Source organism: Rattus rattus, chromosome 2, assembly GCF_011064425.1.
Source record: "Rattus rattus isolate New Zealand chromosome 2, Rrattus_CSIRO_v1, whole genome shotgun sequence".
NCBI lineage: Eukaryota > Metazoa > Chordata > Mammalia > Rodentia > Muridae > Rattus > Rattus rattus.
The window spans coordinates 202,355,034-202,427,122 of record NC_046155.1 but is presented as its reverse complement, the minus strand read 5'-3'; positions in this window follow the sequence as shown (position 1 = coordinate 202,427,122).

Below are 72,089 nucleotides of genomic sequence, written 5' to 3'. Positions count from 1 at the left end.
AAGGAGAATATGCAGAAGTTATTTAGAATTTTGAATTCCTGTGCACAAAGAATTTATCCCTCTTTTTATTTTCATATTCAATAATCTATAAAATTCTTCACTGTTGATTCATAGATACTCTATCCTTTGGGTTATAACAACTCTCATTCATTCTCTCTCTCTCTCTCTCTCTCTCTCTCTCTCTCTCTCTCTCTCTCTCCCCCTTTCCCTCCCTCCTCTCTCCCATATGGCACAGGAAACACTTGTTTTACTACAACTGTGGTTTGTTTCTTTACATTTTTTTACTTTCTGTCATCGGAAGCCATTCTAGGTTCAACATGTATATATCTTACCCTAGTCTGAAATCAGACACTTTTGCACTGAGACAGGAATCTTATTTTAAAATGACCCTAGAAACGAAGATTTAACTATGTTTATAGCTAATAGACAGTCATAATTTCTAATAGAAATAGACCCCAGTCAACTATATTTGTATATACAAACACTAGTCTATTGACTTATATGCAAATACATTTGTAGATAAGGGTGTTTGTGTAAAATAGGTAAGCACGTTTTGTGTGTGTGTGTGTGTGTGTGTGTGTGTGTGTGTGTGTGTCTATAGGGGAGGGGTGGTGTCAGAGTTTCAAAACCACTGAAACACATTGAAAAGTTAAGATCTTGGTAGCAAGCCAAGATGAATCATAACTGAAAACTAAGACTTTCTCAGCCCAGCATTGAATATCTTCCATGGTGTTTGTCCCAGGCAGGCTTTTCCCAGCTCCCATGTCCTTTCATCAGACCATTGAGTAATTTATGTCACAACACAGACTTTTCAGTTGCTTTTGATGTAACTGTCACTGTGGAATTGTGTGATCTTTGGGTGTAGGCTTCCCAGAAACAAGGCTAAATGATGCTTCCCAGGGGTCTGAAGCAATACCAAGTACAACTCTGGGCCCATGTAGGAGTGATGTGAATACATATTCAGGGAGTAAGAGAATGCTTGATTGAATATGCACATGAATGGCTTATAAGGGGGTTCCAATACAGTTAGCTCCATTCCCTCTCAGGTAAACTGGTTTTTAATTGTTTTCTAAAAAGAAACAGAGTCTTCTTTGATGAGGAACAGTTCCTTAGAAATCTCTTTGAAGTCAAGATTTGAACCTAGGAAGACACTTCAGAAAAGAGGGGTCTGAGTTTCCATAGTTGCTTCTTAGGGGGAAATATCTCAACTACACACCCTGGAACAAGTGTGTCATCTGTGATTAGTCCATGTTCTTTTCAATCTTACAAACTACAAAACAAAATGCATAGCAGCTTTTTCTCTACTGACTTTTAATGATAAGGTCAGTTACATTCTGCAGGAGGCTGGGTGATCTAGCTTACTTCTCTAGTGCTGAGATAAACACGTGACCAAAAGCAATGTATGCAGGGAAGACTTTATTTCAGTTTACAGGCCACTCTGCCATTATGAGAAAGACAGGAGCTCAAACAGAAACTGTGGATAGAGAAGGAAGCTGACTTGCCCACTGACTTGCTTAGCTAGTTTTCTTATGCAGCCTATGGATGGTACCACCCATAGTGGGCTGAATCTTCTTATAGTAATTACCAACCAAGAAAATACCCTACAGGCATTGCCAATCTGATTCAGGCCATCCCCCAACTAAGCTGCCCTCCTATATGTCTCTGGTTTGTGTTGAGTTGACAGCTGAGGCTAATTAACAAGTTCAGGAATGACAAACACAGCCACCCAACTGAAATATGGTCCAGGAAAGCATTAATCTGGTCTTGCTGAGAAAGAATATTATTAGTCATTCTACCAAGCATGCACCATTCAGAGGTAGTGGCCACTCCTCTTTCCCTGGGCTCAGGAAAGTCTAAAGAGCCATCTGCTCTGCTCCAAAAGTGCCATGCTTAAAACACACATGAGCATGATTTTCTGGTATGTCTTTGTTCACATTAATATTCAAAAATGAGGGTGAGGACTCTAATAACATGTAATTTTAGCAGAGATTCAAATGAAAGAATAATTAAAATACAAAAGACAGGAAAGCCAACAGCAAGGCAGGGACATGATTGGCACTTTAAGTTAAAAAGGCCACTGTGCTGGAGCATCAAAGCTGAATATTAACTGACTGAACAGCTTCCTGCTGCTGTGTCTCCTAGCAAAGCCGGGATCAGCATGGAGATCCAGGAGGCAGAAAGAGGTCCTTACAGAGGACTGGTTTTCCACAGAATGCTTGCAGTGGGGTGATGCCTCAGTCTTGTCTTGAAACTTGAAGAAAAAAAAGATGACAGAGACCTAAAATATTGACTGAATGAAAGTGAAGGAACAAAGTTAATGGTGTCCTTAAAACTTGAACACTTAGAAGTTGAAAGATAGAGTCTTGGTGGCCTGTGGAACCAGTGAACTAGTTCAAAGAGCACATTTTGATTTTAGTAGCTGTCTTTTCAGATGTGTAGTTTGCCTATGAAGTTGGGTAGACTCTGAAATCACTGTTTGCATAAGACAGAACGCCATGCAGGTTCCCAGCTCCCTGAGAGGTGGGGGTTTCTAATAACACCAGAAAAGAGTGTTCATAAGGGCACAGCATCCATCATTCTGTCACCAATTTTACTGTTAACACGGGTTGGAAAAGATCTTCAATACAGTTTGAGACCTAAAATGTGGTTGTGAAAACATATTTCAATACATCAACATTCTGCAGGATTTCATCAGAGGTCATTATCATGGCATTGGCCACAGGGGAATCTGCTTGTGAGACAGTATGTCATCAACCCAGATTCCTAGATGTCCCGAAAACCCATCAGCCTAAGCTGAGTGAAGCATTTGAGTGTGTACTTACACCAAGGGAGCTATGTACAGAGTAAGAGAATAATCACACAGATTAATCTCACAATGTGTAATTAGGTCAGACGATGGGAAACAGGTACTTTAAGCAGGGAGTGCTCACAGGGTAAGGTCATGGGTAAGGGAAAAAGAATACCATTTCACTGCAGCAACCCCACACCAGGAGGAAAAAGACACAAATCTTAGCTTAGAAAATACAAAATGTATCACCAATAACAAAACAAAAAAAAAGTTAAGAAAATATAGTTGAGCTGTCCTGAGCTATTAAACTGATTAATTTAATTACGTCTGGGATGTTCATTCAGTATTTGAAGGTTGATTAATGGCCTTTGTATCACCTCCTCACTACAATCTCGACAGATGCCTTCTAGGGGCTGATTGTAGCCACTACCCTATGGACCAAATTCTTATTTTTCTTGAATGATGAAATTTAACCAGAAACCACCAAAGATAAAACTCACAGTCCTCCTGCCTCAGGCTCCTAAGTGGCTAGAATTCTGGTATATGGAATCATACATATTATATCTCCTTATTTTTCCTGAAAAAGAAATTATAAGGGCTAGTATTTCTATACATTTTCTTATATGTATAATCTGAATACTGAAACTAATGAGAACAGAGTGGAGAGAGGGTGCCAGAGGCTGAAGCATGGGAGAAAGTAGCACTTTAGCCAAAGGCTACAAATTTCCAAATTAGGACAAACCAGTTCTGGAGATCATGGTTAGTGATCTGCTGCACTTAATTATAGTCATTATGTAATTACGTTGCATACTTGAAATCTGATATAAGTCCACAGGAAGTGTTTTCATTATCATAAAAATATAACAGTGGTTATATTACCTTCATTGTGGTAATTTTATATTATATGAATATCAAAATATCCACCCAAAAAATTCTACTTTGCCTCACAGTGTCTGCATTATTGTCTTAGAGGCACTGTAAAGAACCACACTCTGCCCAGTGAAGTGGTATTTCACTGAGACTTTAACTCTATTCCCTAATGGCCAGCCTTGTTGATTACTTTTCCTCCTGTTGACTATTCCCATATCTTCTTTTAACTACTATCTACTGATATACTTAACCATTTTGATGAGATTATTTCTGTCATCATTAGGTTGTAAGCAATGTTTATATATCCTTAATGAAAGTGCATTTTCAGGTGTAAAATGTAAGATGCATTTTTCTCCCACAGTGTCAACCATTGTGGTGGTTTGAAAGAGAATGGGCCCCATAGATTCACATATTTCAATGGTTGGTCACTGGGGAGGGGAACTATTTGGAAAGGATTGGGAAGTGTGGCCTTGTTGGAGAAAGTGTGTCATTGGGGGTGGGCTTTGAGGTTTCAAGAGCCCAAGGCAGGCCCAATGTCTCCTTTTCTTTCTCCTGCCTGTGGGTCCAGATGTAGAACTCTCACTTCCTCTTCCAGCACCATGTGTTGTCATGTTTCCCACCATTAGGATAGTTGACTAAAGCTCTGAAACTGTAAGCCAGACCCAATTAAATGCCTTATTTTGTAAGAGTTTCCTTGGTCGTGTCTCTTCACAGTAATAGAGCACTAAGACAGTCATGACCAAGATAATTCAGTTAATCAACAGGGGCTCCAGGGAGGGAGAAAGGATTAAAGAAGAAAAAGACAATTAGACAACACTATAATATGACCTTAGCAAGTGCTGAGGTGGCTTTATAATTTTTTCCAGTCTGCTTTTATATCATTTTAGGCACGTGCAAAGAATAGGGTCAGTTCCAGACCAAGGACAAAGTAGTTAATGAACAAGCAAGTCACAAAGAAAGTAGAAAAGGAACAAACAAGGTATAAACAAAGACCTCATGGTACTCAGTTGAATCTTATCAAGATGATCAAGATCTTGAACCTACTCCTGTCCTAGCCCAATGTCAAATTCTTGCCAATATCCTTGAAGCAGCACCAAGTGCTCTCTACATCTCCCCTCCTCTTTTTATTTCATAAATTAGACTGTGGGTGTCAGGTTGTTCTGACAATACCTTCCTTACCTGTCATTGAACATGGGCTGTCCAAAGCAGTGTATTTCTGTTTTAGGTTTGGAAGCCTATTTGCAGAATCTTACCTGTCATTGACTGCCAGCCAAATTAATGTCTTTGTCTTGGGGGTTGGGGGTGAGTCCATTTTAAATTTTAAGACATGTATTTAGGCTGCCAACATGTTGATGTTGTTAAAGGCAAGTTTTATCAAAATGGGCAGGAATAAAACTATTCCCAGGACACAAAGGGCCAATATGATCCAACTATATGCCATTCTTGAAGCTTGACCAAGATGGAAATACTGACCTTAAGCCATGAATAATTTTATCAGCAATATATGCAGCATCAAAACTCAGCAGAGCAGCATTCTTTAAATTCATAATCTGGCTATGCAAAGTTAAAATATCCAGAGAGGTATTAGAATCATGCCAAATATCTGCAAGTATCTTTGAATTTTCTCTCAATTATAGTGATTGTCATTGTAAATTTTAGAAGTGACACAAATCCTTTGATATTTAGCGTAACACTTAAGATATTTTCTTTTTAAATTAGATGTTTAACTTATTTACATTTCAAATGATATCCCCTTTCCCAGTGTCCCCTCTGCAAACCCCCTATCTTATCCCCTACTATCTGGTTTCTATGAGGGTGCTCCCCCACCCACCCATTCCTGCCTCACTGCCTTAGCACTCCTGTACATGGGGCATCAATCCTCCACAGGACCAAGGGCCTCCCCTCACACTGATGCCAGATAAGGCCACTTCACCTCCTTTAGTCCTTCCCCTAACTCCTCCATTGGAGTCCCAGTCTGATGGTTGGCTTCAAGCATCTGCATCTGTATTGGTCAGGATCTGCCAGAGCCTCTCAGGAGACACTTGTATCAGGCTCCCATCAGCAAGCACTTCTTGGTATCAGCCATAGTGTCTGGGTTTGGTGTCTGCATGTGTGATGGATTCCTAGGTGGGGCAGTCTCTGAATGACCTTTCCTTCAGTTTCTGCTCCACTCTCTGTCCCTGTATTTCCTTTAGAAAAGAGCAATTCTGGGTTAAAATTTTGGTGATGGGTGGGTGGCCCCATCCCTCAACTGGAGGGCCATGCCTAATCTCTGGATATAGTCTCGACAGGTTCCCTCTCTTTTGTGGGGTATTTTAGCTAATGTTCTCCTCTTTTGTGGAGTATTTTAGCTAATGCCATCTCCATGGGATCCTGGGAGGCTCTTGATTTCCTGGCATCTGGAACTTTCTGGTTGCTACCCCAGTTCCCCATCCCCCATTGCTATAAACTTCTGTTCAATTTCCTGACCCTCTGTACGTCTTGTCCATTTCCTCCCATAACTGTTTCTGCCCCTCTTTTTCCTCTTCCCCTCCTCTTTTCCTCCAAAGTCTCTCCTACCCTCTACTTCCCTTGATTATTTTGTTCCCCCTTCTAAGTAAAACTGAAGCATCCACTCTTTGGTCTTCCTTCCTCTTCAGCTTCATATGTTTCATGAGTCGATTCATGGGTATTCCAAGCTCTTTGCCTATTAACCACTTATCAGTGAGTACATACCGTGTGTGTTCTTTTGTGACTGAGTTACCTCACTCAGGATGATAATTTCTAGATCCATCCATTTGCCTATGAATTTCATGAAGTCATTGTTTTAATAGCAATGTACCACATTTTTTTATCCATTGGATACATAGAGGAATGTATTCATTCCTCTATTGAGGGAAATCTGGATATTTCCAGTTTCTGGATATTATAAATATGGCTGCTATGAATATCTGAACCTCCTTTCAAATAATTTGAAAGGTATCATAAAGAGCATCAATTCATTGTTCCAAATACCTATCTAAATTGTTCTTGAAAACTCAAAGCATTAGTAACATTTTTTGCTAAATGATTAACAAAAGTGGTTGTCTTAACTTCTTTTGCAATTGCAGAAACAGTAATGCTAGCTATTAATGTACTCAAAGCTGCTAGACTGGCAATACTCAAGCCCACTACACTCTTGCTTCTATTTAAGTCCTGATTCCATTCTTCTAATATTTTTAAGTCTTTTTCAGAATACCAGGGTTCAGATAAATTTACAGCAATCATAAATAAAAACTGGTTGATGTACTAGAGATTACAGATAGACCATAATCCATCACAGAAACACAATTGAACAGAATAAAATTAAAGCAAGAAACATTAAACTCATCATTAGAGCTGATAACAGAGGTAATATTTCCAATTATTAAAAGATTAGTTAGGTAGCACAGAATGTTACATTTACCTTAAACCCATAACCTGTTCCATTTTTATCCACAGCCAAACTAACATCATACAGCTGTCAATGTTCAAATATGTCTCTGAAAATGTCCAGAACCAGCCCTCCTTAGACCCACTGTCTTTTCCAATTTTCCAATATTAGATTGATTTCCAGACCAGTCTATGATTGAATCAGAATAAGTGGTCACATTAAAGGAAAGAGAAGTGTCATTATAACTTCTCTATTTGATTAATTTTTTGAAGGCATTTGCCATAGTCTCCATATTTTCCACAGTCTCCCTGTTCTCTGTCCCACAAGGTCTAAAACCTTGAGTCAAGGCAGCTTGTCTAGTCTGGGATATAGGAAAGCAAAGGTTGGTCAGGAACCTATGCCCAGTACAGGTTCCCTGTCACCATTGTCAGGGCACTCAGCAAGATCATGGTCAGCATCATTCTTTGTCCCAGCATCAGCATGTCTCACCAATTGCTCTGGCAGCCACCATCCTCCTTCAGCATCCTATAGAAAATTATACAACCATGTGTTCTTCCTCATATTGATACCTGATCAGGACCAGGCCATATGCTAGCAAGTGGATCCTTCCATTCCAACTACTCACAAGAATACCGAGTTGTAGTGTGCCATAGACACTTAGCAGCAGTGAGTTCCTTGGCATCCAGGATGAAATAATTCAAAATTAATTTTGTGGTGATGTGAAGTGTGTGAAATGATGTGGTGATATGGAAAATTTTCAGCTAGACTTTGCTCAATAGCACTGCAAATTTCACTGACAGGAGTCACACATTGTTGTCTATCAATCATGCTCAGTGAAATGTCTAGGAAGCATTCTTGTCCTAAACTCATGAACATTTACCTTGATTTTCTCCCAATAATTCTGTAATTAAACATAACTCTCACCTGCCTATTATTACTTATCACTTTAATTAAAGTATTGGGACATGAGATAAGCCAGGGCTGTTGGGAATGATGGAGCGGAGTTCTTCATTATTTTAACCCCAGCCTTTGGGCTGACTTCCTCACATATGTCCCACACAAAGTTGGTCAACCTGAGGAGAACACTGGTGCTTGCTCTCCTGTAATTGAGAGCCTTCTCTATCCATCTCCACATCACTGCCTTGCTGCTGGACATGAGATGGTGACCTGTTCTTCCTAAAGTTGGTTCCTGCTTCCTTACTTGTGAGTTGTGGGAGAATGATAATCACTAATTTCCTCATTTCTGTCTCCTGGCTTTGAAGCTGAAAGAGGAAAGGACCAAGCACTAACCTTGATGTCCCATGTATAAGGTTAGCATATAAGGAGAGACCATGGTGCTCTTGACCTCCAAATGAAGCCACAGCTCAGGACTGAGCTGTCGGGTAACACAGCCTCATTTCCTGACCCACCACAGGGGTAATGTTTTCTGTGACACCAGATGGGAAAGGAGGAGGAGGGAGAAACATGGCTCAAATGACATCAACTCTCACTATTCTAAAGAATTCTTAGTAAATTTTCCTGAGTTAGATTTCCTTAAATATTCACAATTGCATCTGGGCCAAATGTCTCAGTTTCTTCTTCAGTTTCTGTCAAAATCCTTGACAGAATAACTCAAGCATAAAAGGCTTCTTGGAGTCGATATTCAAGGGTACAGTTAACCATTGAAAAAGACAATGCATAAAGAATTTTGAAGCTACTGAGCACATCTCATCTGCAGTTTGGAAGCATAGAATAATGAATGCAAGCTTCACAATTTTCTATAGCTCAGGATCCTATCCCAGAGAATGGTGTGGTCCACAGTAGATGGATCCTCCCACCTCAGTGAAGAGCAAAATACCTGCACAGGCAGGCCCTGGACTAACCTAAGCTAGACAAGCCCTCCTAGGTGTGTCTGGAGGTCTGTATGACAAGTGATTTGTGATCTTGTCAAGTTCACAATTGATATTAAACTTCACAGGCGATTTCCAGAGAAGTCATTTTGTCCTGTGTCTTCTGAAGGGCCTACCTGCATTCCTTTTGCTTTTTCTGAGACATGCATGGTCTTGCCGTATAGCCCGGGATGGCTTTACCTTGCCATATACTATCACGCCAGGCCGTACAGTCTCATAAAATGCGGGACTGCATTAAAGAGATCCCATTGAGAACAGTTTTCCATAAATTATGAATTGTTCTAGAAAAATATCTATGAAACCCCAGTTTATCACAGAATATTCTCCATGAATTTTCTTCCCATAAAGTAGTTCCAGGTGAAAATAATCCACTATTTACTGTCTTTAAAGACCATTTTGACTAGAGAAATTCAAGCCATGGTATGTTACACATGCACAAATATCATAGTGTGCTTAGGGAATGGCCAACCAATAATCGGCCCAACTTCAGACCCATCCCATGGGCAAGCACCAATCCCTGACATTATTACTGATACTCTGTTATGCTTGCAGAGAGGAGCCTAGCATAACTGTCCTCTGAGAGGGTCCATCCAGCAAGTGATTAAAACAGATGCAGAGACCCATAGCCAAACATTGGATGGAGCTTGGGGACACTTATGGAAGAATGAAGGAAGGATTGAAGGTCACAAAGGGGATAGGATCTCCACAGGAAGAAAAACAGAGTCAACTAACCTGGAAACTTGAAGGCTGTCCGACTGAACAACCAACTAAAGAACATACATAGGCTAGACCTAGCCCCTGCCTCCCCACATATGTGGCAGATGTGCAGCTTGGTCTTTATGTGGGTTTCCCGACAACTGGAGCTGGGTCTATCCCTAAAGCTGCTGCCTGTTTGCAGAATACAGTCCTCTAATTGAGCTACCTTGCCTGACCTCAGTGGGAGGGGATGAACCTAGCCCTGGAGAGATTTGATGTGCCAGGGTAGGAGGATATGGGGTGGGGGTGGAAGACAAGGCACCACCCTCTCAGAGGAGAAGGGAAAGGGAGAAAATGTGTGAGGGGGACTGGGAGCAAAAGCAGCAATCAGAATGTAAAGTGAATAAATTAGATGGGGGATGGATGGATGGATGGATGGATGGATGGATGGATGGATGGACGGATGGATGGATGGATCACAGTGTGTACACATGGAGGATAAAGGAGAGGGCCACCCCTGAACTCAGTATGGCCCATGTCAAGCTCCTGGATCCTCACATTCTAAATTTACTTGTTCTGCAAATTGTGTGCTCTTTAAGAAACATTTATTTTGCTTTTAAGGTAAATTCTCTGTGATTTCCTGCTCCTTTCTCTCTTTATATATCAGTAAACTTTAATGACTACTTAAAACGTTTACCAGATTTAGAACTGGGGTATGATTTAGTGATAGAAATGACTATTCATTTATTCTAGCTTGCTTTTTGTTACTGTGATAACCATGACCAAAGGCAGCTTGAGAATGAAATTGTTTATTCATCCTATACTCCAGGCTACAACTCTACCACCGAGGGAAGTCAGGTCAGGGACTCAGCAGGAACAGGGACAGGCACCATGGAGGAAAGTCACTAACTGACTCATTCCACCGGGGTGTGCACAGGTGGCTTTCTGATGGCACCAAAGACCATTTGCCCAGGAGAGTCACCAACTGATGTATGTTGGGCCCTACTTTGTCTTCCAGCTCAAAAGAAATGCCCACAGACCTACCCACAGCTCAGTGCTGTGGAAACAGTGCCCCAGTTGAGACAGCCCCCAAACAACTGTATCAAGTTGACAGCTAAAGCCAAGTAAGAGAGTGTTTTGACACCTGAGGTCCAGCTCCAATACTGGAAAAAAATACTGGGATAGTTGTATTGTCCATGCACACAACTGCTATCCCAATGCATACCCCACTTACTTAACAGTTTGACTCCTTGTAGTTTTCTGTAAAAATAACTCTTAAATCTGCTTTTATTTCTGGTCCCTTAGTTCCCATCAATAAGGACTCTGAGACTAATTAGTTATTATTAAATGCCTAAGCCATAAGTTTTGGCTCAGTCCCTGCTTCGGTCATAACTTACTTAACCCATTTAAACTTTTCTCTGACTACCATGTGGTTAGTTACCTCTCCCTCAGTTCCCACTTCTTTTTTAGGGTCAAGGATTCCTCAGTGGCTCCCTGCTGGCTTATGTTCCTCTCCTCTGACTGTCTCCTCTGGTCTCTTTTGGCTCCCCCCCCCCCCACCCCCACCCCACCCCACCCCGCCACCTCCACTCCTGTCTCTTTTATATCTTACTAGTTCCCAAATTCTCTCTTCCTAACAGTGTCCCACCTCTTTTTTTCTGGTCTCAGCTCGTTGGCCATTGGCTTTTTTATTGACAGGTGGTACTTATAAGAGATTCTCTCTAGAGTTTTCTTTGCTATCCACAGAATAATAATGTTTTGTCTCCATGTGCATGTTTAAAGTGCTTTTAAAATGTCCTAAATTTGAATGTTCTAAGAACCCGAAGACATACATTATGATCTCACAAAGTTTGATGCTTCTTGGTACAGATCCAGCCTTAACTCCACATTGCTTTTGCCTCACCTCACACCCATCCAAGCAGGAGCTAGTGTTTCTGAACCCATTTGCTTTAACTGTTCCCCTCCTGCAGAGTGCAGCCATCTTTGTGCTGGTGCCAACGTCTAGCACTAGTTTCCTGTTCCTCTTGACCCCAGCACTTCTCCATTCTCTAGGTTTACTCTATCCCGGACAAATGCATGCCCATACTGTTCTAGGAAGAACTTACCTGCTTGTGCCATGTCCTCCTTGGATCATAATTCATTGACCAGTATCTGCATGGTCTAATGTCCCTAGTCCATCCAGCTCTTTTCTGGCTCACAGCTATATTGATGAGACTTGTCCCTTGTTCTCCATGTGTGGTCAACAGTCTTCGGCCTTGAAGGTCTGGTGTTCATCCATGAGCACCCATCATAATTCAATACATTTCCTTGAATCCAGCCACCAAAAATGATTAAATAAAGTGCCAACATAATCAATGGTCCTTATTCTAATAGATACTCAAGCATTTATTCGATAAAAATGTGGGACTGGAAGGATGGCTTAATTGTTAGGAGCACTTGCTGCTCTTCCAGAGGACCAAAGTTTAGTTCCCAGGAACCAATGTGAGGTCACTTACAACCATCTGTAACTTCAACTCTAGGAGAATCTGATGGCCTCCTCTGGTTTCCATAGACACCTGAGATCACATGCACATACATATATAGACACAGATACATACATGAAATTAAAAATAGAATAAATCATTAAAGGAAGTATTGTAAAGTATTAGAATGTTTATCTTCATTTCAATAGGGGCATATATATGTATGTGCATATGTGTGTATATATATAGAGATAGATAGATAGATAGATAGATAGATAGATAGATAGATAGATAGGTGTGTATGTATATATGTATATGGAATATATGGTGTATATGGCGTATATGATATATACATGTACATGATGTATATGATTTATATGTGCACATGTATATATGTACATGTAAGTGATAAAATACTGTAGTATAGAGTTGCCATCCAATCACTCTTACAAAGCTTATGTCCCTTAAGAATCTCCTTAGATTCAAAATTAAAAGTCCAAAATGACTAGTCAAAAATCTGGGGGATGGAAGGAGGATGCACAACTTGTGGTAGGGTATCTGAGACGGGTTCTCACCATGTATTCCAGACCAGATTAACAAAAGTGAAAAAGAATATGTCTTAGTTATGGTTTTACTGCTGTGGACAGACACCACAACCAAGGCAACTTTTATAAGGACATTTAATTGGGGCTGGCTTACAGGTTCAGTCCATCATCAACAAGGCAGAAACATGGCAGCAGGCAGGCATGGTGCAGGAGGAGCTGAGAGCTCTACATCTTCCTCTGAAGGCTGCTAGCAGAATACTGGCAGCTAAAATGGAAGCCTTAAAGCTCACACCACAGTGACACACCTACTCCAACAAGGTCGCACCTCCTAATATTGCCACTCCCTGGGCCAAGCATATACAAACCATCACAAACCAATTGGAAGAATACATCAGAATTTTGAGAGTGACATTTCATAAACAAAATGCAGACAGATTCCATATACTGCTTCCTGGCTTAACATGGAAATTTGAGGTAGAATTTTTCCCTAGTGCCACTACAGGTTAAGATATCAAAGACAGCATCTATTGTTCAGGGAGGCAGTCTTTTCCATAACACTAGAATGTTGCCTTGACAGGAAAGAATATCTAGACACTGTCCACATACTGAAATAGTCAGCCAAGGCCTATAGCAATGACCTGGAGGCTCCCATGCTCCTCCCTCAGGTTTCAGATATTACCTCAATTCACCTGTCCTCCTGTGACAGGAAGTTATGGGCCACCTATAATGCCCCAGTTGCTGCTGTAGAATATGCCCAGGTAAGAACTCAAGAGTCTCTGGTTGTCTAATTGCCATGTCTTGGCTGTTGGTCACTGTGGCACACAGAACAGTTACAGGCTGATTGTTGTAACCCAAGACAAACCCAAGGTCTTCTCTGCTAAGGAGTTGTCAGATTTATCCACCAAAGTGTCTCTTCCAGGTCCCCCTCTCCTTCAAGAAAGCAAGCTGTGGTTCTGGGAACACCTTACCTTTACTGCTTCCCTAAAGGCTGGAGAAGTTTTAGGGAGCCATGGGATGTGTTGGGATTCCTCAGTAACCTCGCACCGCTGGCAGGATCTCGGGGAGCTGCCTTGCATGAGCTGAGAGTAACTGAAAGAACATTAACTCAGGTTTTCAGTATCACTGACTCTACATGTCATCACACTGGGCATCTGAGTATTTCATTACAAGCACACATATGTTTTAATCCCTTTAAATGACATTTTAATGGCTCTTTCTTCTCAAAGGCAAATAGCCTCCAAAAAAAAATTAGCCTTTCCTTTTGAGAATAAGTGTGCTGAATGAACAAATCTTTAATTATAACCAAAGCATGCAGTGTTTTTTAAAGAACTGTGTGTTTCAGTATGCTCGTGCTAATGGGATGCCCTTATTACTTTGAAAAGTCTGTCCGCCACAGAATGGTGGGAATGGTAGGTATCACACCCTTGAACACACTGGCATTTCTTGACCTCTGGTAAATCCTTACTTTTTAGCATCCCCACAAGTCACCTAATTAACTTCTCTGGTGGTCATAGACTCCATGCATATTTAATGTTATTTAAATAAGTTTGGTCAGGCCGGGATGAGCAATGTTCAGCACACAATTAAAGCAATTCATTGTGGCCTCTCCGGGAAGCTGCTTTGACCCTTCAGAGAAGTACCCTGCTATCCCTGCGCCCTCCTCCTCTTCCTTCTCCCCACTGCCCCCTCCTTTTTCTTTCCTGTCGGGTTCTATCTCCTCTCTTCTTCCTCTTTTCCTTCTTTTTACCTATTTTACATTGGATTTACCTAACAGGTTTGACAGTGCACGTTGAAAACTTGAAATACCTTCTGGATCCATCATTAGCACACAGAGCTTGCATCCCATTTGTGACTTGCTATAGCTCAGTCTCCACCCCCTTTCATCCTCTTGACTTCTGGAAGCAGAGTTATCATATCCAGGTCTCACTCTGTGAGGATTCTAGGAATATGAATGTTCTACCTTCTGTGACCTTGGAAACCAATCACCAAGTGTTTCTTCTGAAAAAAAAAGCCTGACAACCATTTTGTTTAAAAGGACAAGGCTTACCTACAGGTGTGAAGCATTGCTGTTCTGAAAGATTTATGTTTCACTCCTTATTTAAAAGGGGAACAAGAATACCCTTGGGAGGGAATAGGGAGGCAAAGTTTAGAACAAAAACTGAAGGAACGCCTATTCAGAGCCTGCCCCACATGTGGCCCATACATATACAGCCACCAAACTAGATAAGATGGATGAAGCAAAGAAGTGTAGGCTGACAGGAACCAGATGTAGATCTCTCCTGAGAGACACAGCCAGAATACAGCAAATACATAGGCAAATGCCATCATTAAACCACTGAACTGAGAACGAAACCCCCATTGAAGGATTCAGAGAAAGGACTGAAAGAGCTTGAAGGGGCTTGAGACCCCATATGAACAACAATGCCAACCAACCAGAGCTTCCAGGGACTAAGCCACTACCCAAAGACTATACATGGACTGACCCTGGGCTCCAACCTCATAGGTAGCAATGAATAGCCTAGTAAGAGCACCAGTGGAAGGGGAAGCCCTTGGTCCTGCCAAGACTGAACCCCCAGTGAACTTGATTGTTCGGGGGAGGGCGGTAATGGGGGGAGGATGGGGAGGGGAACACCTATAGAGAAGGGGAGGGGGATGTTGGCCTGGAAACCAGGAAAGGGAATAACAATTGAAATGTAAATAAGAAATACCCAATTTAATAAAGATGGAGGAAAAAAAAAGATTTAATGTGATTTGCTGTAACCACAAGCTCACAGAGGGGTGGGGTTACCAAGTAGTGCATTGACGGGTACTGGAGGGTTTTAATTCTACCTTACCTGGGTTAATAGAGATTTCACAAGCAGTTGCTAAGGAACTTAGGATCAGATCAGCAGTCTCACAATTTGATGTCATAAAATCACTTCCTATTTGAAATTGTTGTCTATTTTCTTCTTTGTTTATATGTAAAGAGCCTTCGGATCTTACTAGAAGGTAAGTTTGTTTTCCCAAAATAACACAGATGGCAACAAGGTTAGAATTTGAACTCAGTGCTCTTACTTCACTTCTCACAGGGTCTCCTCACTGCTTCCTGCTGCTTCTCCATGGACCACTCGGTTGGAATACCCTGAGCAGGATCTGGGCAGCCTCCAGGGCCTTTAAAGGATACCATTAACACCTCCCCCCAAGGTGCCTGCCCTTCTAACTAAAATCCTCACTGCACAAAGGGCATGAACTGAAAACTCCTAGAGAGAAGCTTAACTTGTCTTCCTCCCTTTCTCCCTTTCTCCTTCCTCATCCACTCCTTCCCTCCCTTCCCCTCTTCTCCCTCCCTCTCTCGTCCTTCCCTTCCCTTCTTTCCCTCTAACTCCTCCAGCCACCCTCCCCCTTCTGTGTTTTGACAAAGCCATCGCACCTGCAAAGCCATTGCAAGAGTAAAACAGACAAGAAAACCTAAAATTTTGCTGGTGGTGTGTGTGTATGTGTGTGGTGTGTGTATGTGTCTTGGTGTGTGTTTGTGTGTCTGTATGTTTGTGTCTGTGTGTACGTGTGTTATGTATGTGTGTGTGTGTGTCTGTGTAGTACCAGTATTTGTATATGTGTGTTTCACAGGTGTGTATGTCTCTGTGTGTATGTGTCTCTCTGTGTGGTCTATCTGTGTGTGTTTCCTGTGTGTGTGTGTGTGTGTGTGTGTGTGTGTGTGTGTGTGTGTATGTGTAATTAATGTCAGATGTCTTCTTTGCTCATACTCCTCTTTATGTAGTGGGCAGGGTCTCTTGAATTGGGCCAGCTCTACTGTCCTGGGGATTCCCTCTGCCTCCCGAGTGTCATGATTGTGGAAGATAGTAGCAACTGCCTAGCTTTCATATTAGCTCTGAGGATCAAATTCTGGTCCTAACACTTACTTGTCCAGTGTTTTCCATTGAACCATTTCCCCAGCTCTTAAAATGCTTTAAGTAATGGCTTATCTAAATTTTCATCGTGGATTGAAGGAAGATGTTTACAGTACTGCTCATGCCATCCAAAATAAATCAGTCCCCTAACTGGAATAGACCCACCAGCGAGGATGGATTGCCACTGTGCAAGTGTGACTACTGTTGCTCTTAGAAACACCTCTCTGACAATTCCTAGAGACAGACGTGAAACTTGCGTGGTGGTACATGTACGAGAGAGTGTTATATTGGTATGTGCGTGCATATGTCCGGTGAGTGTGTGCCAAGCATGTAAGTGTCTGCCTGTGTATATGTTGTTATGCATGTGTGAATATGTGCATATGACTGTATGCCACCCATGTATGTATGCATTGGTGTCCATGTATGCCTATGTGTGTGCATCTCTATGTGTGAGCTTTTACACCAAAAGAAATGCTTCAAGCAATTTTTCCGTTTATAGCTCCAGATGTAGAAGAGAGATATTTGTATATTTTTGGAGACAAGAGAACAAGGACTGGGCAGGAAGGTAGAGTTTAGCAGCAAACTCCCAGGCCCAACTCCAAAGTGAATTCCTCTGAAAGAACAGCAAAGGCGGTCTCCTGACTTGTTATATTGAACATGGCTGGGCAGAGATCTCCCTGGGGCCATGGCCCTGACTCTCAGAAAGAAGCCTTTCTCACGAGGGCACCTGCCCTACATTTAAAAACCACTTGTAAAGAAAGACCAGATTTCTCTTTTACTAAGGGGTTGAATATACATATATAAAATTGTCAGCCTTTTCTAAAATATAATTCCTTAGTAGTTTTCTCTAAATCTTTAAAACAATATATAACTCCATTTGCTTGTGTCTGGTTTACACTGGAAATATTTTGAAATGCTAACAAAACATGTTTTGTTGGTTTGTTTTTGCTCAGAACTCCGAGGAACCCAGGGTTTTTTCATGTAAAGGTATTTAGTTACAGGGTTTACTTTATTTTCCTATACAAATTGCAACCAAGCAGATGTAGGATTCATTTTGCTTTGATTGACTCATTTGGTCCCTTTAGACAGATTCATGAACTTTCGAGGGAGTGCTGTTTAAGACGAAGCCATCAGTGTGTATATCTGCTTGGGAATCCATTTCCTCAGAAAGGAAACATGTGCATGTGCATTGGCCTTGGGTAGTGGCTGTGCCTGAAGCTAAAGTTAGCTTGGAGTAGGATAGAGAGCAGGGCATGAACTGGAGCCTGCAGTTCTGCTGCCCCAGACTTAGATTTATGGGAAGAGTCAGGGGATAGCGGGAGGGAATGGCTAGACAGAGGTGCAGACTCAGAAACCCATTACAAATGACAGGGAAAGCGATCCTCCTTCAAACCGTGAGTCTCCTCCCCTCGCTCCTTTCACTGTCTGTTCCTCCTTCCCCAGACCTTGCACAACATCACTTACCACTTTTGGTCTACCCACTGGGTCCAGTATGGTGCCTCATATGTCTCTATCTTCAGCGCCCAAGAGACTCCCTCTGACCAATTTCTTGACGCTCTGCTCTCCTCGGTACTCACAGAATACCAACCTCATTCTGTTTCTTCTGGAACTTTCCCCTCCTTTCCATGATTGCTGCAAACTCTTGGACTCAGGGCTGAGAGGACACAAGGTCACAGAGAATACAAGGGACACAGATCTGGCTTTTGTGGAGACATGCGTGTGCATACATCTGTGCTTTCATAAAAACCATAGACAAAGAGGAGGCAGGCAGGGAGCGACTGGCTGAATGTGAGAGAGGAGAGGGAGGACCCCAAGGTACCTGCAAACTGGTCATTCTTAGCCCCAACAGGCCAGGCAATACTCACCTATAATTTGTCAGGGCAGCCTTCTTGACCCCAATAGCATCTGGTGTGCACCCACCTGCAAACACGTTCAGGAAAGCACCAAGAGTTAAAAAGAAATGTGGGTGAAATACTAAGCCAGGGTATGAATGGGGAGTGGGAAAGTAAGATTTCACTTTGAAAGGGAATTTTAAATCACACTACATTATCATCTGCTTTAGGGCTCTTTAAAACACACATTGGCAGAGGCGCTGAGAAGTATATCCCCATTACGGTAAATTCCACTCAGATGGGGACGGGGATTACCCAGGCAGAGCTGGAGCCCTCGTTCCGTGTGGAGCGCAGAACCTTCGCGGCAGCCTCATTTCCACTAATCTGAGGCTGCTGTGTGATCTTTGATCACACCAAGTATTACAGATGGAAAAGTACTCTTTTCAAATCCCCAACGTGTTTCCAACTGTCAATAAAATCCTTTTTAAGTGTCAAAAGCAATTGCAGTGGTTTACATCCCCGTGCTTACCGTAGCCGAGCGTCCGTCTCTCCCAAAGAGGAACAACAAACCGAAAGACCTAGGGTCCGAATTCTGCCCAGCGCTTTCACCCGCAGTTTGAGGCGTTAGAAATCCATTTCTAAAAATGGCCATTTATGTTACTGCACTTTCAAGATTAGATGCTTCGCTCAGAAATACTTTATCAGGGATGCAAAACAATGCCCCCATCCTGGTTTAAACCAACGAATTATACATTACCCGTCTAGCAAGATGCTAAATTTGCACAGTGATGAAGCATCCCTAGAAAATGCGATAAACATTCTAATATTTAGAAGCATATGAACAAAGGACGCCTTCAGTTCAAAGGTGATCACAGAGAAATTGGATTCTTCCCTATAAATTATACAGGAGGGTGGTTCTAGTAATTGATGTAATAAAGTACAGGGCATAAAGAGGCACAATTCCCTAAACTAGATAAAATAAGCAATTACTCTTGCTATCAGAGAGGTGACGCTGGTGCAGGCTAGCTGTGTCTGGACCCAGCCACAGAACCCTGTTGCATTTAAGCCTCGGAAGTCATAGGCCTATTATCTTTCTGGGATGGGCATGTGTAATAAGCTTCTTTAATAACAAATGAAGGTGTGTGTTTGGGGTGGGGGGTTCTGGCAAAATGGAAAATGGCGATAAAGAATGTCCAGACGATTAATTCAGAGAAACCCTCCATCACAAGGCACCGACATATGCCCATCTCTTCTGTTGTCCCCTTGGAGATTTTCCTACTAAACGTATGTGCATATTTTTCATGGCCACTGATATTTGAATTGCAGCTTGCTCCCATGCAGAACATGAAACACTTCAAACTGCATAATGTTGACTAAATTATCAAGTCTCCAGTGGCCTGAGGTAGCAATGGCCATGATAATGAGTGTGCTTAAGTGGTTTGTGCGGCTTCCCCCACCCCTGACTTATCAGGATGGTGTATTTTCTCCTCTTATAATGTTACTGACCACTTTGTAGTAGGGAAAACGCAAAGGTTTGTCTTTGCAAACGCCTGTGGGAGGAGGACACTGAGAAGGGCTGGCTGGTGTGGGTTGCTTTGTGACTGACTGCAGGAGTTCTTTGGCTGGTCTGCACGCATTGTCCCTATTTAAACGCAGAAAATACAAGATTTGTGCACACGGAAGGTAGTCATTTTGGTCGGTACCCAGTCACTCTTCAAATTTGAGGACATGAACCTTAAGTGTTTTCTTGCCTTGGAGATGTTTTTGAGTTATTTATGTTTAAACAAATTAAGTACTAATAAAAATGGACACTTTTTTTCAAAGTAGCAAAGGTCTTTAATATTTGGTAATAGTAACATTTATCTGCGAATATGATAGTATATTTATTCTGATGCCATCTTGTTAATTGGCACGCTTGCATGCCTTTGGGAGGTTGTTCGTCATTTATCTGTGATAAGAACAATCATATCCTCTATTTCAGCTCTTCCGTTCTGTACAAGGTGACCTCACTATAATATCGAATCCAATGTACCTGCTCTTACTGGCTTTGCCAACAATGTCACTGCTTTCAGGAATGTGCAAAAGTCATCCACGATGTGCTGGTGCCTGTGCAAGAGTCTTTACTCCATTACCACCGTGTAGGTCATCCATGCTGTACCAAGCATTGGAGAGATGACAGCCTCTAGCCACAAGGAGCACCATGTATTGAGGGGATGGCAAAGGGGACCTAGCCTGTGGAAGAAAGCGCATCACCATTATGAAGGTCAGACAGAACTGAACTGAAAGTGTGTTTCGGCAATCTGGCATTCCAGAACGTGTGTCTGCATGCATGAGTGTTGTTTGCTTGCCTTCTTGTGCAGTGTATGTTTATGCATGCATATATGTGAACATCTGTGCATGTGTGTTATGTGTGAATCATGTGTGCTGTGTGTATGTGTGCATGTATGTATATGTGTATGCATACATGTATATTCTATATGGCTAAATTCTCATGATGTTTGTTTTTGTACTCTGCATTATATATTATCTGTGTATGCTTGTACTACATGTGTATGTACATGAGTATGCATGTATGTTCATGCTTTATCGTGTATGTAAATCATGTGCACGTATGTTCAAGGTGCATATGTGAATTGTGTGTGCAATATGCTCATACTGCATGTGAATTGTGTACCAGTGCATTAATGCATGCCCATACTATATGTATGCATGTGTCTGTCATGTCTGCACATGTTTTCTTGTACTATGTGCATGTATGCACACTATGTGTACACCATATGTGTGATGTATAGAAGAATGCTAGATCTCTGTGTGTACATGTGTATGCCATGTGAATCATATATATGCATGCATGCCCATGCTTTATGTGTACACATGCATGAACCATGTATACAGGTATACTAATGCTGTATGTGTGCATGTGTATCATGTGTGTGCTCATATGTTCATGCTGTACGCCTGACTATATGTATTGTATTTACATACATGCTCCCATTTTATGTGTGCATCTGGATATCATATGTGCATATGCTCAAGTATGTATTATCATGTGGTTATGCATGTTTACATAATAATTGTGTGTGGTATGGTATGCACGAGTATCATGCATGTATATTTGTTCCATGTGTATATGTACACAGATGATATATGCTTGTGCTTTGTGCATGTTTACATAATAATTGTGTGTGGTATGGTATGCACGAGTATCATGCATGTATATTTGTTCCATGTGTATATGTACACAGATGATATATGCTTGTGCTATGTGCATGTTTACATAATAATTGTGTGTGGTATGGTATGCACGAGTATCATGCATGTATATTTGTTCCATGTGTATATGTACACGGATGATATATGCTTGTGCTATGTGCATGTATGTATACATGTATGTTTAAATGCTCATGCTCATCCATGCATGTGTTAATGATGTGTATATGCATGCTTATACTTTATATGTATGTGTGTGCTATACACATGTTCATCACATGTGTACATTTATACTTATACTTTGTGTGTGTGCTGTGTGTGTGCACTGTGTTATTGAATGACACTTTGAAAGCCACTCTTTCTCACCACATGTTTGTGATTTGGGAATGAGAAACTTAGTCAATGTTTTCCCCAGTGACATCTCCCTATCCAATACAGTCACAGCAGCCTTGACAGCTGGGAAAATGTGTGAGAGCCCTTGAACCCAGGAAAGGAGTGTACTATCCTACTGATATTGCCAAGATTACTGGAGGAGGGAACCAAACCTCAGAAAGAGCAAGGACCTTGACAGATGCCTGTATTCATTCTGGGCACTAAGGGGACTGGCTGAACCCACAGATCTTTAGCTGATCAGCCTGGAGATGTCCCCATCGGAGCTGGTTTTCTGATCTGTCACTGGAATTGCCCTAACTGCTACAGTCCTCTCTCATTTGAATCCCATGAGAACTGAGGCTGTCAGTACATCTCTGTCATTGTCGGCAAAAGATAAGTCCCAGGACACAATGAGAGCAAAATGAGAAAAATAATCTCTCCCAGCCCAAAGGGAGGAGTCAGTTCTGGCCATGATCTGGAAGGTCAAATGAGAGACTTCTGTGTGAGAAATGGTTTGGACAACAGTATCAGACACAAAAAAGATTCCAGGTTTTTTGTTTTTTTTTTTTAACCATCCAGTTCTCCACACAGACTGTCGAAAGGATGTTAGAAAGTGGTTTCTGCATTTGTTCATCCTTGTCAAGCAAGCCTTCCACAGATGCTACTGGGAGGTGAGGAAGGAATGCGTGGGCCACTTCATGAAGATCATGTGTGCAGTTTCTCTGTGGTCCCAAGTCCCTGCTGAGTCAGGCAGCTGCTGTGTCTAAGCCTCTGACCTCAGGATCTGACCGGGCTGGTGGAGGAGAGAATGCATGGTGATGTGAGGAGACTTACACCAGTAAGAAGTCTCAAAATTTAACAAGTCTCAAAATTAAGGCGCGCCCTTGTCAGTTGTAAGAGGGCAGAGCAGACCGGCCTTAGGATGGGCTTCAGGAGTGTGGGGAATGCAGCACCCATTCAGCCTATCTAGCTGGCGTGCCCTCCGTCTCCCTCTGGAGGCCCTAGAAACTAGAAAGGGAAAAGGGAACATTTGGCTGGTGAAAATGCCCCCTTAGCTTCCAACTTCTGATCAGGACAGTTGTAAAGTCTCTGCCCCTTCCTCCTGTTGAAGTTAGGAGCCATTAAGAGGTTTCCTGCGTATTTACAGTTGTTATCAATGTTCTTAAGAGATAGATGATACCGGGCTTTGTATGTTTAAGTGGGCAATTATATCTTATCATTTGGATCTAAAAAAAAAGAGAGATTTCCTGGATTTAGTCAATTTTGAGATGAACGACTTACACACAAAGACAGCTCTTACTCACCACGCCGATTCCCTGCTGGAGTTTTTTCATCCTGAGACCCCAGAGGCCCAGAGCAGGGGCGCCTGTCTCAGCCTGACAGAACTGGAAGGCGGTAGAAATTCTAAGAGGCCGACGTGGTGAGAGGGTTTTCATTCCCGGGGACCCGGCGCTGGATGAGAATACCAAGTGTGAGGTATTTCCTCTTTCTCTCACATCGTGGACATGAAGTGAGTGGGCTTCTCCCTCATCTTCCTATTCCCTTCTTCTCCATCCTTCTCAAACTTCAGGACGTTTATAACTCATTTCCCTTGAGTGGGGGAGTGGGAAAGCCGTGGATGATTTTATTCAAATGCCTCTCATGAGAAAGAGATCTTTTCCACATTGTCTGCACCCGTGCCTGCTGCCATTCTGAATTAGCCAAGGCTGGACCTTCTGCAGAGAGGCTACAGATTTACCGCTGTGAGGATGCGATGCGTGCAAAGAGGGTTCCTGAACATAGAATCGTTGGGGTAATCAGTTCACAGAGGACTTATCCATTTTACACACGGGTCTTAACCAGCCTATGAGGCCTTCACACCTGCAGGCATCCCGCCGTGCTACTCCAGAGAAGCAGTAGGTTAAACTTCCTTTTAGCTTTAGAAAGTTGACCTTTCTACAACTTTGCTTAGATGCTTTTAATGACCCTTCCCTGAGCACGTGTGCCAGGTGCTGGCTTGATTAGCTGATGTACCCATTTGCCCGACTTTCCATTTATTTCATTTATTCATATGCATCTCTGGTCACCACAGTTGTCTTCTGCAGGAGCTACTGTATTTTGATAATTACTTAGGAGGATTTATTTATAATTTCCTGGGGTATCATTCCAGGTCTTAAAGTTTTCGTGAACAGAATACTTTCAATCTGTGTTTAGGGTTTACACATCATCACTTTTTAAATGTGTAAAATCGTGCTTCCCTCTCATCTAGCACCTTTAAAACATTGGCTGGTTTATGATCATCCTCTACTGTTATTGACAAGGACGTGAATTCAGTGAGTCTTACTTGTCTGTGACCTTGAGTCTCCTGTTTTGCTGGAGTCATTGTAAGATAGGCCCTGCAGCAAGAGCCTGCAAGGCTTGATTCTGTGAAATCTCACTCGTGGGTGAGGGAGTTGAGGTTCAGTATTTCTAGATGTGTTCTGAATCCATGTGAGGAGGGTAGAAAAGGTTAATGTTTCAGTTCCTCTAACACATGATTTAAAAATAAATTCTTTTTATTCCTAATAAATACCTCTGTGTGTGTGCATGCACGTGTGTGTATGTGTGTGAGAACTTTTACACTCTCTCTCTCTCTCACGCACACACACACACGTAGCTACTTTTGCTTATAATGTGCTTCATAATTTCAACTGCAACTAAAACATGGCAAAGGCTTCTGGTTCTCTGACTATTATAAGCAACACTTCCTATTGCCAGCCTGAGTTAACCCTGAATCCTTCCCTAACACGGTAGCATAGTTTTAGCTGTAACTTTTCTTGCACAATGTTTTAGCCATTTCCATGGAGGACACATTTGAACTCAGCTCTATTCCTAGTTCCCACCTTTATTCTTTACCCATACACAGATCTAAAACTACGTGCTACATCATTTCATGAGACAATTTTCACACCATAGTTAATTTGCATCCCCACTATTGGTAAAGAGAGGGAGCTTTTTTACAACTTTAGTGTGTCCTAAATCTTGACACAAATCTTGTTTTTGAGAATTCTGTCTCGTCCATTCACCATCAAGGATGACTTGGAGATGTAAAGTCCATTCATTCTGTTATTTTTGTTTTTTCCCTCTTAAGCTAGAAAAGATCAGAAAGTCTATCCCATTTGTTCTCTGCCTTCTGTACTCTTAAACTCCACCCAGCGCAGACAACCTGAAATGTTGTTAGAAAAAAATGAAATTTTCACATGTGTAGTTTATACAAATTGGAGGAGTCTTAATTTACTAAAATGAATTTTTGTATTATGAGCAACACTGAATGGGCTCACCTGTCTACACATGAGGCTAAAAAAATTGTCACATGACTCCATACATCTAGCATTTGCTACAAGTAAAGACAGCCAGTAGGTCAGCCTGTTGCCCACCTGAATGAAAAGTCCAATCAGGCTGATGATGGGTGCGACCTGATAGTTTGTCTGGTTTAAAATGAAAATTAATTTTTTCCAGACCCTGAGCTATAATTTCTAGAAGTGTATGAATTCAACTCAGATGCCAGAGAATAGATGTGTAAGTTTAAACCATGGCTTAAACAGATGTACACTGGGTGTACTTCAGTCACTAAAAATAAAAACACCATTTTCATCAAGCAGGTGGAATTGGACCACATCATTTTAAGAGAAATGAGACAGACACAGGGATACAAGTTCCATGTGCTCTGACATATGGATGTCAAAACTGCTGGTGATGAAGACATAGGCATGTGAGCTGCCCTGATTGGATAAGTATGTACTGATGCATATCATGCATATCAATGCATGTATTGATATATCCCACTGCATTTCATGAATAGATAAAATCATTAAATATTAATCAAAAAGTTTTTAAATGTTTAAGGTAGTGGAGTTGGCAACTAAGCTCATTTGGTCCTTACAAAAAATGCACAAGTGTTAGTGTCTGATCATTTGTTACATTAAACACTGATCAATAAAAGGAAACCCTTACATGCTGGGTACATAAGCTTTTGAGTTCTCATAGGCTTGCACACAGGCATGCATGTGACTATTATATCATTAAAGCAAATAGAAAGCTAAATAAATGTCAGGACTTCATTTTCAATCCTGTATAAGGGCGTTGGGGATTTAGCTCAGTGGTAGAGCGCTTGCCTAGCAAGCGCAAGGCCCTGGGTTCGGTCCTCAGCTCAAAAAAAAAAAAAAAATCTTGTATAAGAGAGTTTGCTCTAGGGTAGAATCAACTACTGGACAAAGAACCTGCATGGTAGCTAAACCCATTTCCCATTTCACCTGTCCACACTTTGGCTGACAGCTCTTGCCCAGACCAAGGGGGAGTCCCTCACAGCAGCATACATGTTTGGTGGTAGAACGAGCACCCTTTGAGCCAGTTGTTCAGTTTGAAGTTATCATACTAGCTGGGATGCCTCTTACAGTCACTAGATAACTCTTCAGGGTATAATATTCACACAGGGTAAAATAGTGGCTGCCTTATCCGTATGATATGAAATCTACTGGATAATTTCAGGTGATTTAGGGTCACCTTCTTGGTAAATCTAACAGGCCATCATTGGGTTGCCGTGGAGACATTTCCTCATATGCATTTCTCTGAACAGTTTAGGAGAAGCTTTAGCATGACTCTTAGACATAAATCTGTTCTCTGAGGTCATACTTGGACTGATGCATATGTGGCCACACATAATTTGTTACATACCATAGGTTCAGAATGGATGATGGTTGAGGTTGCCATCTTATGATCATAGGAGAGTTGAGCATCCTCAGAGTTTCCCATCTGACCTTGAACGGTGTAGTCCCACATGACCGTTCATACATTGAATATCAGTAAAACTTACCCAGGAGATGCATTTTTGAGATTCGAATACATATAATCATAAGTTCTTGCCTTCTCCTTGTGGATCCTGACAATCAGATGATGTCCACACACCTATATGAAGATCTGGTGGTACATGAATGTCCCGTGAAACGAGACAGCTTATTGTTTAGTCATGATGTCCATGACCCCTGGAGTAGAGTTGTCCATTGGCAGAGGAAATGTCAAGATCCTCTGAGTGAAAAGGCACCAATACAACCATTAGTGGAAGCAGGTTGTGATATATTTTCAGAGATGTCCCAATTGTGGTAACTTATGAATGCTGTCCTCATGTGACACAGGTTAGTTAGGACACTTTTTTGGATAAGTTTAAAGTTATATCGGACCCACCACAGGTCAGCTCTTTTACATCCCTACTGTTCCTATCGTTGTTTTATAAACCAGGTCATAGAAGCAGCATTTACATTCATACTTCACCAAAACAGGACTTCATCTGAGCTACTCATAATGATTTTTAAGTTTCATAAAGGAAAATAAAATGTCTTATTAAATTATATTTCATAGATGATAAAGGGATACAGAGGAAAATTAAAGACACAGACTGACTCTGGTTAAGGTTACCAATGAAAGATCAGAATGTCTGGGTAAAGGAACGATCTGCAGCTCATATCCACATTTGCTCCTCATTACCGCTAAATCACACTGTCCTCCAGAGTGTGGCTTACATCGTCTTACACTTTATACACTGAACAAGATATACAATGTGCTAAGGCTTTACGGCCTTGTTATGACAGCTAATTTCATGTGGTCTGACACAGCATCTGAACTCGCATATGGCTGTTCATTCATTTCCACCCCACTACAGACACCGTAAATTGAGGACCTCTGGAAATTCCCATTGTAATAGCTGACAAACACCCCTGCCACCCACACGAATGAAAGTTGTAAGTCACTGAGCTTCGATGAAGAAAGTTAGGGAGAACTTAGGGCCATGTGTCTTCTTAATGACACTGTGGCAGGAATCTTGCATGAGTTTACTATGATAGTCTACCAGAGGACTCAAAGGACACCTAATGAATCAACGTTAGCGCTGCTTGCATTGACAAGAGAACTGACAGATGAGAAACTGTCAACAGGCAGCCCTCTACACAGCTGCCCCTGTGACTGAAGCCTCACCCTTGATTCTCCTTGATTTCTCCATGATTCTTTTCATCTATCACAGTCAGGTGGCATGCAGTCTTTCCTAAAGTGTCACAGGACACCTAATCGGAACAGACCTGTCTTTTATGGAAGCTGACCGTTCAAGCAACAACAACAACAAATCCTTTGAGCAAAATTTTCTCTGCATATGGTGTCAATAGTTAAGTTGATGGTTATACACAGAGTTTGCATTTGTTAGATTCTAGCTGGAGCTGTAGGCAGATTAAAATGTAAACCCGAAGACAAAAACATCAGTTTTGAATATCATTTGTTACAGGGAAGGAAGAGTTAGCTCGTGGCCTGTTCACCAGAATTTGAGTAACTATTTTTAAATGTTTACGTTTCCCACTCATCATGGTATGACCTTTGCTCTTCTTGGGTTATATTCTAAATATACTTAAAAATGGAGGATTTTAGGTGGATTAATTACGGAACCAATCACACTGTACCTGTAGTCAGATATGCTTCCATTTAGGTTGACTGTAAAACCTGAAATATTTATATCATGCTAAAGAGTATAATAACATGTCAATCTTCTAGATTTTCCCCACCAACTCCTGTCAGGGTTTCTTACAGAGTTTTGCATCTGTTGGCATGAAGTGACTCCGGAGAGATTAATCCACAAATGTTTACATTGAAACCAGCTTCTCTGCAAGGTTATAAGCACCCGAGGTAACTTCCCGCTTTGTTCATTTCGGGGTCAATCTTCTAATTATACTCATAACATATATGGTAGAGATATTAATGATGCCAGGAAGAATATTTTCAAGGTTTTATCTTAGATAAAAATATTCTTCAACCATTCATTTTTAACCATTTCTCCGACAGTCATAATTGTGATGCTGTTGGCCTATCTAGGTAATTTTATAACTAACTGAATGAAAATAAAGCAGAGGGAAAGGCCACATGCATGACTAAGAGGGTCATGTGCTTTGCACCCCTAGAGTTTCTGCCTATTTACTCTAGGAAACATTCTCACATGGATCCCTCAGGCAGGCTTCTTTTAGTTCATCTCTGATAATGTTTCATAAGCTTAAAACCTAGAGATGACTCATCAAAGAACCTCCAAAAAAATTCATAGTTTCATCACTGTCTTGTGAGTTGCTGTGAATGTCCTCAGAAACTACCAATTGCTGATTGCTGGGTGGTGAGGGTAGTAGTGGCTGCCTCCTAGATTTGTCTGTTTTTAAGGGCGGGGATGAATGTAGAAAACAATTACTAGGGGGATAGTGAAGTTTATTGGGTAGTTCATTTATATTTTTATAAAGAGAAGCAGTAAACTGTATTTAAAAGTTGAGATTGGGCTAGAGAGATGGCTCAGTGGTTAAGAGCACTGACTGCTCTTCCAGAGGTTCTGAGTTCAATTCCCAGCAACCACATGGTGGCTTACAACCATCTATAATAGGATCCAATGCCCTCTTCTGGTGTGTCTGAAGATACCTGCAGTGTACTCACATACATAAAATAAATCTTTTAAAATAATAAAAAAGTTGAGATTGTAAAGGGGACCTGTTACGAGCATGGCTGGATGGTCAATGTAGAAAAATATATTCCCTTTCAAAACCAACATATACTGTAATCCTATGGAGTTCTGATTGCATGAAACTGAAGAAAATTTACAAAATATAAGACAACTTTTATAGGGAAGTTGTGTAAAAACGTAGAAAATATGTACGATTTTGAGAACATTGAAGCAACCATGTTTGAGAGATGTGACTGCTGGCCACCAAGACGGCCTTTATCCTAAGAGTATCCTCAATGATGGGCTGAGTGACATTTCCAGCACAAAAATGGTTGAAGGAATTTAGATGGAATTTCATACATACTTTGACATATTTGACATTCTTTCTTCTGTACTTTTCTATTTCTCCATTTCTCCCCTTACATTCCTGAAAAAAATATTTCAATGGGAGAAAGAGGGGGGGACACATTATTATGTTCATGAGATAATGCAAATGTTGAAATCATCATTTTATGATGTGGAAGAAACAAGGGAATATACAGTGTTGTGAAAAGTATTGAGACATGAAGGACACAAAGCAGAAGGAGGTGAGTTAAAGAGAGAAAGAAAAAAAGGGAGGGAGGGAAAGAGGGATGGAGGGAAAGAAGTGAAGAAGTGATGGTGGTGGAGATTGATAGTGGTGATGATGTTCATGAGAGTGGTGGTGATTATCATGGTGATGGTGTTAATTATAGGGATGATGGTGGGGATGATGGTGGTGATGATGGAAAAGATGGTGGAGATGGTGGTGACAATGGTGATGATGGAGGCATTGCTGATGTCGGTGCAGTTAGCTGTTGTCATGATGATGACGATGATAATGATGATTACAGAGTCAAATGCAGTCATTTTAAGTGAAAAGAAAATCATCTAATGACAAGGTAAGATGTGGCAGTAAAAAGCACAGGCTTGAAGTCAAGGAGTTTTTATTCTCAGTCATGTCTTGTAATTATTTAATAAAACAGCTCTGGTCCTCCACCACAAATTACTTAATATGAGCACACAGATCACAACACTTGTCTTCTCCTCCTACAGGCCTGTTGTATATTCATTCACGTAGATACACTTGACTAAGAATAAGTTTCAATGTACACTTGGTCTACCTATTGATTTTATTGAACCAAAAAGATGGAAATTTCAATATGGATGTTATGAAAAAGTAAAAATATACAGAATAATCTAAGTTTTTTTCCTTATTGTACAGAATTCAAGGTAGATACAGCATGGGCGATAAAGGTGATTTTATCCTGTTCTTGATTGCATTATTAAATTATTATTATTATTAAAATTATTATTCCAACTTCCCCATGTATAATGGGTATTAATTAACCAGCTCCTGTAAATTTTCCAATCTATGAGTAAATTTTATTTTGTTTTTTTAAAAAATTAGTGAATTTTACTCAGAAGTTACTGTTTTACTTTTTTATTCTCTTCAACAAGAACATCAGTTGGCCTTTCATTCCAAGTACCCAGGAAGCTAAGGCAGGAGGATCAAAGTTCAAAGCTAGTCTGGGCAACTTAGTCAGATGCTGTCTGAAAACAGCAAGTAAAGAGACAGCCAGGAGCACAGCCTGGGAGTAGAGCACTCTACTATAATGTACATGCCCTTGTGTTAAATTCTGATGGTTCAAAACGAAGAAAGAAGCAGAAGGAAGAACGGAAAGGGGAAAGAAGGGGGGAGAAAGGAAAGATGAGGGGTGAGCGAGGCAGATAGGAAGAAAAGGGAATCACACTTACTTCGTGGTTCACACATTATTTATCCTAACTCTGACGATTTATTCTTTCCACTCTAAACTTGTTTCCCTCAAGTCCCATTTTTGATGGCCTGACTTTCCAGATGATGGTTTTGTCTCTTCCAAACCACACATCCTTTCTGGGGTGTGTCCTTCGCTTCAGCTCTTAGAGCCGCTCAATCCCTTCATCCTTCACATCTCTGAGATTTCTGTCAGGGCAGGGACCAAAATTTACAAAGACGTTTCCCCCTTCAGAAAAATGATATGTGTAGACTTGCTTTGTAGTGATTTACCTATTATTTTTCATCTAATTCCTTTCTTTTACACTCATAAATCCTAAAAGATGCATTTTTAGCAAAGGGTGTGGGAACGCCTTCCTGTAACTCCAGCACACCGTGCTTGAGAGGCTGAGGCACGAAGATGGTTGAAGTCAACCTTGTCTACATACTGAGTAGGCCAGTGTGGGCTAGAGTTAGAACTTTTCTCATGAAAGACAAAGAAAGAAAGAAAAGAAAGACACACGGGAAGAAAGAAAGAGAAAAGGAGAGAGAGATGGAGAGGAGAGAAGGAGGGATAGAGGAAGAGGAGAGGGAGGGGAAGGCAGGGAGGGAGAAAGAGAGGGAGGGAGGGAGAGAGGATGGAAGAGAGAAGGAGAGAGAGAGGGAGAGAGGGAGGAAGAGGGGAGGAGAGAAAGAGGGAGGGAGGTAGAGAGGAAAAGAGAGAGGGGAAGAGAGGGAGGAAGAAAGGGAGGCAGAAAGAGAGGGAGGGATGGAGGGGGAAAGGAAGGAGGGAGAGAAGTTTCTTTTTCTTTTTCCATTACTATTTATCTCAATGTGAATTGAATGCACTGAGATGTCTAAGGGATCATCCCCAAGCTCTGAGTCCACAGTAATTTCCTGTTGCCCACGGGGGTTTTTGTTTGACGTCTTACACACGTCTTTCATACTGAAACAGTTCTCTGTTCTGTTTAAGTTTATACAGAGCATTACTGACTAATACATTTGTGGACACAATGTGTTTAGGAATATGTATGCAAACCTCTCATCTCTTTGTCTCTATTTGTTGGAAGGGCAAATTCTTGTTTCCTTTCCTGTCTCTGTGTGAGACGGCTGGACATGTCTCTGTGATCCTGTTAATGGGCTTTTGGCTCAGATCCCTCTATTTATTTGTCTCTCCGGTGATCCACAGCTTTGATGGTTGCTGCTAGCAAAAACTTTTTTAAAATGTTGAACATTCTGATTCTTCTTGCCTTTTTTTCTTCATTAAAAATATTTCATTTGTTCTAGGTCCTTTGCCTTTTTTCCCCACACAGAATAAGTTCATCTCACTGACTAAAATAAAAAAAAATCCTTAATAGATTGTGATCAATATTGCATTAAGCCTAAACACAAGGCAGGGTGTGGCATTAGGCATATGACACTCGCAGAAGGTGGGTGTGTGGTGCCTTGGTGACCCTGAGTTGTCATGTTTTATGTACAGAATTTTACTTTGCTTTTCACCATTTTTTTCTTTCTATTTTTGGTACATTGAGTTTTTAAATTCTCTTTTAATTTATAACTAGCATTTTGCTTGTGCTTACTTTTCAAATTTATTTTGCAAAGTGAGAGGAGTCACAAGTGAACAACTGCTTGGTGTGAGTTACACAGCTAATAGGACACGAAGGCCACACTCAGCCACGAAAGCCTGCCACCCCTTCCCTGGCTTACCCCGCTGGCCCTGTGACATCCTTCAGCATGGCCCAGCAGCACCACTCTAAGCTGGTGAGCAAACCACACCACAGTCTGTAAAGCAGATGGTGACAGAGCTGGGACCCTAAGCAGGGTCTCCCTTGGAGTAGCCCAGGCTTCATGCCCATGCTTTTTTCACCACCATTTCACTGTCTTGTAAACTCCCCAGGAGAAGACACCATGCTCTCCCCACCACCTGGGTTAGTGGCACTGTGGTGTTTACATCAGGAGAGGAATAGCTGCATGGACTTGGGGAGGAGGGTCTCCCTCCTTAAATATTATGTCTGGATTCAAAGACACTGGAAGCAGAGCCTCGTAACTGTTGTGCTCCAGGCCTACAGTCCTTCTGTGTCAAGGGCACTCAGGGGATTCCCACATCTGTCTACAGTCATCTGACTCAGCAACGCCTCCTGAAAGGGATTTGGCAGGCCATATTGTGCTATCTGCGAAGACGAAAATCTGCAGCATTCAGAATCATCCGTTTGGCCTGCAGTAGGGACAATGGCCTCTTAGTCTGAGGTAAGTCCTCATTTCCTGGGAGTTGGTGGAGAGAGAATTGTGTAGTGCGCGCATGTGCACATGGATTACAACTGTGCAGTGTATGCATGTGCACCCTGCATTAGAACTGTATAGTATGTTCATGTGCACACAGGTTAGAAGTATGCAGTGTGTGCATGTGCACATACATTAGACCTGTACAGTGTGCGCATGTGCACACATATTAGACCTGTGCAGTGTGTGCACGTGCACACAGGTTAGAACTATGAGTGTGTGCATGTGTGCACAGGTTAGAACTATGCATTGTGTGCATGTGCAAATGGGTAAAAACTGTGCAGTGTGTGAATGTGCACATAGGTTAGAACTATGAAGTGTGTGTATGTGCACACAAGTTAGAATTGTGCAGTGTGTGCATGTGCACATAGGCTACAACTGTGCAGTGTGTGCATGTGCACATGGATTAGAACTGTGCAGTGTATGCATGTGCACACAGGTTAAAACTGTGCAGTGTGTGCATGTGCACATGGATTAGAACTGTGCAGTGTATGCATGTGCACACAGGTTAAAACTGTGCAGTGTATGCATGTGCACATGGGTTAGAACTGTGCAGTGTATGCATGTGCACACAGGTTAAAACTGTGCAGTGTGTGCATGTGCACATGGATTAGAACTGTGCAGTGTATGCATGTGCACACAGGTTAAAACTGTGCAGTGTGTGCATGTGCACATGGGTTAGAACTGTGCAGTGTATGCATGTGCACACAGGTTAAAACTGTGCAGTGTGTGCACGTGCACACGGGTTAGAACTGTGCAGTGTATGCATGTGCACACAGGTTAAAACTGTGCAGTGTGTGCATGTGCACACAGATTAGAACTGTGCAGTGTGTGCATGTGCACATGGGTTATAATTGTGCTTGATTTATGGGATGTTCATTTTTATTCTAATTCTTTTATCATTATCGTGCCACCTCTAGTCTTTCCTTATGGACCTGAAACCTGACCCTCATAGTTCTAATTAGTGATATCCAATGGGAAACCACACAGTCTATCAGTGTCCACCGCAATAAACCTTTCTAGAAGTTGATGTACTCCACTAAGTCACTTCTCATTACACCAACTATTTTCATAAGCGGATGTGACAGGCTGTGTGACCACACAATTCATCAACTTCAAAAACAGGTTTGGATGGTAGCTAGCTAGTAGCTCGGCAATGTGCACCATATTACGCTGGGCACAGAAAGTGAGATCACGTGATTTCATAAATAGTTAAACACTTTGATATCCCCACCATAAAAACTGCCTGCAGATCACCTCCTACCCAAGAAAAGAAACTAGAAGGAAGAGCCATGAGTAACACACAGGAGTCAGGGTCAAGGAAACATTGTGGACAAAGATTAAATTTCCTGTGGACTTTAGGGAGAAGGGAAACTCTCTCTCACTAACTCTCAATTTAAGCCAGTAGAGAGATTTTCATTATATGGAAGAATGAGAAGCTGGAGCACCTTCACGTCTTTCTTGTGAGCCTCCGAAGTCTCTCCTGTCAAGGGAAATGATGTCCAAATGAAGAAGACAGATAATATTCATGCTAATGCTTACATTCTGAAACCCAGTTGTTGGTATTTTGGACTGGCAAATTGGATTTTGGTATTTTTCTTTTTGCTATTCAAATTAATATCGTAATAAATTGATAATCATAACATTAAGAGATATTATTTACATTGGATATGTTTAATGTGACTATATCTAATGAGGCAATATTAAGGATTATATAGTTTACAGGTATGATGCAACTATAAATGAAAATGATTTTCACGGGTGCCTCATTATCACAAGATCTAGCTGCACACCAGTCTTCTGCAAAGTCTCATTACTTACTAAATTGATTTCCAGGTGCACAAAGGTCATCGAGTTTTTGCTAAGTGAGATCCCTGAGAGGTCAGGAGTCCTCAGGAGAACTGGGAAGGTGGAAAGTTTGGAACAGCAAGTGATTATCAGCTATGACCTTGGATGAGGTTTTTTTCTGCAGAAAAGCTCAGCTCTTACTTAATGAAGTTTTTCTGATGTGGAAGTCAATATAGAAAAGTCTTAAACCTCAGACATGGGAGAAGGTAGAAAAGCAGGAAACCAGGGCATCTCTATGGACTTCTGGTCCTCAGTGAGTCAAGTGGTCCTACCTCCCTACCTATTTCATCTAAAACTTGACCTACCAGAGGGCTTCCAGGGTGGTGTGGCACTAAGACTACAGTCCCTGGGATCTCCCCAGTGCACATGCCTTATCTGTCTTGTCCCTGTAAGACGTGAGCTGCTTATGTTATCTTTGACTTCTAGGCCTGTGTCTTATGGGTGTCCCCTGGAGATTCTTGTACCTATCTCTCTCTCTGATTTCAGTGGCTCCTGCATAGCTCCCTTGAGGCTGTATGCTTTTGACCACATCTCTAGCTCTACCATTTCTCTTGCTTCAAGCATCCCTGAGCCTCTCTATGACTGTCCTCACAATTGTGCCCCACCCCAACCCTGCTGCCTAGATAGCCATTGTGTCAGTGTCCCTTCTCTGCCATCAGGAATCATTCTACCTCTTCCTTCCTAAGCAAACCTCTCTCCCTTGTTCCCCATGTCCTTCAGATGATTTCCCTGGGTTCACCTATGGTATCTATTGCTTGATATCACTGAGGTTACGTGTTGTTGTTCTTGATGGGAAAACGGGTAAGGAAACTAATACCCTCTGTAGAACTTTATCTAGAAAGTCACATTTTCTCCAACTTTTTCAGCCTAAAGAAAAGGTAGCCAGCTCTTCCTCCAGGCTGTCATCCCAGGAAACTGAGCTATCAACTGGCATACCTGACATCAGGCACAGGTGTCAACACACCCAGAATAATCCCTTCACTGCTTGGGCTGCTACCTCAAAAATCCTTAAACTTTAACCTAAATGAAATAATCTATCTTGCCCATTGGGATTTTTGTATTTCTATAGATAATTCCTGCCATTAAAAGCTAATTCCTAAGTTTTAGACTTAAAATGTTCTAAACACAGATGTGAATCTTCTCAATTCCAAAATGGAGACTGACAAGACAATCACTCTTCTGCCCAGGACCCCAAGCTGGGTTGGGCAAGGAACAAGGACACTCACCATTTCCTTGGAGAAAGCCTATGGAAGAATGACGTAAGGCAGAGTGAGCCGCATGACCATTGTCCTCATCAATACCCATGAGCACTAAGCACCGAAACCTCAGGAGACAGCCCTTTCATTATGTCCGTGTTCACCATCAGTCCTCGGAGCTTGCTAGAGGAAGAAAGTCTCAAGTTCCCTGAAAAGGGATTACAAGCCAACATTCATGATTTAAAGCCTCAGTGGTCCCTTAGAAAGAGAACACAGGATGCTTGGGGAGATGGCTCAGCCAGTAAAGTGTCCATGGGACAAATATTAGGACCTGAGTACAGATCCCCACAAACCAGGTAAGAAGCCAGAATAGTGAGTGCATTCCTGTGAGGGTTAGTGTGAAGAAAGCCGAATCTTTTAAACTCTTCTAGCTGACCTGAAGGGGTGGAGGTTAACTGACAGAAACCTCTATCAACCTCCGGCTGTCACAAACCCATGCACACAGCCACATACCCACAAATTCATAGACTACACACACACACACACACACACACACACACACACACACACACACACACACAGGGAAAGAGAGAAGAGAAGAGGAGAGAGAGAGAGAGAGAGAGAGAGAGAGAGAGAGAGAGAGATTGTTTTAAAGAAAGATTCTAGACATTCCCCTCAGTCAAAGCCAGGAGACAGTGGAGATCAAAACCAGGTGCATACATGAAAGAATTAGAAGTACAAAACAATTTCAGAACAGAAACACACAACACCATGGCTGAGTGTTTACAGCCAGACAAGAACACTGGGAAACCCATTGAGACATGGGGAAAATATGTTAAAAGGATAAACTAGAAATTCTCAGTGCAGTGATTATTTGTAGTAAATTAAGGCAGATCTAACTTCTCCTTTCTACTGATGATAAATCAAGAAGTAATTGATTCTTCCTTGTGGCCCCCATTCACAAAAGGGGATCATCACAGACCTTGAATTAAGTATCTCAACCATGTCTGACAGTGAGAGGGGAGGGGAGGATGCCTGGATCCCTTTTTGGAAGCCAGCATAATTACAACACAAAACTTTCCAAGGAGGAACATGCAGATGCACACAACAGCTGCCAAAAGAAATAGCTTTGCTATTCAAGGAAATTCTCTAATACAGCAACAAAATTAATTCGTGTGTGCTTCAAGTATTATTAAATAAAAACAGTAAGGTTCATGGATATGAAAACTCAATAATCTACCTATTAACTGGTGGATAATGGATTGGTGTTGACAAATATAAATCACAGTTGATGATAATGTTGTACTCAGTGAAATTTAGTGTCTATTTATGGCTAAATAAAATGATCTTAAAATGAACACAAAAATATTTTTCTAAAACACAACTGTGCAGTCAGACGAGCGGGCTATTTTTGAAAGTTTGAAAGACGTATTTCCTTTTTCTCCAATCCCACAATTTGCCCTGGGATCCCAGAACCCAGAAAATGAGGAACGAGGAGGTCACACATTCAAACACAATACAGCAGGAATGCTGAACTTTGGTGACTCAGGAGGCATGCAACGAGCAGCCTCATTTCAACTAAGCAGAGTTCACACCAGGTTACCTCAAGGAAGCAGACACACGAGAGAATAGAGATAGAAAAGTAATTGAAATGTGACCCAGTGTTCCCCTGCCCCTGACCCACCTAGAATCAGATGCTGAGTGACAGAAAGCCCAGACTTGATGTTGCTCTTAAGGTGCAAAAGAATGGATCCTCACTTCCTGCCAGAATCCTGACCAAAAACAATCCCAGGAGGTGCTGGTATACATGGGGACCAATGGCAATAAAGGGAAAATCCTAACAGATGAACACAACACAGATTGTGCCATAGGTCCCATCCAACCCTCTCATATATCAGTGAGCTCAATCAATTGCTCCTGTTGCTCCTAGGGGGATAACAGAGCAAAGATCAATTAAGGAAAACTGCTGACATGAAGAATCAGCACACATCTCAAATGTGATGTGTATCAGAAACCATCAAAAGAGTTTGTGGTGTTTTGAGTAGGCTTGACCCAGGGAAGGGCACTATTAAGGGGTGTGGCCTTGTTGAAGTAGGTGTGGCCTTGTCGGAGAAAGTGTGTCACCATAGGGGTGGGCTTTGAAACTCTCCTACCACATGGAAACCGGTCTTCTTCTGTTTGACTTTGGACCAAGATGTAGAACTCTCAACTACTCTAGTGCCATGACTGCCTGGGTGCTGCCATGCTCTTGCCTTGATGACAATGGAGTGAACCACTGAACCCATAAGCCAGCCCCAATGAAATGTTATTCTTTCTAAGAGTTGCCTTGGTCATGGTGTCTGTTCACAGCAATGGAAACCTTAACTAAGACAGTGTTTTCCACAGACTACTTTGTCCGTGACAGGAAGACGGAGTGGATGCCTGTCACGCCCATTTCACAGGTTCCTGACTCCACTGTGGCATGCTCATCATGACTTCAAGCCTCCCTCGTCTGTTCTGTGCATGCATTTGCCTTCTGCTTCCAACTTCTAAAAACAGATACCTGCTGTCACATCTTCACATTGTAGACCCCTGGTGTCTGATTTTGACTTCAGTGTGTGTGGTAGGCATGTTTTGTGCATGATCCACAAGCACGCAATAATAAAAGTAAGGCTTACCATCTCAGAGGGGTAAATTAATAGGTAAAGGTCACAATTGTCTTAAGAACCATAGATTGGTTGTCTGGACTAAAAGTCTAGAGCGGGGCCATTTTGCATCCTGATATTTTGCCACCACAGAATCACTTTGAGATTATGTCTTCCTCCATCAATACCAGCCTATTATTCACACCAAACAGGTATGTATGTTTTAAGAAGTTTGAAATAGAAACAGCAGCTTTTTCTACTTTGTGCTCAAGGTCCTGCTGGCCACGACTTCATAATGTTTTACACCCAATATGATGTTAGCCCATAAAAAGGGCTTCCACTGCACCCCCGACACAACACACACACAACACACACACACACACACACACACACACATACACACACGTCACATGTAAATTACACAATGGGGTTCCAATTTTATGCAATAGTTTGGAGGAAAAAATAACTTTAGTGATATGAAGACATGAACTATTCCATATAATATTCAGGATATGGATGATCTGACAAGTAGAAAAGAATGTCTCTTGGGGCATTTCAGCTTCTTCTAGAAGCCATCGAGTATTTAAAATTCACCAGTCTGTTCACAGAGAGTTGTAGGTAAGGTTAGATGTTTTCTTGATAGTTTTCAACTAGTTGGCTCTTGATTAGTAGTTGTCTTAATGCAAAAGGAAAGAAAGGAAAGAAAAAAGGAAGGAGGAGGAAAGAAAAGAAAGGAAAGGAAAGAAGAAAAAAGAAGAGAGAGAAGAGAAAAACAAAGTAGTGTCTGCCCCAAATTAAGTTTTTGGTTAGTCAAATCTTTAGAAATCATGATATCAAGGACCCTGAGACTATAAAGCAAACTCTGAAATTGTGGCCTCTGATATGGTAGCTTTGGTTTGTATCAGTTCAGAAACCAGGCTTTCTGACATGTAACAGGACAAGGATGTCTACTCTTTCCGTATCTATTCAATATAGTACTTGAAGTTCTAGCTAGATGAATTAGACAACCAAAGAAGATCAAGGGGATACAAATTAATAAGAGAGAAGTAAAAGAATCTCGATTCCCTGATATGATTCTATACATATGTGACCCCAAAAATTCTACCAGAGAACACTTACAACTGATAAACACCTCCAGCAAGGAGACTGGATTCAGAATTAACTCAAAAAAAATCAGCAGCCCTCCTTTATACAAACAGTAAATGGGCTGAGAAATAGCAACAAACAATATGAAATGTCTTTGTGTAATTCTAACCAAGCAAGTGAAAAACTTGTATCAAAATTATTTCAGGTCTTTGAAGAAAGAAATTGAAGAAGATATCAGATGAAAAGCTCTCCCGTGCTCATAAAAATGGTCATCTTACCAAAGGCAATCTACAGATTCAATGCAATTCCCATCAAAATTCCAAGACAATTCTTTACAGATCTTGAAAGAGTAATTCTCAACTGCATATGGAAAGAAAACACAGGATAGCTAAAACAATCCTGTAGAATAAAAGAACTTCTGGAGGGATCACCATCCTGATTCCAACCTGTACTACACAGCAATAGTAATAAAGACTTCACGTGTAGTATAGACAAAGACAAGTTGATCAATGGAATAGAATCAAAGACCTGGAAATACACACACTTATGAACATTTGATATTTGACAAAGAATTCAAGGAAAAATGAAAACATCTTCAACAAATGATGCCAGTCTAACTGGATGTCTGCACGTAGAAGAATGCAAATAGATCCATACATATCACCCTGCCCAAAACTAAAGTCCTAGTGGATCAAAGACTTCAACATAAAACCAGAAACACTAAATTGAATAAATGAAAAAGTGGGGAATTCCCTTGAGCACATTGGCACAGGAGACAAATTCCTAAAGAGAACATTAATGTCTTAGGCACTAAGATGAACAATTAATAAATGGGACTTCATGAAACAGAAAAGCTTTTGTAAGGCAAAGGACACCATCAATAGCCGGGAAAGGGAATAACATTTGAAATGTAAATAGGAAATACCCAATTTAATAAAGATGGAAAAATAGTACAAAACAGCAGCCTACAGAAAGGGAAAAGATGTTCACCAACCACCCTACATCTGCCAGAGGACTATTATCCAGAATAAATAAAGAACTCAAGAAATTAGACACCAGCAAACGAAATAACCCAATTTAGAAACTGGGTACAGAGCTAAACAGAGAAATCTCAACTGAGGAATGTCTAATGGCTCAGAAGTACATAAAAAATATTCAACATCCTTACTCATCAGGGAAACTCAAATCAAAACAATTCTGAGATTCCATCTCATACCCATCAGAACAACTAAGGTTGAACACCCGTGTTACAGCACACGCTAGTGAGGGTGTAGAGCAAGGGGAACTCCTTTACTGCTGATGGGAGTGCAAATTTGTACAACCACTTTGGAAATCAACCACTTTAGAAATCAACCACTTTGGTGGTTTCTCAGAAAACTTAGAATAGTTCTACCCCAAGACCCAGCTATACAATGCCTGGTCATATACCCACAAAGATGTCCCACAATACCAAAGGACACCTGCTGGACTGTATTCATAGCAGCTTTATTGATAATTTCCAGAAACTGGAAACAATCTAGATGTCCCTCAGCTGAAGAATTGTTAAAGAAAATGTGGTACATTTACACAGTGGAATACTATTCAGCTATTAAAAACAAAGATATCATGAAACTTGCAGGCAAATGGATGGAACTAGAAGATATCATCCTGAGTGAGGTAACCCAGATGCAAAAAGCCATGCATAGTATGAACTCACTTATAAGTGGGCATTAGCCATAAAGTACAGGACAAGGATGCTACAATTCACAGACCCAAAAAATAAGTAATAAAGAGGGATTAAGGGAGGGAGTGTGAGTCTCACTCAGAAGGGGAAACAAAATAGTCATTGGTGGTGGATGGAGAGAAGGAATTTGGTGGGAGAGGAGGTGAGGAGGGGAATGGGATGGAGATCAGGTGTGGGGTGAGGGCTGTGAGTGGGAATTGAAATCAGTGGGGGATATCTCTGGCTAGTCAGAGACTTAGGACAGGGGAGGCCTCTGGGCATCTATGACCCTAGCTAAGACTCCTATCAGGGGGTATATGGAGACTAAAATAGCCACCTCCTATCTCCAGGAGAGACTTCCAGTGGAGGGAGAGGGACATCAACCCACCCGCAAAACCTTCAACCCAGAATTTGTCCTGCCTACAAGATGTGCAGGGATAAAAATGGAACAGAGATTGAGAAGTAGCGAACCAATGACTGACCCAACTTGAGACCCATCCTATGGGAGAAAGCCAACCACTGACACTGTTAATGATGCTCTGCGACGCTTGCAGACGGGAGCTTATCACAACTGCCAGTTCTGAGAGGCTTCACCCAGCAGCTGTTGGAAACAGATGCAGAGGCCCACAGCCAGATATTAGCAGAGCTTAGGGAGCCCTATGAAAGAATGGGGGAAGGATTGAGGGAACGGGAGGGGTCAAGGACCATACAGGAGAGCCAACAGAGCTAAGTAACCTATGCCATGGTGGCTCACAAAGACTGAACCACCAAGCAAAGAGCATGCATGGACTGGAGTAAGCTGCCTACATATATGTAGCAGATGTGCAGCTTGGTTTTCATGTGGGTCCCTCCGCGATTGGAATGGAGGCTGTCTCTGACAGATTTCTCTTGCCTGCCTTTGGATTCCTTCCTTTTAGCTGGGCTGCCCTGCCTAACCTCAGTGGGAAAGGATGCGCTTAGTCATGATGAGACTTATGTCCAGGGTGGGGTAGTGTGAAGGGGCGAGGTGGAGAATGGGAGATAAGGGGATGGGTAGGAGAGTGGTATTGGGAGAAGAGGAAGGAGGCTGCAATCAGAATGTAAAGTGAATAAATAAATTCATTAAAAAGAAAAAACACACACAAACACAAAATTAAATCATTCGGAATTTATTCTAGCCCCCCCCCCAATATTCCTTATGTGGCTGGAAAACTTCAGCCTACATCCATGAAATAGGTTACACCTGTTTCTTCCTAAGGCACCCAGGTGGCGTCTGCCTGCTGAGTTCAATATCTGGATAAAGGGTGCTGGGAAGGTAGGTGGGAGTGATCAGCTCATAGTGTGCTTTTGATGTGTGTGTGTGTGTGTGTGTGTGTGTGTGTGTGTGTGTGTGTGTGTGTGTGTGTGTGTGTGTGTGTGTGTGTGTGTGTGTGTTAACAGAAGCAGCTCACATCCGTTAATTTGTTTGTTTATATAACACCATAGACACCTTCACTAAACAGTATTAAAAACAGCACTCGTTCTTCTAACAAAAGCGCTCACAAAACCTTCCAAAGTTTAGCTCGGAGCGCCCTCTGCTGGAGACACCTAACTCGGTACTAAGTTACACCTCCCTGTGCTTCCAGGGTTGCTTTTCCATTTTTCTTATTATATAAATTCATTGTAGTTTATTAATTACGGCCTTTATTTTTCATGCTTACACGGTAGAGTATACTAACTTGGTGAATGGATTTAATATATAATTATTACAGAAGGGTACATCTTTCGTAAAATTATTTTCATGGGTTCATAACTAAAGTATACTTGTAATAAGTATTATTATAGAATTGCTAACAACTTTAACTACATAATCATGTACAGCTTCTATCTACAAGTTTCTCTGGAAGGTGTTGGTTGCTAACTGAGAATTTTTCCAGAAAGTTGGTAGGTTAGATAAGAGACAGACAGGAGAGAGAAGGCAGAGAGATTGGATTTCTGATCCCAGTACATTCCAGTTTGTTTCTGTGACTTTTGATCCACACCACCCTGTCCACTTCAGGACATGGCTGGACGCTATAATGAATATGAAGATGTGAGTGGCGTTCTGCACTCACATGCCCGAGCTTCCCACTAATACTCTCTCTCGATACTGCAGGATGTGACTTCATTTGAAATTAGATTGGTATAGACTTTAGTTAAGACGAAGTTGGGCTAGTGTGTGGGAGGCCCTAATCCAATATGACCAGGGCCCTTATAGAAAGGAGGATTTTGACAGAGATACACGGGAGAATCACGGGTAGAGGGCGAGTTGCGATGATGTGTTTGTACTGTAGAATATCTGTGATGGAAACTGTACAGCCGCAGCCAGGAAGCAGCCTGGCACCATGTCGGCTTCACGGCCTCAGGAGAAGCAGGCCAACCTGGCAGCCTTGCTGCTGGACTGCCAGATTACAGCACTGTACGGCCATGCTTCTGCATTGTCCAGGGGTAAATGTGTGATCCATTCAGCGACCCGGAGGGATGGGTGCAAACCAAGGGTCAGAAGTACCGAGTTTCAGAATGTTGAGGTTGCAAAGCCCAGAGCCACATTTCCATGTGCTGTAACTTGGGGTAGTCTATCAGCCCTGCAGGGCCATGGTAGATGCTCCACATTCTAAGGTTCATGGCATGGTGGCTACGTGTGCGGGAAAAACAGGAGAGCAAAGGCTGAGCAGCCAGATCTGCTAGAGTTCAAACCCAAGTCTCTTGCACTGATTTTAGCCTAGCTTCTTACGCTTGGGGTTGTCTCAGAGCTCATGGCGTGTATGTGTGTGTGTGTGTGTGTGTGTGTGTGTGTGTGTGTGTGTGTGTGTGTGTGTGTGTGTGTGTGTTTATGTGTGTGTACATCAAATGGTCAGTTACACAAACAGTCAATGGTCAAACAAACTGGTGTCTAACCTGGCTTATTGGTCAACAGAAATGATGTCACAAGAGTATGAAGGCCGTGTGCCTCTATTATGATTGCTGGCTTTGTGACTTCCCACCACTGCTGTAGTAGACTAACATGGCTTCCAAGCTCATTCTTCACCCTACAGTAGCACCAGCCCTGGGACAGAGGTGTCTTCAGAAAAGAAACCTCCTCAGAGGTGTTTAGGGGGAAGTTGCTTCTGTGACTTCTCCCAGTGTTTAGAGAATTCCACCTTTTCTTGGTCTGTGGCACTCTACCATATTTACAGCCAACACTGAAAGGTCACTTGAACCTCAGGTTGCCCCTCTTGGATATGTTTCCTGCCTCAGAGACCCTTCTAGGATAGTCTAGGATAATGTCCCCATCCTAGAATCAGCTGCTGAATGGCCTTCACTGCATTAACCCCGTAGCATCCTTTGCTTGTGCCCTGAGACACCTTTTGAGTCAAGAGTTATTCTGCCTACTTCATTACCTATTAATTTCTTCTAGTTTTACCCTCTTGCCTTGTACAGCGGTACACTGATAACATTCGGACATTTACATTAGGTCGTCACAGGTCCAGCGGTATATGTGGCTTCGTCCAATGTGATGGTCAATTTGACAGACTCTAGACTCACCTGGGAGACAGACTACTGGGACAGGTCTAAACAAGATTATACATGGGCATGTTAATTGATTATGCTAATTTTGGTGGGAAGACCCATCTCAGTTCTGGACAGGATCATTGCATGGAGTTGGAGTCCTGGGCTGAGCAAAACAGAGACGAGGAGCTGAGAGCCGGCAAACAGGCACTCACCCCTCTGCTGCTTGAACACAGGCGCAGTGGAACCAGCTCCTTCAGACCCCTGCTGCTCTGGCTTTCCTGGCACAACTGTACCTCGGCAGGCGAGCAGAAACGAGCCTGTTCTCCCATAAGTTGCCTTGTCAGAGTATGCTATCACAGCAAAGAAAAAGAAGCTAAGACACCCGCCAAAGACAGAACGCCACGAAGGACAGTTGAAGCGGAATGGAACCTTGGCACCCTGCAGACGGAGCAGATTCATGTGTTCCTGCTTCCTGAGGGAAAGGTGTACTACACTAAAGAGGGTCAGCCCCCTACATGTGTCTTCACTTGGAATTTAAGTTGGAAAGGTGACTGTGGATACGGCTGAGATATGATGATCTGGGATCACTTTCCTTAGTGGGAGCTCTGTCAACCTGGATATCCACTTCCTGGAATCCCTTCAGCTGCGGGGGTGGACACCAGGGAATTCTGCCTGAGCTTTGGGGAGCAGCGGTGAATGGCAGGACACTCATGGTTCAGTCTCCTGGCCCGTGTCTGTGTGTGACAATCATGGTTTTACTCCTCCGAGAACTCTCGTGTCCTTTGCATTCTACCCAAGCCCTAGCCCTGTGGCACAGCACCTCAAACTCAGTATGAGCAGGACACCTTTATTGCTTCCCTGAGATCTACAAAGAGTTATCTGTTTATGCAAAGCAAGAAGTCAAACACTGAGACACTGTCTCCCTCTATCTTCCCTGGGGCATCTGCTTGTCACCCAAGAAGTAACCTTGTGATTGGGTCCCTTGCATCCACATGCTCTCTCTTTAACTCATTCACCAGCCTGGTCCAAGCCACTCATCGAGCTGTGGCACTATGAGGCTTGTCATGTGCTGTACCGTCCTGCAGCGCTCAGTGGCTCTGTCCTACTTACCTGCAGCCCTTTCCACACAGGCCACATTTCCTCCATCCAGTACTCTTGGACTCTCTCCCATGGATACTGTGCTCCTTCTCACTTCCAGCCATGCCATCTACCAACAATGGCAAAAGAGCACACCTATCCCTCTCTTATCAGCCACATCAGCCACCAGGTTAGATTCACCGATTATCCCCCAGCCTTGTTCCCATATTGATGGTGAATGATTATCCCCGTAGCTGGTCAGGAGGCTAAGGCAGGGAAATCACAAGTCCAAGACTTCTCCTGTCAGCAAAGCAAGTTCAAGGCTAGCCTGGATGGCTGAGTAAGACTGTGGGTACAAATTACCAGGAGAAAGAGGACAGGCGATGTAGGTCAGTGGTAGAATGCACACCTACTTTCTGCGAGGAACTTTTGCTCCATCCCCTTGCCAAAAACAACATAAAGAGTGTTGATGCCTGCTGATACTAATAGCCTCGCCATCTAGATTAAGTGGTTAGGATTCTCCAGCCCTAACTATGAATTACATGAAGCCAACATACTTGAGTCTAAGTGGTAGTATCAGTCTGTACTTGGTGTTTGACCCTCTCTGCACTACTGTGCTTATGCAGTAATTGTGGACCTTTCTTTGCTATGGTCTGATCCATAATTCTGTTTAGCTAAACAGCCAGAATGAGATAATCCCATGGAAATCCACTCAGATTGCTACAATAAAATACCACAGACTGGTACCAAAGACAGAATGCATCTCTGGTGTTCTCTGGTGGCAAGGTACAAATCTCAGGTGTCAGAAGATTCAGGACTCTGCTCACTCTGGATTCTGGTTTACACCTGGTGACTCTCCTGATGTGTCCTCATGTGTGAGACAGCTCTCTGGGGCATCTTTTACAAAAATGCCAACTTCATTCATGAGACCTCAACTCTTCCAACCTTGTCATTTCCCCAAACTGCACCTCCTAATATTTTCAATTAGGAGTTCAAGTGTCATCATATAAAACTTAGGAGACACAATCACTCAAACCACAGCCACAGTGGAGAGTACCCCTGGCACCAAGACCTGGTCACACAGGGGTTTAGCTGTCAGACATTAGTATGTTCAGGACAAAAACCTCTCCCTCAGGTTGGATGGTGTGCTGTTTATTTCTAAACCAACTTGACTGAGACTAGGATCATCTGGAGAGAGTGAACTTCAGCTAAAGACTTGTGCCTATCAGACTGGCCTGTCTGGGGGGGTACTTTCTTGATTAATGATTGATATAAGAGAGCCAAGCCTTGTGTGGGTGGTGCCATCCCTGGGCAAGTGGCCCTGAATTGTATAAGAGAGCAACTGAGCAAGCCATGTGGAAGAAGCCAGTGAGCAGTATCCCTCTGTGGGATCTACTTCAGTTCCTGCCCCCCAGGTTTCTCCCTGGAGATCCTGCGTTGACTTCCCTCAGTGGTAGACTGGGGCCTGGGGAGTTCTAAACTGAAATAAACTCTTTGCTCCCCATGATGGTTTTGATTCTAGTGACATAACACAGCAATCAACAGAAAGCAAACAAGAACAGGAAGTAACATGCCTGATGGAGGATTCCAGGACCAGGCAGACCTATAGCTAAGGACTCCATGGCTCAGTCACAAACATCTGGACTGAAGATAGCCAGCAAGAAGACCGTGCGTGGCCCAGACAGTCAAGCATCATGGACGTTGCTGGGAGGGTAAAAAAATTCAAAAATGAAGTAGCTGAGTTCTTAGGTGTCACAAACTAACCCAGGCTGGCAGGCGCATCATCTCCTCCTCCCAAACCCTGGAAGAAGAAACCCTGTGGGTGACAGGGAGCCAACCCAAGCGAATAACAAGCATTGATTGGGCACCGAGTGTAGCCTGGATACTGAGCAACCTGCCCTCGGCTTAGGATCTCATGTGATGCTTCGTCTCAGCTGCAAACCTCTTCAAATGAAGGAACATGACTCCCCCTCTATTTACTTCATTTAGTTCAACACATACTGAAGTAAGACATGGACCAGTGAGCTAAAGTTCTTGCTACTGAAGCCTGACCACTTGGGTTTAGTCACAGACACCCACAGTGCAAGGACTGACTGTCTAAAACGATCTCACGTCCACATGGGAGCCCACCTGTACAACAATTAGAAATAAGTGAATGAATTTTGAATTTGGCTATAGGGCTGGGGGGATGGTTCTGTCAGCCACCTGACAAGCTAGAGGGCCTAGGTTCAGCGAAAAAGACAAGTGCAGTGGAGTGTGTCTGTAACCGGTGTGGAGTGCGTCTGTAACTGGTGTGGAGTGTGTCTGTAACCAGTGTGGAGTGTGTCTGTAACTGGTGTGGAGTGTGTCTGTAACCAGTGTGGAGTGTGTCTGTAACCGGTGTGGAGTGTGTCTGTAACCGGTGTGGAGTGTGTCTGTAACCAGGGTGGTATATGTCTATAATAGGGACCGTGTGTGTGTGTGTGTGTGTGTGTGTGTGTGTGTGTGTGTGTGTGTGTGTGTGTAGCCAATGTAGAGTGTGCCTGCAACCAGGATATTGTGTGTCTGGAAAAGTGATAGTGTATGTGTCTATAACATGGGTCTAAAAGGTAATATGTTTCAGTAGCAGTGGTGGTGTATGTCTGTAACAGAGTGGTGTGTGTCTGTAACTAGGTAACACGGGTCTATAAGGTAATACGTTTCTGTTACAGGGGTGGTGTGTGTCTGTGACAGGGGTGATGTGTGTCTGTAACTAGGTAACACGGGTCTATAAGGTAATACGTTTCTGTTACAGGGGTGGTGTGTGTCTGTGACAGGGGTGATGTGTGTCTGTAACTAGGTAACACAGGTCTATAAGGTAATACGTTTCTGTAACAGGGGTAATGTGTGTCTGTAACCCAGGTTGTATGTGCCTGTAACCCCAGCACAGGAAGTAAAGATACCAAGAGAATTGAGCGAGAGACACAAGTATGCCTCTGGCTTCCACACACAGAGGCACCCACATGTATACACATATACACTACACACACACATACATTATGTACACACATGCACATACAAACAATAAATATATTTTTAAGGATTTGCTATTTTAAAAAAAGAGGAAAAATAATTCAGTGAAATCTGTCTAATACCTAGTCGGGCACCAGTCAGTGGCTGTTAGCATTCCATCTGATAGCTGGCTCTGAACTGACAGAATGACATGGCTTTGCTTTTCAAACTATACCTCTTTAGATATGTGTTATGTGTAAGTGTTATAAGCAAGAAGATATTTAAGGCATACTTACTCCAAACCCCCAGGTCTGAGTAGTACTGCTCAGGGTCAGTCCTCTACTTACCACTAGAGGGCACTACCGAGCTAGGAAAGAAACCCTGGCCCAACAAAAACCACTTTGAGAGAGACTGCAAGCTTTGAGGAGAGTGAGCGCAGGTAAAGGATATTGTCCGTCTTGAGACATGTGTGGTGAGCTGTATGTGTTCTCTCGACGGAAGCACTTTTATCCAAACCAGATTAGTATCTTTAAGATGAATAAAAACCAATTGTTGGACATTTAATTTCTAATAATTTCTTCCTTTCTTAAAGTCCCAAGTGAGTCTTTCTCTTTACTCTGCAGTTAATTATGTGTCCTGAGAATAATCGTACTGTCTTAAATGGCAGGGGACGCAGGATCACATCGGCATCCAGAAGGAGGATTGAGCCGAGCCAGGGGCTCCAGCCTGGAAGGCACAGCCATCCTGCTTCCGGAAACCAGTGCTAGGAACCAAGAGCCTTAGCTAAAGCCAAGGGCAGCTGTGGAAGGCAAGCCTGGGACAGCTGTGCAGTGGGCCTGAGCTGAATGTGGGATGTAGGGGAGACAGGGGTCAGAGGGTGCTATCTATGCTGACAGGATGTAGGAGAGACTGGGGTCAGAGGTCATCATCTATGCTGATAATTAAGAAGGGAGCAGGACTGAGGAGAAGGGGGGTGGTTCAACGGTTCCTTCTCTCCAGAGAGCGATGGGGTTTTACATCTTCAGAATTGTTTTCCTGTCTGAATACGACCCAAAACTGAAGATGTGAGAGGACTCTGTCTTCTTATCAGATAACTCCTAGAAAACAAGAATTGTCCTTAGAATGTGCCTTTGTGCCCCTCCCAGGTTGCACTGGCTGGGTTTGTGTGTCAGTTTAACACAGCTAGAGTTATCACAGAGAAAGGAACCTCCATTAAGGAAATGCCTCCGTGAGATCCAGCTGTAAGGCACTTTCTCAAGGGTAGGAGGGCCCATTGTGGGTGGTCCTGGGTTCTATAAGAAAGCAAGCTGAGCAAGTCAGTAAGTAACATCCCTCCATGGCCTCTGCATCAGCTCCTGCCTCCAAGGTCCGGCCTTGTGTGAGTTCCAGTCCTGACTTCCTTTGGTGATGAACAGCAATGTGGAAGTGTAAGCTGAATAAACCCTTTCCTCCCTCGCTTGCTTCCTGGTCATGACGTTTGTGCAGGAATGGAAATCCTAAGACACAGGAGTGAGCTTACTTTCGATTACTCATTATAGCCGCTCATATTTGTTGAGACGCATCTACAGAAGACCATATTTGTCGTGTAAGGCTTGCCTGCCACATGTGACTTGTCATTGCCTGATGCTCGGAATAAAACTGGCTGTTGCATGAGTCTTTAGTCTGCCTCATTTTTAGGCTCCAGTCTCCCAGGTTCACACCACCCATGAGAGCAGTAAACCATTTCCCATCTGTCATTTCCTCCCAGATACTCCCTACCTCTCTACCCGTCTGACTACGTGTCCTCTTTCTCTCTTTAGAAAAGAAAAAGACAAATTCTAAAAAGCCAACAGACAACAGTTTTTAAAAATCGAAGAGGAAAGCACAAGAAACACAGGCGCTCACAAAACGCTAAAACACATCAGAAACTATAAGATACGAGCAAAACACTAGTACGGTTTTAAAAATGCCCAAACAAAGCAAGGTGAGACAAATCTACAAAAATACCATTGAGTTCACTTTGTGTTGGCCATCCATTGCTGGGCTTGGGGTCTCCAATGTGGTTCATAAACCCAGGGAGACTCCATTAGAGGAAAGCAATCTTTCCTAGGCAAGCACTTGTCAATTAGAGGCAGCTTCTTGATTAGAGATGGGTGCCTATGTCCACTTCCCCATCTCAGTCTTGGGACCCTGTCTGGCTTGAACCTGTCCAGGCCTGTGCATGCTGCCACAGGCAATGTGAGTCTGTGTGTGCATCAGTCCTGTTGTGTCTGGGTGACACTGTTCCCTTCATGTTGTCCCTCTGACTCTTACCATGTTTCCACTCAGAGCCCTGAGAGGGCCTGCCCCTCAGCTCAGAGGGGTACAGGTTAGCAGATGGCAAAGCTAAGCTGGTTAAGAGTCTTTCTTGCCTCAATCCTGAGCATCTAAGTCAACGTTTGGGAACTGAAGGAACCTGCTGCTAGGCTGCTGCACAAGGCAGGAATGCCTATCCGTTTGCCTCACTGGCTTTCTCATCAGGCCTAAAGCCTGTCCCAGGTGCCAGGTACTCAGCAGGTGTAATGGCTATTCCTGGTTGTCAACCTGACTCTATCTGGAATGAACTACAATCCAGAATTGGAAGGCTCACCTGTGATCCAGATCTTGCGGCTGGGAGATACAAGTTTCTGACCTGGATCTTGGCATGGAGATCTTGAGGCAAAGTGTCTATGAATCCCAGGAGACTAAGGCAAGGAAATCTCTGAGTTCAAGTTCAGTGTGGGACAAAACACGTCCCAGATCTAGGCGCGTGGTACACACCTTTAATCTGGGCCACACCTTCTGCTGGAGATTTATGTAAGGACACTGGAAGAAGGAAGGTTTGCTTTTCTTCGCCTGCTTGCATTACTTGCCAGCACATCTGTTGGAATCTACCAGCCTTGTGGGACTGAGCAACTACTACGTCCTTGGACCTCCCATTCACAGCTGCCCATTGTTGGAGAGTTGGACTAACAAATTCCCTTACTGTATAGAGACTATCCGTAAGTTCTGAGACTGCAGAGAACCCTGACTAATACAACGGGTCTCCTCCTTGTGAGGGAAGCAGCCATTAGGAAGAACTTTTATCATTAAGGGGACCATGGCTCCAGGGAAGCCATTACCTTGGGATATCCTGCCAGTGCCTTATGTTTCCATAGTGCTCACATCGTCCATCTTCTTGGGTCTTTTCCACTCCAGCTCAGGTCCACGCCATCCTCAAAGCTTCCTCTCCAGGCCGCTCAGAGCCTGCACTGAGTGAAGAGCACTCACAATGGCGAAGCTTCCGTCAGTGTTGAAGAAGCCTGGATTCTGAGTTTCTGAGAGGTTTATGCAAAGGTGAAGAGACTACCCAACCTCCTGGGAAGTTCAAGCCCTCGGTAGGAAGGGAGGATAAACACCATTAGAGAGAATTCTCAGAGTCCAAGCCTGGTGTGCTGCTATGCATAAAAGCAGCCTCTTCTCTTCCCCAACGTGGGGGACATGATGTTGAGAAAGCTGCCACAGTTGTCGGAATCTCTGACTGTTGTCACACTACCAACAGCAAAGACTGGCTCCTGCTGCAGGGACACGGGTAGGAATTGGGAGTCGGCTCTGATGCCTGTGATAAGGGGCTGAGGACCAGAAAGTGCATCCTCCTCTTTAGCAGAACATCCCGGGCCTGTGGTGGAGGCCATGGTGAATTAGGGATAGTTCAGCCTGCACTTTACCACTCAGATGACGTAGTTAATGACATCAGACCGGCATTCCAGCTCCCCTGGAGTAGAGTTAATAGTGTGTCTTCTGGCATTCAAACCCAGCTCTCCCAGTAACTCTTACTCAGCAGAAGGATCATAAGACTCATGGGTCATGAGGACCGACAGCCAATCAGACCCTGTCGGTGCTTACAGGCAAGAGTCCTCACACAGCCAGGCTCCTCCTGACTGTCTGCCATCCCCACACTGAGCCTTCAGGTAACTAACTCTTACAACATATAAGGAACCTGATAGGACATGGGAGCCAATGCAAATGTATACCAAGAGGTTTCAAGTTTTAAGAAGTTTGCCAGTAAGGGGCCTGCCACGCCAGCAGATGTCTCAGCTGATGTTGTGTTCCAGGTATGTAACAACCTCGGCAGTACCTATGTCTGTGTGTTCGCATTTACACGCATAACTGCAGACTGTGCGTGAGAGACCACTGTACACTGTGCTTTGAGAAATTGCTTCTTTCGCCCTGATAAAAATCTTTGGTGCTTTTGTCTAGGAATTAGACAGCAAATCAGAAGACTTTGAAATGGCAGGTGCCTGGGAGTGTAGCAAAAAAATTTCAGAGCTGGCGTTGTTCAGTGTTTGTTTAACTAACTCAGTCTTTTGCTCTCTTTCCTGCCTTGTTTTTTGGAGGTATAAGTTGCAGAATAAAGGGTGATGTCTGCTGCTGCTAAAAGCCAGCTCCTGATGCTCGGGGCCAGTCTCCTTGGCAACTGCCTACTGTCATGACCCAGTCACCTACAGGCAACAATTCATGGTCAGGACGGGTACATTTTCTTATCGATCTTTGACTTCCCATTTGTAAATATTTGCTTGGGTTTTGCTTTCCACGTTCTCAACTAAAAAAGTTTCCATTTGGAAAAGAAGCTTTGAAAATGTCTTTTCACTTGAAAAGAATAGCCAGAAGCCTCCCTCGCAAGCTGCCTGGTGTAATTACTGATGCCATTAATCCGCCCAGGGAACCTTTTGTGGGTTGTTAGAGCATCGGGTAAAGAATTCTTGGCTAAAGAGCTTTCTGGGCTCTATGGAGAGGTCAGAACCAGCGGCGAACAAGGCTGTTGGCTCTGGGCCCTGTACCTTGCTGGGAGTTAAGAAACCCAGATAGTCCTTCTTTCCCTTGCTGAGGGCTTTCCCCACGCTGTCTCACAAAGGCGCACAGCTTGACTGGGAAGCACTCATGTTATTTCCTCACAGGTGTCCACCTCAGCCTTGGCCGCTCAGTGAGGAATGGAATAGCTATGATCAGCTACTCCATAGACAGAGTAGGGGGATGTTGCACCAAGGAATTCCTTTCCCTCCAACTCTCATTTCTCCCCACGTAGTGCCAGGCTCACCTTTCCTGAAACTTAGCCACATGGTGCCATCCATCAGCTCTCCTAGATGACTTCAGAGGGAAGTCAGTATTTAGTAAGAGAGATGTCTGATTATGGAGGTGCTGTGTATGTACTGACCGAAAGAACTCAAACTGTTACAAAAGTTGTTTTGTCTCATGTTTCACTTTCTCATCAAATAAACTTTTTGATTATAAAGATTAAAAAAGGAGACATATGTTTGCTTTTATTTTCCCCTTCGCAAATAGCAACATTTTGTGAAGATAGGGTAACCATGGTCACTGACAATTGTCATAATCTAAGCATGGTCACTGACAATTGTCATAATCTAAGCATGGTCACTGACAATTGTCATAATCTAAGCATGGTCACTGACAATTGTCATAATCTAAGCATGGTCACTGACAATTGTCATAATCTAAGCATGGTCACTGACAATTGTCATAATCTAAGCACGGTCACTGACAATTGAAAATCCCTTCTGAACTAACAGGGACAGTTATGGGTGACACATGTCTAATTTGGGTGCCAGGAACATGTGGGAATTGAAGCCCAACACCCACAGCAAGGAATATGTAGGCCCAGTGCTTTGCAGGTAAATTGCCTACTTGGGACTAGGCCATTGTTGGCCCTGGCCAACACAAGGCCATAAGCAGGCCTTGTCAGTCAAATCTCCAGATTTCCTTTTCTATGGTGACCATGCAGCAACCATACAGCAGCTATCTCAGTGGTTTGTCAACACAGAGGAGACTCCTCAGTATTGGTGTACCCTGTGTGAAGGTGTCTCTGTATATTCAATTGTAATTCCGTACCAGTGGAGAGCTAAATTCTGTACCCCGGCCTCGCATTTTGTAAATACTCATTTTTCCTCACCTGCCTAAGGCAATCTAGGATTGTATCTGCATGGCTATAATCAAGAGCTTATTGCCAAGAGCTGGGCAGGAAGTGGAAAGGAGAAATTTTGGGCAGAGAGAGGAGCTGAGAGAAGAATCAGAGACTGCAGGTTCAGCCAGCAGACACAGAGGTGAATGGGTAGACAGGAGTAACGCAGAAAGATAGAGCTGGCCATGGAGCGGGGCATGATCCAGGATTAGTTAGGTTAAGATTAGAGTAGCCGGGAGACACTGAAAGCCTCTACACCATCATTTATATTTCTGGGGCTGAGACAGTACCGCTCTGCTCATCTGTGGTCTAGGATTCTCAATGCTTGGTCATTATTTATCAAGAAACCAGGATACTACATGACTTTGACTTGGATGGAGAGGTGACTTGGTGACACCAAGACTTCCAAACAGAGGAGACCCAAGGTCAGGAGTTCCGTCCCTCTGGACTTGCTGAGCAAAATCTCAGGGTCAAGGCGAGAGCTTCAACTGGGAGTGTGTACACCTTTCTGGGTTTCCTCCTGAAAACCAGCTGAACCATCGTAAATCTTCTGCTCCGGGCACCATCCCCTTCAGGTGCTCACACTCTCCTCAGGCACTGACAGGTTAGCAGAGTGAATCAACTGAGCTTGTCCATGTGCCACCGGTGGCTTCAAGGAATCCACTGAGGTGGTCCGTGGGCAGACCATCTCAGTCCTTTTATAGTTTGGCTAGTTGTGAAATCATTGTCCTTCCAAGCAAGTCACAAAACTGCAGATGAAGCCTAGCTGAAGAGGATAGCGATCGTTCAATAAAGATGCTACCCTCTGACCTAGTCTTTGTGGCCCTGACAGAGTGTGAGTCCTAAGGTTTGCCCCATATTTGCCTGCTTTTTGTCTCAAAGGCCCGGTGTACATCAGATCCCCCAACTCCAAGAACTAACTCTCTCTCTCTCTCTCTCTCTCTCTCTCTCTCTCTCTCTCTCTCTCTCTCTCTCTCTGTGTGTGTGTGTGTGTGTGTGTGTGTGTCTTTCTGTCTCTCTGTCTCTCTCTGTGTGTCTGTCTCTGTGTGTCTGTCTCTGTCTCTGTCTCTGTCTCTGTCTCTCTCTCTGTCTCTCTCTCTGTCTCTCTCTCTCTCTCTCTCTCTCTGTCTCTCTCTCTCCCTTCTCTCTCTGTCTCTGTCAGTCCCAGGCAAATGACCTTGTTTGAGCCTCTCTGACAATAGAGGACATCTTAATCAAGCACTTCAAGGTTCCACCACCAGAGGGGAGCAAAGGCTGGAAAAAGGGCTCAGATGCTTCAGTTGGAGGAACCCCCCAGACCAGAAAGGTTCCTCCTGGGCTGAGTATCTTGTCCCTTGAAGAAGGTGGGACCAGATCTGTCCTATAGGCCCTCTATCTGTCCCAGGGATTTAAATGTATACCATGCCTAATCTAGTACTCAGATGTTTTCAAACCCTTTGTAACTTGCTTTTTGTTTTTTATTTTATTTGAAAGACTTAACCACATATTAGCACAGATGAAAATTTCTATTTTATAAAAATGTTGAAGTGAATATTAAAGTTTTCCCCAGAAGGTTGGAGATTAATGTGTAACTTCAATGTCTCCTCAGATCATAAAAACATGAAGAGATCTAAAGCAACACAAGACACCCTGCAACCTGTGGTTGGAGAGTCCATTACCCGGACAAGACATTACAAGGGGGGGGTTGGGGATTTAGCTCAGCGGTAGAGCACTTGCCTAGCAAGTGCAAGGCCCTGGGTTCGGTCCCCAGCTCTGAAAAAAAGAAAAAAAAAGACATTACAAGGGCATTCCTTCTGTGCTTGCTGATGTGACATCTCCATTGGTCCTGAGGAAGCTGTACAGATAAGAACAAGAGGGGAGGGGAAATGAACTACATTTCCTGGATCTTTCTTGCCACCAGGAGAGAGGGATGGAGCTTGCTGGCTCTGCCCAGACTTGAGGATGCTACCCAGAGCAGCACACACCTCCCAGGCTCAATTACAGTGAGCTACTCCATTGCAGGGAGACAGGCTGCTCTGTAGTGAGTGTGTTTGGACATCAAGGGGCTTTATGAACCAGTTGTGAATCAGGGGTTTCCGTCTGTGCTTAGCATAGCCATGTGTGGCTCAAGGTGGGCACGTTATACTTCTGTTAGCTGAGCCATGATCACAGCTGACAGACTTCCTTAGGAAGAGCTCTCCAGACGGCCTGGCTCAGTTTTGCTTTGATCCATGAGTGCTCATGCTGTGCTACATCCTGCTGCTCCCTAGCACAACCATAACAATTCACCATGAAATTGGTAGCTTCCAATATTATAAACCATTTCCTCAGGGCTCTGGAGCAAAGAAGACTGGAATCAAAGCACTGCCAGGTCTCTGCTCACTCCAAAGATCCGTAGGCTGGTTCCTTCCTGCCTCTGCTGGCTGCCCATCATTCTTGGCTTATGTGGACACGCTCTAACCTCTATCTCCATCTGGACTGGGCCTTCTCTGCCCCCAGCTTGTGTCTCATCTGAGACACTGCTTGGATTTTCTCACACTCCAGCCCATGTAAATTCTGTAGGAATGATGGTCAGCTTGCTAGGTGTTCAAGCATCAGTCCTGAGAGTGCAGGACTGAGCACAGGCACTGATGGAATAGTCTACAAATAGTCACAGGTTCCACTGGATAAACATTATGGGGTGCTTGTGATAAGCAGTCTGATCTTCATGGTCCAAGATCTCAAAGCAAAAAGGTGACCGACCTGGGGCTAAGTTGCAAATGGAGCTGAGCCAGAGAATCCTCTGGAAAGCTGGGATACCCTGGCAGTGGACTCCTCCATAGAAGGCCCCTCCCAGACATCTCAGTTTCACCAGGATAGCTCATCGTTCAGACACCCTCAGCACCCAAAGGAAGATTAATTGAGAAAACACGTGCTTTCTAGTTGTTGGAATGCTGTACGATACAAGAGAAAAGCCAGCTGTGTGCATCCTGACACCCATCCACTCCTGTTCTTGGTCCAGAGCATTCTGCAGAGAATCTTCCCTGATCCTATTTCCTGACGTGAAAAGATGAGCCCTTCATCACTTTTCCTGATGTAGCTGAGGAAGAGCAGGATGCTCGAACAATGGGGCCGTGTGTCTGAGCATCAGAGACTTCCTGGTGTGGATGACAACACATTGGGCATATGCATGACAAGTGGGCCCACACCTACCAACACCTGGTCCCAACTCTTCACAGCACCTACCGGTGCCCATCTTAATCCCAGACCTTTGCTGTTAAGGTTGACCTTAACAGCAACAACCAGAACATCCTAAAAAGGCCTGATCGTGCAAGTTCTCCACCCCAGTCTATCTCATGAATCCTAGATCACAGTATATGACAAATCTTGGTTTTGGGCAGGGATCCCCAAAACCTCAATCAGCCTTTGAATCCCTCAAACAAATCCACACTTTTCTTTAGGACTAAGTGTGGTGGCTGTTCCAGGTGTGGTGGCTGTTCCAGGTGTGGTGGCTGTTCCAGGTGTGGTGACTGTTCCAGGTGTGGTGACTGTTCCAGGTGTGGTGGCTGTTCCAGGTGTGGTGACTGTTCCAGGTGTGGTGGCTGTTCCAGGTGTGGTGGCTGTTCTTTGCTGTCTTCTTGACTGTATCTGGAATTAACTAAAACCCAGACAAGGAAAACACACCTGTGAGAGATTTATTTTTTTAACTTAATTGTAACTGGGAAGACCCACATCTAATCCAGATCACTGATGTGGGAAGAAGTACCTGGGCCACACTGTCTGCTGGTCATGGAAGAAGGAAGTTTTCACTCTTTACCTGATTGCTCTCACCCTTACTAGTAAGTCCTTTCCCTCACCGGCATTAGAGCCTACATCTTGGAGATTCTGACATTTACTGAAGATCAGCTGAGATACTCAGCCCCTGGGACTGAGCAACTACTGGATCTGTTCATAGACAGACATTATTAGATTAACTGGAACACAGCCTGTAAGTCATCCTAATACATTCTCTTCTCTCTCTCTCTCTCTCTCTCTCTCTCTCTCTCTCTCTCTCTCTCTCTCTGTCAGTCAGAGGGTTATGGATGGTGCACAAGGGACAACATGACTTTTCCTGAGAGAATGCTAGAGAAATCCTTGTGACTGATATAGCCTTGGTCCAGCACTCGGGAGTTTCCCTGGATGCACATGAGGATGGAGGGCCTGGCTACCTGAGTCTCAGTCAGAGAAAAGAGGCTGAAAGTGGTTATACACAGCTCAGGATGGCCACTGTGCTCCCACTAGCTTGAGTTGTTCAGATCTGCATCCTGGCCCAGCTGGGAACTGGGCATTTCTGGTTTTGCTGGAGACTCAATTGTGTCATGTAATATTTTTCTGGAAACTGTCTTGTGAGGGGTGTTGTGCTGGAGCAGATGCTTGAGAGGACACATGGTGTTTGGAAAGAATATGAACATAACCCAGCGGACATTGGAGGATGCTCTTGCATTGGTTTGCCTTGCCTTCTTCTCTGAACTTTGCCTGTCATGACTTCATAAAGAGAAACACTCCAAGAATTTCTGCTGATGTTCCGGCTGCTTCTTTCTGCCTTTGGAGCCGTGCAGTATCTTCTGGATTGAGTTGTACTACTGATTCCAGTTTGGTGTTTTCTAGTGGAGTGGACTGCTGACAATGACGATTGGAATCACCCCAAAGAACTATTTCTAAACAGGTCCACAGTCCCCATTTCCTAATAATCTTTCTTCTCCCCTACCCCTGGTTGTTGGTGGGCTAAAAGGGAGGTGAAAGCATCAAAGAACTATAATTAAAGTGGTTTTGAAAAATCTAAGACTAGACAGCCATGTCTGTGTAGAATATACCTTCCTACCCAGTGCAGCAATCCTCAGGGTTCAGACTGCCAGGGAGTGACAACAGGTACCAGAGGAGAGTTAGATTCTCAGATTCTGACTGAGAACCCCCTGCCTGATCTGGAATACGGTCTGGCCTCTCCTGGAGAGTTGACTCTGTGCATGCTGAGTTGTGACGTTTCATTTAGGTTCCTGGTATATTTATTTATTTAGGTTCCAGGGCCTTTACTTATGTCATTATGACTCTGTCAGTATATCCAACAATGGACAGAGTTGGAGATGTACAGCCTAAAATTCCACATTGACTATTAGTTCCATGGGAGGGGGTAGGTAGTCTGCCAAGTTCTGTGAAAGAAATGGAGAGCACAGCCATGAGGCCTTCAGAGATAGGAACAAGATAGATCTGTAGTATGCAAGCTCAAGGGCATGTTGTCAGTACCTCAAAAGAGACTGAGGTCAGGGGATCATATAACTGTCACCTCCAGGAAGACAGAGCTTGATGCATGAATGAGTCAGGATGTGAGTCCTTGATTCATATTCAATTCATGACATTCACCAACGTTTCTGTGCCAATACATTTAATTTAATAAGCCCATGTGTCAGGGGCCACTTCAGATAGATCACAGCTGCTGCTGCCTTCCACACCCTTGGCCCTTGGAAAGCTCTGTTCTCTGGCGCTTCCTCCTCTCGCTGTGTACAATGTATCCAGAGATGCTGCATATATGTGGTAAGTGTAGTGTACAGTGTGTCCAGAGATGTGCATATGTGTGATCACTGTAGTGCATGTGCCCTTCTCCACTCTGGACACAGTTTGCAAGAATATTTCTTGGGAAAATTCATGTGTGTGCTCATGAGTATATACACTCATAAAATGTGTATTTTATGAGTATATATACTCATATACTCATAAAATGCACATATCAATACATACATATGATTTAATTTGAGGACAAAGGTGATTCTTTTTAAAATCCTACATTAAAAGAAAGTCTCACCAGAAATTCTCATTATTAGCCATCTCACCCAAAAATAAACAACGAAAGGACACAGGTAAGATATTCTTTTAAAAATAAAGAAAGTGGGGCTGGAGAGATGGCTCAGTGGATTAAGAGCACTGACTGCTCTTCCAGAGGTCCTGAGTTCAAATCCCAGCAACCACATGGTGGCTCACAACCATCTGTCATGAGATCTGATGCCCTCTTCTGGTGTGTCTGACAGCTACAGTGTACTGATATATAATAAATAAATAAATAAATAAATAAATAAATAAATAAATAAATCTTTAAAAACAGTAAGTAAAGGGCTGAGAAGATGGCTTAGTGGTTAAGAGCACTTGTGGCTCTTCTGAAGCACTCAAATTTGTTTCCTACAACCCATATCAGATGGTTCATAACCAAGGTAACTCCACCTCCATGGTATCCAAGGTCCTCTTCTGTCTTCTGCACATACCTGTGTACATGTAGTACATGCATACAGACACACACATATATCTGCTAATAGAAATCAAAACATATTTAAGAAAATAAGGAGAAACACTGAAAAATTCCATGTTGGATATAGAGGTTAATCGGGGCTTATTCACAGCAAAGAAAGAACAACCCTTAAAATACCTGTGATCTGAGATCTTACCTATGTGCCTGTGTGAGTACCATGTGCTTGTGCATATGCATGCGGTAGAATGTAGGCAGAGTCTCACTTATGCTAACATATTACCTCTGAGCCACACCCACAGCCTTTAAATACTAATTTCCCCTGCTCTAACAAATGTAGCCATGATATAGGACAACATTCTCCTTAATTCACAACATCTCAGCCTTAAGCAAACATGCACAAATATATCAGAAGAAAAGTGGAACTGTGGTGACTCTGAAGATGGGGTGCATACAGAGGAATGGTCTGCGATCAGCGCTCCGTCGGGCTGGGTAGGGCTTCCTCCTGCTATTCTGAACTTGCACCATGACTGTCCTTTGTCCACTGCTTCTACCTGAGTTCTTTCAGCAGAGTTGGTCACGCTGACACATCAAGGACTAAGGATAAGGAAGCAGTCGATGAGGGAATATTGTGCTCATTTTCCTACCAAGGAGGGATCACTGCAGAAGAGGAGCTGAAATCTGAAGTAAAAACTCAATCTTGTCTAGAGGGGCAGAGTCATGGAAATAAGCCAAGAGGGAGTGGCCAAAAGCCACATCAAATTTTATTTACTCAAAGACAGAACCTCACATGCTAATGTGAAATAAGCACAATGTATAATCACCCAGAGAAAGAACCAGGGCAGGAGACCCATCGCTAGCATGAAACCAAGAGTAAGCTAAGCTTTGTGGTGTTTTGAATAAAAATGATCCCATAGGCCCACTGGGAGTGGCACTATTAGGAGCTGTGGCCTTGTTGGAATAGGTGTAACCTTTCTGAAGGGAGTGACACTAGGGATGAGCTGTGAGGTTTCAGAAGCTCAAGTCAGGGGCAGTGGCACGCTCTCTCCCTGTTGCCTACCTATCTGCATGTGCAGCTCTCAGCTCCTCTCCAGCCCCAGGTCTGCCTGCAAGCTGCCATGACTATAATGGACTGAATCTCTGAACTGTAAGCCAGCCCCAATTAAGTGTTTTCCTTTATAAGAGTTGCGATGGTCATGGTGTCTCCTCACAGCAATGGAAACCCTAAGTAAGACAAAGAAGAGTCCATGGGTTACAGAGGCAGAGAATCCAAGCCAATGATGTAGAGCAGGGCCATCTATAGTTAAGATCTGGAATGAAGATTCTTCCCACCAGCTGTCCTCATGGGCTGGTCTAACTGCCACAACTAATACTGTGTTAACCAGTGGTCTTCAACCTTTGCTCTTGGGGATCTGAATAACTAAAGCAGGTTTCTCTCAGGATCTGCAGAATACACGTAAACAAAGCGGCCCAGGTCCTCATTCTTTAAGTGATGCTACAGGTGCACAAAGATGAGCTGTTACTGAAAGTTTGGGGAGTGTTGATGGAGAATGAATCTGGACCAAAGCAGCTGAATAAATTGAACTTACTTTCATTGAAATATAGTTGACGAAATATACTTGAAAGAATAACACTATATCCTGAAGAAAGCTAAATCAAAAGTAATTCATTTGAAAATCATTTGGCATTGAGTTAAATGGGCAGGACTCTGTCCCCGTAAAAAGTAATGAATTAGGACTGTGAGCTTCAAAAGTGGCTCCAGACAAGTGACACATCTTCACTGTGGAGCATGCAGTTGAAAATACAGATAAAAGTTAAACTTTCTGTACAGCATTTTTCCATCAGTCATGATTTATATGCTTGTGCAATTTTTATTTGGGTAAATAATGCTCGACTGGTAACATACTCTTGTTACACAATGTATGGGGTCCTAAGAGAGTTTTCTTTCTAGAACTTTCCCTAGGCTCCTCAGAAACAGCCATTCATTTCTATCTTAGCAAGCAGTGAGTGGGACACAAAGAGTGGAAAAGGGGGACGGAGTCCTGAGAGTGGCAGGGACTCGGCAGCTGGAGCCAAAGGGACTCAGAGGCTCAGGTTACATCCCCAAGAAGGGAGGTTACATTGTTTTACACCACTGATGACAGAGTTACAAGTGAGCCACAGACTTAAGCACAGTCTATCTGTGACATTTGGGAGAGTTTCCCTCACTGCCCTCAGATTGCTTTTAGGTTTTGGTTTTATTTGGTTTTTGTTTGTTTTGTTATGTTGTTATTGTTGTTGTTGTTCTTTTTTAAAATTTTATTGGATATATTTGTCATTTACATTTCAAAGGTTAGTCCCTTTCCCAGTTTCCTGTCCATAAGCCCCCTATCTCCTCCTCCTCCACTTCTTCTATAAGGGTGTCCCCCTCCCAGTATGCTCCCCCTTCTCACCTAACCCTCAACATTTCCCTACACTGGGGGTCCAACCTTGGCAGAACCAAAGGGCTTCTCTTTCCTTTGGTGCCCTTCAAGGCTATTCTCTGCTACATAAGCAGCTGGAGCCATGGGTCAGTAGTGGTTTAGTCACTGGGATCTCTGGATGGTTGGCATTGTTGTTCTAATAGGGTAGCAAACCCCTTCAGCTCTTTCAATCCTTTCTCTGATTCCTCCAGTGGGGGTCTTGTTCTCAGTTCAATGGTTTGCTGCTAGCATTCGCCTCTGTATTTGACATGTTCTGGCTGTGTCTCTCAGGAGACATCTATATCCTCCTCGTGTCAGCATGCACTTCTTAGCTTCATCAATCTTATCTAGTTTTGGTGGCTGTATGTATATGGGGCACATGTGGGGCAGACTCTGAATGGCTGTTCCTCCAGTCTCTACTCCAAACTTTACCTCCATATCCTATGAATATTTTGGTTCCCCTTTTAAGAAGGAGTCAAGCATCTGCACTTTGGACATCCTTCTTCTTGAGCTTCCTGTGGTCTATGGATTATATCTTGGGTAATTGGATCTTTTGGGCTAATATCTATTTATCAATGAGTGCATACCATGAGTGTTTTTCTGTGATTGGGTTACCTTACTCAGGATGATATTTTCTAGTTCATTCCATTTGCCTATGAGTTTCACGAAGTCATTGTTTTTGATAGCTGAGTAGTATTCCATGGTATAGATGTACCATATTTTTTAATCCATTCCTCTGTTGAAGGGCATCTGGGTTCTTTCCAGCGTCTGGCTATTATAAATAAGGCTGCTATGAACATAGTGGAGCATTTGTCTTTGTTATATGTTGGGGCATCTTTTGGATAAATGCCAAGGAAAGATATAGCTGAGTCCTCAGGTAGTGCAATATCCAATTTTCTGAGGAACCTCCAGACTGATTTGCAGAGTGGTTGTACCAGTTCCAATTCCACCAACAATGGAGGCGTATTCCTCTTTCTCCACATCATCGACAGCATCTGTTGTCACTGAGTTTTTGTGACATTCTGACTAGTGTGAGGTGGAATTTCAGGGTTGTTTTGATTAGCCCTGATGACTAAGGATGTTGAGCATTTCTTTAGGTGATTCTCAGCCATTCTATATTCCTCAGCTAGGAATTCTTTGTTTAGCTCTGTACTCCACTTTTAATAGGGTTATTTGGCTCTCTGGAGTCTAACTTCTTGAGTTCTTTGACAGCTTGGATATTAGCCCTGTATCAGATGTAGAATTGATAAAGATCTTTCCCCAATCTGTTTGATGTTATTTTGTCCTAACGACAGTGTCCTTGGCTTACAGAAGCTTTGCAGTTTTATGAGGTCCCATCTGTTGATTCCTGACCTTAGAGCATAAGCCATTGGTGTTTTGTTTAGGAAATTTTCCCCAGTGCCCATGTGATCGAGACTCTTCCCCTACTTTTTCTTCTATTAGCTTGAGTATACCTGTTTTGATGTGGAGGTCTTTGATCCACTTGGACTTAAGCTTTATACAGGGCAATAAGAATGGGTCAATTTGCATTCTTCTACATCCTGACCTTCAGTTGAACCAGCACCATTTGGTGAAAATGCTATCTTTTTTTCATTGGATGGTTTTAGCTCCTTTGTCAAAGATCAAATGAGCATAGGTGTGTGGGTTCATTTCTGGGTCTAAAATTCTATTCCACTGATCTACCTGCCTGTCTCTGTACCCATACCATATACTTTTTATGATTATTGCTCTATAATACTGCTTGAGGTCAGGGATGGTGATTCCCCCAGAAGTTCTTTTTCGTTGAGTATAGTTTTGCTATCCTCGGTTTTTTGTTATTCCAAATGAATTTGCAAATTGCTGTTTCTAACGCTGATGGGGATTGCATTGAATCTGTAGATTGCTTTTGGCAAAATGGCCATTTTGACTATATTAATCCTGCCAATCCATGAGCATAGGAGGTCTTTCCTGAGATCTTCTTCAAATTCTTTCTTCAGAGACTTGAAGTTCTTGTTATACAGATCTTTCACTTGCTTGGTTAGAGTCACACCAAGGTATTTTATATTATTTGGGACTATTGTGAAGGGTGTCATTTCCTTAATTTCTTTTTCAGCCTGTTTATCCTTTGAGTAGAGGGAGGCTACTGATTCGTTTGAGGTAATTTATACCCAGTCTCTTTGCTGAAATTGTTTATCAGGTTTGGTTGTTCTCTGGTGGAACTTTTGGGGTCACTTAAGTATACTATCATATCATCTGCAAATAGTGATATTTTGACTTCTTCTGCACTAAACCCATCTGGTCCTGGGCTCTTTTTAGTTGGGAGACTTTTAATAACTGCTTCAATTTCTTTAGGAGTTATGGAGTTGTTTAGATGGTTTATCTAGTCCTGATTTAATTTTGGTACCTGGTATTTGTCTAGAAAATTGTCCATTTGCTCCAGATTTTCCAGTTTTGTTGAATATGGGTTTTTATAGTAGGATCTGATGATTTTTTGAATTTCCTAAGAATCTGTTGTTATGTCTCCCTTTTCATTTCTGATTTTGTTAATTTGGATACTGTCTCTGTGCCCTCTGTTCAGTTTCGCTATGGGTTTATCTATGTTGTTGATTTTCTCAAAGAACCAGCTCCTAGTTTTGTTGATTCTTTGTATACTCCTTTTTGTTTCTATTTGGTTGAGTTCAGTCCTGAGTTTGATTATTTCCTGCCTTCTACTCTTCTTAGGTGTATCTGATTCTTTTTGTTCTAGAGCTTTTAGGTGTGCTGTCTAGCCGCCAATGTATGCTCTCTCCTGTTTCTTTTTGCAGGCACTCAGAGCTATGAGTTTTCCTCTTACTACCACTTTCATTGTGTCCATAAGTTGGGGTATGTTGTGCCCTCATTTTCAATAAATTCTAAAATGTCTTTCATTTCTTTCTTTATTTCTTCCTTGACCAAGTTATTGAGTAGAGCATTGTTCAACTTCCATATATACTTGGGCTTTCTGTCATTTTTGTTGTTATTGAAGACCAGCCTTGGTCTGTGGTGAACTGATAGGATGCATGGGATTATTTCTATCTTCTTGTATCTGTTGAGGCCTGTTTTGGAGGTCAATTTTGAGGTCAATTTTGGAGAAGGTACCATGAGGTGCAGAGAATAAATGTTTTTGTTTTAGGATGAAATGTTCTATTAATATCTGTTAAGTCTATTTGTTTCATAACTTCTGTTAGTTTCTCTATGTCTCTGTTTAATTTCTGTTTCCATGATCCACTGATGAGAGTGGGGTGTTAAAATCTCCTACTACTATTTTGTGAGGTGCAATGTGTGATTTGACTTTAGTAAGGTTTCTTTTATGAATGTAGGTGCCCTTGTTTTTGGAGCATAGATATTTAGGAGTGACAGTTCATCTTGGAGGATTTTTCCTTTGATGAATATGAAGTGTCCTTCCTTATCTTTTTTGATAACTTTTGGTTTAAGATCAATTTTATTGGCTATTAGAATGGCTGCTGCAGCTTGTTTCTTTGGACCATTTGCTTGGAAAGTTGTTTTTCAGCCTTTTACTCTGTGGTAGTGTCTGTCTTTGTCTCTGAGGTGTGTTTCCTGTATGCAGCAAAATGCTGGGTCCTCTTTATGTATCCAGTTTGTTATTCTATGTCTTTTTATTGGGAAATTGAGTTCATTGATGCTAAGGGATATTAAGGAATACTGATTGTTGCTTCCTGTTATTTTTGTTGTTAGATGTGGAATTGTGTTTGTGTGTCTCTCTTCTTTAGGTGTTGTTGCAACAAGATTACTTTCTTGCTCTTTCTAGGGTGTAGTTTCCCTCCTTTTGTTGGAATTTTCCATCCATTATCCTGTGTAGGGCTGGATTTGTAGAAAGATACTTTGTAAATTTGATTTTGTCATGGAATACCTTGGTTTCTCCATCTATGTTAATTGAGAGTTTTGCTGGATATGGTAGCCTAGGCTGGTATTTGTGTTCTCTTAGATTCTGTACGACATCTGCCCAAGATCTTCTTCTGGCTTTTATAGTCTCTGGTGAAAAGTCTGGTGTAATTCGGATAGGTCTGCCTTTATTTGTTATTTGACCTTTTTCCCTTACTGCTTTTAAAATTTTTTCTTTGTTTTGTGCATTTGGTGACTTGACTATTATGTGACAGGAGGAAATTCTTTTCTGTTCCAATCTATTTGGAGTTCTGTAGATTTCTTGTATGTTTATGGGCATCTCTTTCTTTAGTTTAGGGAAGTTTTCTTCTATAATTTTGTTGAAGATATTTACTGGCCCTTTAAATTGGGAGTCTTTACTCTCTTCTTTACCTACTATCCTTAGGTTTGATCTTCTCATTGTGTCCTGGATTTCCTGGATGTTTTGTGCTAGGAGCTTTTTGAATTTTGCATTATCTTTTGTGATTGTGTTGATGTTTTCTATGGTATCTTCTGCCCCTGAGATTCTCTCTTCTATCTCTTGCATTCTGTTGGTGATGCTTGCATCTCTGACTCCTGATCTCTTCTCTAGGTTTACTATCTCCAGGGTTATCTCCGTTTGTGCTTTCTTTATTGTTTCTATTTCCTGGATGGTTTTATCCATTTCCTTCACCTATTTGGTAGTGTTTTCCTGTAATTCTTTAAGGGATTCATTAAGGGATTTTTATGTTTCCTCTTTAAGGGCTTCTATTTGTTTACTTGTGTTGTCCTGTAATTCTTAACTCTTTTTTTTTTTTGGTTCTTTTTTTTTTTTTTCGGAGCTGGGGACCGAACCCAGGGCCTTGCGCTTCCTAGGCAAGCGCTCTACCACTGAGCTAAATCCCCAACCCCTGTCCTGTAATTCTTTAGGGGAGTTATTTATTTCCTTCTTAAAGTCCTCCATCATCATCATAAAATGTGATTTTAAGTTAAAATCTTGCTTTTCTGGTGTGTTTGGATATTCAATGCTTGCTTTGTTGGGAGAACTGGGTTCTGATGATGCCAAGTAGTCTTGGTTTCTGTTGCTTAGGTTCCTGAGCTTGTCTCTTGCCATCAGGTTGTCTCTGGTGTTGGCTTGTCTTGCTGACTCTGAAAGTGGCTTGGCCCTCCTGTAGGCCTGTGTGTCAGCACTCCTGTAGACCTGTTTTCTTTCAGCCAGATCTCAGAACAGAGAGCTCTCCTCTCAGTTGCATAGGTGCTCGTGGCAACTGGCTTTCAACTCTCAATGCAGGCAGAATCCCAAAAGGTCCTACCCCTGACTGCTCCTAGATCCCTGTGGCCAGGGGGCACAGATGGTAGTAGGCAATTTCCTGTTGGGTCAGGGATGTGGGCAGGAAGTATTCGTCTCTTCTCGGTTCTCAGGAGTGTCCGCACTTTTGAGGGTCCGGCTCTATTCTCCACGGGATTTGGGTGCAGACAGCTGTGTGACCAGTTCGGTGCCGGTTCCTATCGCTGACTGCTCCTATATTCCTGTATCCAGAGGCACTATGCAGTTTCCTCTTGGGCCAGGAATGTAGGCAACAGTGGGCAGAAATGAGCAGAAGTGGTGGGTTGTCCTGAGGTCTCAGGATTGTCCACACTTCTGGAAGTTCATCTCTCTCCCCCATGGGACTTGGGTACAGGGAGCTGTGGGATCAGTTCAGTTCCACTCTATTTGTTTTTTTGAAATAATTTATCTGTTTCATTTTCCCCATTTTTCATTTGTGGTTTGTTGATTAGCATAAAAACATGCCGACTTTATTTTGTGGTTCCTTTTGCCCCATACCCTCTCTTATCCCCTCCCCACTTCCCCCTTCCCACTGCTCCTTCTCCCCTCCCACTTCTCCTCTGACCCTGCCCCCTGCTTGCCCTCTATCCCCACTTCCCATGTCCTTCAGTGCCCTTCCCACTCCAGTTCCTTTTCTACTTTCATGTCAACTCATTCAGACCCAAGTCATCCTTAGTTTTCACCCTTCTCTTTCGGTAACATTTGCTAAAACTGAAGGTTAAGAATGTGCCTTAGGGTTTTACTGCTATGAACAGACATCATGACCAAGGCAAGTCTTATAAAATACAGCAATTAATACGGGTTCAGAGGTTCAGTTCATTAACATCAAGAGGAGCATTATGCAGGTAGGAACATGGCCTTATCCAGGCAGATGTGGGGCTGGAGGAGCTAAAGTTCCACTTTGCCTTTCGAAGGCAGCTAAAAGAGTGACTTTCAGAGAGCTAGGATGTAAGATAATACCACCCTGTGAGACATCTGTGAGCCCTCAGATGGGAAGGCTGGTGGGTGAATTACATTTCGTATAGTTCTCTGAAGTTCAGTATCTGGACAAATTAAAGAATGGTGGAGAATTATGGGATAGAAGGCGTTCTTCAAGACTATTTCTTCATGACAGTCTAATCCTGCTCCCTTCTACTCAATAGCCCTGCCAATTTGCAAAGTGAGAGCAATATTATCCCACTTGTCTTTTACCCTAGTTCCTGAGTGTGCAATGTAATATGTACATGTTTCTCATAGCATTGTTGCTGATGTGGGCGGACAGGATGACTTCCAATCAATTCTCATGGCTTCCCACTGTTTTAAAGCCCAGAGGTGCAAGCAGAACATCTTTAAAATGTTAGCAATGGAAACCAATATGTCTTAAGACAGGAATGATGATTTTATAACCATTCAAAGTGCAATCTCAAAACTCAGTGTGGGTCCTGGAAAGTTCCCCAGCATGCTGACCACTCCAACAACTGCCTGTTGAGTCTCAGGACTATAAATGTATCGAGGTTAAAGGCCCTGAGTCCAAAATAAGATAAATAGGATTTTACACAGTTAGGAGCTGTAGCATGGAACAAAGGCCCTTCTTACCAAGTTGTGAGGTAGAGAATCTAAAGAGAGCAGTGAAAATGTACATCCCAATTCACAGGGCAATACAGCGCATAGGCCCTCCTTGACTACAGTAAAGCCTGCTTCCCTGCTGACCTCTGTCCATGAAAGTATGGTAGATCTTCTGATTTATGTCAGGACCAGGTAGCACCATGGCTCCTAGGTCTTCTTTACATGAAGAAAGAAAATGCTTTGAGACGTCTGGGAACACTAGTAAATCTACAGAAAACAATCCCCTCGTTTCTAATAAAGTACAAGAGCCATTATCTATCCCCCTTCTAGCAACTTCAGCTGTCTTTGTAGGACAAGGTCACAGGAGGGTCCACGGGCATCCGTGTCAGTGACTGAGAGACTCACTAGAGTGCCAGTCTATGGGATACTGACTGATCAAGAAGGATTCCAAACATGTAAGTTCTGAGGGCTTTCCTCATTCTAGAAGCCATCGGTTCTCCCTTGTAATTGCCAAAGTCACCCTCTTGGCACCTCAAGGTGGGATTCAGCAGTCTCTCTCAGCACATGTGATCACCCCGCACAACTGAGTCGTTTCTCTCCAGGCTCAGCCATGCAGCTTCTGTTGGCATTTGTTCAGTAGACGGAACTTGACATCTATGGATTTCCTTCATTACTGCACTAGACAGTCTCAAATGTCTGTCCCACAAGAAGGTATAATTGTGAGTGGAAATGTTCTCAGAGGCAAACACCATTATCCTGGTTACACACACACACACACACACACACACACACTTTCTAAGGTTAAATGAAGTCACCCCAGGGAAATAAAACCAAGCTGCCTTCCCACTGACTCAGTGGTACTTTCGCTACACCATCATGTCTCCAGCAGTTTCTCTCTTCTTCATAAAGGCCTTGTGGGAAAAGTTTTGCTAGACCATGGCCTGTCTGTGGGGTGGTTCTGATATTGGAAGAAATATAATTCAGAGCATTTGGAAATATACTACACATCCTCAGGAGACATATAAATTTCTGCAAATAATTTCTTTTAGTTTTCCTTTCAGAACCAGATTAGTTCATCCCAAATGAGAACGATTACCTTGGGTCTATTGTTTCAGAACAGCGCTGTGGCGTACAGCCCTGTGAAAACGGTTATTAATGTATTTGGGAAGTTCAATCACCGACCACAGATTATTTCAATTAAGCTTCACCTAGCCCACATGCTGTATCCCGTTTTGTTAGGGAGCTGGGTGACTTAGTATTGTTCCTACTGCTAAGTTTAT